The following is a 72,089-nucleotide window of genomic DNA, read 5'->3' on the forward strand; positions in this document are numbered from 1 at the left end:
TAGCTATATAATTTTGATATAACGTAGAAATCCAACCAACAAATTTCAACTAAACATATAATATGGTAGTTAATTATTTGCACAGCCAAATATAATTGTGTCATATATAAAATTATTTTCAACTAAACATATACTAATTATTTGCATAGGCCCACAATTAGTATTCCTCCGATCCCGTGTATTAATGCACGAGTAACTTATTTTAAATTTTCAAATAAAAAAAACTTATTTTAAATTTTATAATATTGAGTAATTTATATGCAAAAATATAAAATTTCAAAAGGTACAAATATAGAAATATTTCTTTGTGTGTGCATGACAATTGATACCACCAGTCAACCTTTATTATTATACAAATATTTCAGATCATCTATAAACATTATAGTTCAAAGTAAAATAAACAAAGCAATAAGACGAATGAGACGCATGCGCCCCACACAAAAAAATAAATAAATAAGACGCATGCGATAAGTTGTAGGAGTACAATATTTGACAAATTTCATGCACATATATATGGAGTCAATTCATCATAGAGCATATATTTCCAATCAAATCAAATTTATTATAATTACGTTCACTTACCACATTATATATATGTATACACGTAATATATAGATATAGTATATAGGGAAGGGCTACCGTGAAAATACTTCTTAAAATAAAAATAAAAATATTTTTTAATGTACGAATATTATGTAGAACACGTGTGAATTCATCCAACAGGGTTACGAATTGTGAAAAATAAATTTTTGTTACCTTTGGGATTCGAACTCAGGACCACGAATTCATCCAACAGGGTTACGAATCAACCGTAGATCTTGATGATCTAAGGATTGAAAATTATTTATATTTTATATTTTAAGAATTGTTTTTATTTTAGTCCTCCCCTATATATATATATATATATATATATATATATATATATATATATAGGGTGCGGTTATAGTGAGAACCACACTTATCGTGAGAACATAAGAACCATTAAAATCAATGCATCTACTATATAAATTAATGCATCCGAAAATAATAATTTTTTTCCTCCCTTCAGGATTCGAACCCAGGATCTGCATTCATCCACCAAGATGATGCATCCACCGTAGATCTTGATGATCGAATGGTTTAAAATGGTTATCTGTTCTAATTTTATTTAGTGGTTCTTATTTGAACATCTCCCTATATATATATATATATATATATATATATATAATGGAGTTCTATGGAGACCACTTCTTATATAGAGAATGAAGACCAAATCTTAATTAAAATCATTTATTGTATATAAATTATAATTTTTTTTTTCTTGTCAAACATGTAAATCTAATTTTTATCGAGATAAAATAAATAATAAAATTTATTAACTTAGATTATATGTAATGTTAATATTATATACATCTACAATTAATTATATTTATTAAGATTAATAAATCTTTATATGGAATGTAATAGTTAATTAATTAATAAATAATGAAGAATATATATGGTAAGTTTTTGAAATGGAGCAATTCAAAGCACGGCATGTAGGTTAAGGCCTAATGGTATTATAAAGAAGATTTATTTTTTAAAATTAAATTAATTAAATTATGTATTTAATTAAATAAATTTGGTCAAACTGAATTGACAAAGCAATTCGAATTCTATTAATCTCAATCATACCGCTAATTAAATGTAAATTTAAATTTGGAGAGCAAGAGCTTCTTCATGTATAGGATTTATTTTGGTGAAATCTTATTTAAAAAAAATCAATGTGAAATGAGGTGGTTTATATGAATTCTTCATCCGATTGAGATTATTATAAATTTGATAGAGGATTAAAGATTTCAAATACTATATTTTAACATCATATCATTTATTGTTCTTTATCTAAATTCTTTAATTATGCATTACTAATTTCATAATTTATTTATAGTTATTATTATTATTATTATTATTATTATTATTATTATTATTATTATTATTATTATTATTATTATTATTATTATGGACGATACAAAAACAAAATAAAGTTTTTAGATATGAAAAATATATTTTTATTCACGATACAGATAAAATGTATGGATATATTTTGTAAAAAAATAAAAATAAAATTTTAATTATTTTGATAGACGTAAAATATGATTTTATTAACTTAGATTATATGTAATGTTAATATTATATATATATATATATATATATATATACACACACATCTACAATTAATTATATTTATTAAGATTAATGAATCTTTATATGAAATGTGATAGTTAATTAATTACTCCCTCCGTCCACTAATTCATGACCTAAGGAGCAAAACACGAGTTTTAAGAAAAAGTGTATTTTTATTAAGTTGAGTGGAGAAAGGGACCCACAATTAATGTATTGTTTATTAGTTGAGTGGAGAAAAAGTGTATTGTTTTGGGACCCACCAATTAAATATAAATAAAAACTTACTAAAAATGGATAGGCCTTGAGTTGGTGGACGTCCCAAAAAGGAAAGAAGGCCTTGAATTAGTGGACGGAGGGAGTAATAAATAATGAAGATTATATATGGTAAGCTTTTGAAATGGAACAATTCTAAGCATGCCATGTAGGTCAAGGTCTAATGGTATTATAAAGAAGATACATGATTATGGCATGCAGCGTCTGTGCGAGAAAAAAAAAAGTCGACAAAAAAGAATTCAAAATTTTAATTCCTATTTCATCCCTGCGTGTATTTTGCCTTGTAAGGCCTTTGTCACGTGTCACATGCTTAGTACGACATATATACGAATTAAAATGTGCGATCGAGATTTGGACAATACAAACATATCAAAGCTAGGATAATGTCAAGCAAAAGAGGCCTAAATATAAAGAGTCAACTATCACCAAAAAAAAGAAGATCTAGGAAAAAAGTCCGTGATTGATGTAAAATTCTTATATAGTAACCCCACCAGAATGAACTCAAGTTTGAAAATTTAGTCAAATTTGAATATTAAGCAAATACTACAAATTAAGGGAAACAAATCTGGACAAATTACAATGATTTTCATCCCCCACTTTTTTTTTTATAGTTTTCCTATAAAAAGCGTCATTTTGTCTCATACACGTACGGATCCATATAAGATATTGCGTTGCTGCATTAATCCAATGGCTTCATCGTCTTCCTATTCAACAATTCACCATATCACATTTTTCTTTCTCTTTTTAATATTATCATCACAAACCAAACGCGCTTGCGCTTCTTCTTCATGCTTCAAATCCATAATTGGCTTCGGCGATTCACTAGCAGATACCGGCAACCTACCACACCTGTATCCATCGGAGCCTCCACTCTTTTTCGAGATGCCGCCCTACGGAGAAACCTTCTTCCATCATCCCACCGGAAGATGCTCCGACGGCCGCCTCATTATCGATTTCATTGGTATATATACCTTTCACACATTCATTAGTATTTAAAATTTAATAATAATTCAACTGGCCTGGCTTGCAGCTCAATACATGGGGCTTCCTTTGGTGCCGCCGTTTTACGATGGAAAGAATTCGAGCGGCGGAGGTAGCGTGAATTTTGCGGTGGCGGGAGCAACTGCGCTGCCGGACTCATTTTTTGTGAGCAGAGGGGTCGAAGTTCGTCATGCAAATATTTCCCTGGTGGATCAGTTGCGTTGGTTTAAGGATAAATTCTTGCCCAAATTTTATCATAAACCTTCAGGTCAGAAAAACATGTGGTTTTTTCTTTTCTTTTCTTTCTTTTTTTCAATTTGATTTCTTCTGCTGATAAGTTTTCTTAATGTAATTCTCAAGTAACAGAATGTGAAACTTTTAGGGAGGAGAGCTGAGCCTTAATTAGGCTTAAAATTAAAGTGGAGTAGCTTTTAGTAACGGAATGAGATTCTGTGTACTACATTTTATGTCCCACTTTGTGTCTCACTTTCAATTTTGTTTATTTACTTATATATTTTTTCTTCAATTTCAACTTTGTATACTTTAGTTTAATTTTGTGATTATTAACTAGGGTTTATCCCATCACTTTAAGGTATATAATTATTTTTTATCATTTAATTTCTCTTTTATTAGCTAATAATAGGTTGATAAATTCAAAGTCATGGTATATGCTTTTTTTTAAATTTAATTTTTTGAAATAAAAATTAAATATAATTCATAGTATTATAATAAATTTTATTTTTGTAAAAAATATTTTAAAAATAATAGATATAAGCATGGGACACAATAGCACACATAAAATTGTGGGACACTGGATCTCATCCCTTTAGTAACACATCTGTAAACCGATAATATCGGAATTAATCATGCAAAATATATTAATTTAAAAGTTTTTTTTATTAATTGCTAGGCTGATTTATAGGCGGATCTGGCAAATAATAATTAATGATTTAGGCAACCCAATAAATCTATATGATGACTTCCATGTAGAAATGTTAGCCATTTTATATTCAAATTTAGGAAATCCTATTACAAAATTAAGATAATACGATACTTAATATATACAGTCTCTTACTGTCTACCATATTTGCATGCTAAAAATTAATAAAAGAAGTTGACATGTCGAAGCTTTATAATTCTAGTTTTTGATTAAATTATGAAAAAGGTTATTACACTAATTAAGAAATATTAAACAGGAATTCAACTGATATTCATACCGTATGTCTACGATCAGCTGGACTTATCTGTTGAGATGGAACTCAAAATATAATCTAGCATTTTGCATCAACCCTTTGTAATTAATCTTTCGTTTTTCATGATTCAGATCGTCAAAACTTTCTTAAGGCCTCTTTGATCCTAGTGGGAGAGGTAGGAGGCAATGACTATAATCACGCATTACTTGGAGGGAAAAGCAAGGAATTGGTCGGAACATTTGTGCCTAAGGTTGTCGGAGCCATCAGCTCAACTATTAGGGTAAAAATTTAGCAAACTCCTTTACTACAAACATTCTATGTAAATTCACGGCACGATAATATATAATTAAAATGTCAAAATAAATCTATAAATGCATGCAGGATCTGATAAAACTAGGAGCAGCGACGCTAGTGGTTCCAGGCAACTTACCCATAGGGTGCTCAGCCACTTATCTCACACAGTTCAAAAGCTCAAATCAAAGTGATTACGACCCTAAAACAGGTTGCCTCAATTGGTTGAACAAATTTGCCCGCTACCACAATAACATGCTTCGTGCAGAAGTTGATCGCATTCAAAAGAAGCACCCTCACACCAAAATAATCTACGCGGATTACTACAGCGCTGCAATGCGTTTCTATCTCTCCCCACACAAATATGGTACGTACGCAACTGATGATATATCATATATGGATCAATTAATTGATAATATATTTGTTCTAGGGTTTGCGAAAGGAGCACTCGCAGCTTGTTGCCCAAAATGTGGGCCCTACAAAGTCGATACTCGTGTGTTGGAGGGTGGAGCCAAAGCGTGCAAGGATCCATCGCAGTATGTGAGTTGGGATGGTTTGCATTTGACAGAAGCAGCATACAGAGTTATAGCAAAGGGTTTAATCAAACAATCTTATACGATTCCTCCAATCAATTCCTCATGTGCTTAATTAATTAATTTGTCTTCCAACAATTTATGGTCATGAACGCCTATTCAACGTATCTGAACTTTTGGTTTTTAGCAATAAATAATCTAAGATCAATTGGGTTGTATTTTTTTCTAGAAAATGAAATGTTGGTGGGAATACTTTTGAAATCATTTTATTTTATGTCTACTATATATCTCTATATATCTTAGTGAAAATCATAAAAGTGTTGGAGTGAGCTAGCGTCGACCTAATTAATAATATGGCTTGGACAAGTCCCCACAAAAACAAATTTACACATATCCTGGCCCTTTCCGAATTGTATAGAATCACTTTATGTATAGAAGTCAATTACCTGAAAAATTGGTCATCTCTTGCTTTTGTTAATTAATCAAATTAATTAAAAGATTTGTTTTGCCATGTGTCTTCGTTTTATTAAAACTCGTGTTGTTTCGTTCTAGAATTACCTGGAATGGGGATCTCGTGTTTCTGCTGCTAATAGTCGACCTCCCAATCCGCAGTAGATCATGGGACTTCACTCTCTATAGCTCAAAACTATATAATTTCTATTGCTTCTGTAATTAATTTCTCATATGTGTCTCGTTTTTTTGCTTCTTAATTAAGTTTTCAACTAGTTTTGAAAATACTATAATTTGCATCTTGTACCAACTTTTTTCACCCTAATCTCGATGTGTTAAAGTGCCAAAGAAGCATCAGATGTTATTCAAAACACGTATGAAGGGAATGGACGTGTTAAAAGCTCAAGAATTCAACAACATACTACTCAACTTGAGCTGCTGAAGATTGAGGATAATGAGAGTATCACTGACTATCACGATGAGAAGATTCTCGAGAACAAACTCGTTTGAAAGATCATAGATCTTTGATCGAAAAATATGATGTCAAGACTGTTAAAACATGGTATTATCATAATGCATAGAGAAAGATAAAGAGAAGCAAATGATTGTTATTGTATTGCTTGATATTGTTTGATTTACAATCATTCATTTTATACTACAAAGGGAAGAAGATAGTCGTACAAAAATCCCTATGATTAAGGGATTTTTGTTCATTTCTGACTTTGCATGATCCATTTATGACTTTGTTCATTTCTGACTTTGTATACTGCTTTTCCTGACTTTGTATGTTCAACACTCCCCCTCAAGTTGAGTGACGGGATTTCCGATACTCAACTTGGAGAGAACTTCTGAAAAACTTTTGAAGTCCACAGCCTTGGTTAGAATATCAGCGAGCTGATCTTCAGACCTCACAAACGGGAGCTCCACAATCTTTTCCTCAATCTTTTCCTTGATAAAGTGCCTATCCACTTCGACATGTTTAGTTCTATCATGTTGAACTGGGTTCTCAGATATGCTGATGGCAGCCTTGTTGTCGCAGTACATTTGGCACGTCTTTGTTGGGTGAAGGCCTAATTCCATCAACAATCTTCTTAGCCAAAGGACTTCGGTTAACCCACTCTTGATTCCTCTGAATTCTGATTCTGCACTTGAGAGAGCAACCACCTTTTGTTTCTTGCTTCTCCATGAGACAAGATTTCCTCCCACAGATGCAAAGTATCCAGCTGTTGACTTTCTGTCATTCGGGTTTCCTGCCCAGTCAGCATCGGTGTAAGCTTGTATCTCAAGGTGTCCAGTCTTTTTGAACAGCACTCCATAGTCAAAAGTCTTTTTCAAATATCTCACAATTCTGAGCACAGCTTCCATGTGGTCAGCCTGTGGTTGGTGCATGAATTGACTAACAACACCAACAGCATACGCAATATCAGGCCGAGTATGGGAAAGATAGATGAGTTTCCCTACCAAACGTTGGTATTTCCCTCGATCCGTCAATTCAGCTCCATTCACAATATGTAGCCCATGATTGACAGTCATAGGCGTCTCAGCTGGCTTGCAATCTAGCATCCCAGTTTCTGCAAGAAGGTCAAGAGTATACTTTTTCTGATTGATAAAAATCCCTTTCCTCGATCTGAGTACTTCGATCCCGAGGAAGTACTTTAGTCTCCCAAGGTCCTTCATTTCGAACTCTTTGAACAAGCTTTCTTTCAACTTCTGAATCTCCTCTGTGTCATCCCCTGTTATGATCATGTCATCAACATAGATGACTAAACAAGAGATCAGATCACCTCGTTTCTTTAAGAATAAGGTGTGATCTGAGTTGCTTTGCTGGTACCCAAACTTCTTCATGGCTGCAGTGAATCTTCCAAACCAAGCTCTGGGAGACTGCTTGAGCCCATATAAGGTTTTCTTCAATTTGCAGACTTCACCCTCTCCAAAATCTCCTGAAAAACCTTGAGGCACCTCCATGTAGACTTCTCTCTCTTCTTCAAGCTCTCCATGAAGGAAAGCATTTGTAACATCGAACTGATGAAGATCCCAGTCCTTATTGGCAGCAATTGAGAGGAGCACTCTGACAGTGTTCATCTTTGCAACAGGTGAGAAGGTCTCCTCGTAGTCGATCCCATACATCTGTGTGTATCCTTTTGCGACCAATCGAGCCTTGTAACGCTCAATAGATCCATCCGGTCTCCTTTTGATTGTGAAGACCCATTTGCATCCTACAATTTTCTTCCCCTTTGGTAGTCTACACTTCTCCCATGTATGGTTTCGATTCAGTGCACTTATTTCTTTCTTCATGGCATCTCTCCAATGTGGAATCTTTATGGCCTGTTCTGCATTCTTTGGGATCTCTTCGTCATACAAAGCTACTTCATAGGCAGCGGTAGTTTTGGATAGGTTCCCTTTGGCGATACCCCCAATAGAATACCGAGAGTTCTTCCCAAACTTTTCTAGTGAATAACGTTTAGGAGGAATTCCTCGAGTACTTCTAGGGGGTAACACATATCTCTCATTGTCTGCACCCATGGTATGCTCCTACTGTACTTCCTGTTCTTCTTCTTCTTCAACCACTTGAGAAACAGGATCAGTAGAACCCGAAATCATAGTAATAGGTTCAGAATCTCTTACCTCAGATATCAGTGGCGAAGAAGATATTTGGGGCGGCGGTGGATTGGATTGCTCAGATGTGAATGAAGTAAGCTCGGTGGCTAGGTTAACTTTTTCTGTTGGATCTGCTTCCGGGACTGGCATTGGTAACCAACTTAACAAGTCGATCTCACTCTCACTCTCCCCCTGACTGGTAAGGTGGTTATCGTAAAAATACTCAGTTTCAAGGAAATCACAGTTCATGGTGGTGATGATTTGACGGGTTTTGGAATTGTAACACCTATATCCTTTTTGATTAACTCCATATCCTACAAACACACACTTGACTGCACAAGGAGAGAGTTTGGTGCGTTCATGTTTAGGAATGTGAACGAAAACAGAGCACCCAAAGACCCGTGGTTGAAGTGTAAGGGCAAGAGGTATGGAGGCCAGAGTAGACAATTTCTGTAATGGTGTTTGAAGTTTAAGAGTCCTAGTAGGGAGACGGTTAATAAGGTAAGCCGAGGTTGCCACGGCCTCGGGCCAAAACGAGGAGGGAACATGAGACTCAATCATCATAGAACGAGTCATTTCAAGTAAAATTCGGTTTTTTCTTTCGGCAACTCCGTTTTGTTCAGGAGTGTGGGGGCAAGTAGTTTGATGAATAATCCCTTTTGTTTGACAAAATATTTTCATGGAATTATTAACAAATTCCCCTCCATTATCAGTTCTAAGGGTTCGGATGTTTTTCTGAAACTGAGTTTGAACCATAGTATGGAAATGAGTAAATTTTTCAAAAACTTCAGATTTGTGTTTTAAAAAATATACCCATGTCATCCTAGTGCAATCATCAATAAATAACAGAAAATATTTAAAACCTTGTCCCCCTACCACGGGTGAAGGACCCCAAACATCAGAATGAACAAGAGAAAATATGGAGTTTACTTGTGTGTCATTAGGCTTAAAAGATTTTCGGTGGCTTTTAGCTAAAACACAAGTTTCACAAGATAAATTCTCATCATTTTTTATTAATTTAGGAAATAAAAGCTTAAGATACCCCATGGATGGATGCCCTAACCGACGGTGCCAAAGCCAGGCTTCTCGGTCAGCAGTTCCGTGAGCCAGCATCACCTTGCCTTGTTGAGCTATCTCATCCACATAGTACAATCCATCCCGCTCAGTGCCACGCCCAATAATCTCCCCCGTCCTGATATCCTGAAGCAAACAGAAGTGGGGATGCATTATCATGGTACAATTGAGTTCTTTTGTGACATGGCTAATAGATAATAATTTGTGTGAAAGAGACGGGACATATAGATAATTTGAAAGCCTTAAAGTGGGAGTAATTTGTATGCAGTTTGGACATGTCTATTGTTCCTGCTCCTTCAACCTGAGTCAAGTCACCACTGGCAGTTTGGACATGTGTTCGATATGATGGTGATGACTCAATGATATCAGTTTTATCGAATGTCATTGTATCAGTAGCCCCACAGTCAAAAATCCATCTTTTATCTCTATCTTGTTTATCACTAGAGATTTGATATGCAGCGGAAGTATTTAGTGACTTTCTACATAATTGAGAGGTGCTTTTAGTATTATGTAGAAAACTAGGGCACTTATGTAATTTTTGTAAATCAAGTGGGGCAGATTGTATAGCATGGGGTGACTTTTGTAATAGACGAGAATCTGAGGGACTTATGGGCAAGGCATGGGGTATTTTGTGTAAATATGCGAAATTGGGAGGGTTTGGTGTAAAAACACCAAACCCTATACCTGAATTCTTAGAATTTCCGCCTCCTTCATTCGGCCCTTCTCCATTCACGCCAATCTCCTCAATTCGGCCTCCTCCAATATGCCCAGTCTCCGGCGACCGGTCCATAGCAACCGCCGTTGCCCTACGCCGATTCAGCGGCTACCGAATCCGATCGAGCGGAAGGAGTCGTCGACCACCATTAATTTCGCGTCGCCGGCGATCTCGTTCATGTCCTCTCTGACCAGCGACACCGACAGCCTGCAGCCGTTGATGTCGATGTGTGTGGTTGGTGGCGTTGCCTGGACCGGCGGCGGTGTGTGGCGGTCGGACCTCAGGCCGCTGAGTAGGGCGGTGGGTGGCGGCGAGTCCGGCTCCGACCCCTCTCGATGATGAGACGTCGATGTCGGAGCGGTTGGTTGCCGGCTGCAAGTTTTGTAGTCGGACGGCCTCCCTTCTCACTTTTGAGAACGCCGACTTGACTGAGGGAACGGGGACTTTCTTGAGAATGTCCCGACAAAGTTTGTCGTATCTCCTATCTAATCCAGGGAGGAACTGAAATAATCGGTGATTTCCGATCAGTTTTCGGTGCTTATTAATCCCTTCTTCATTGTAGTTGATTGGATTTGGGTCTCTTCGACCCATTCTGTGGATTCTGTTTGGATTTGGGTTATTTGAATCTGTTTGGTTTATGGTTTCAATCTCTCCTGGCATTTTTTTTTTCCAGGAAATGAAGAACAGGGGCTGCCTTGATTTGGTGAATTGGCTAGGAACGGTTTTGGTTTTGGATTTGGATTATGAACGATGATGATTTGTTTCTGAGTTCCTAGGATTGAACCTGCTCTGATACCATGTTAAAACATGGTATTATCATAATGCATAGAGAAAGATAAAGAGAAGCAAATGATTGTTATTGTATTGCTTGATATTGTTTGATTTACAATCATTCATTTTATACTACAAAGGGAAGAAGATAGTCGTACAAAAATCCCTATGATTAAGGGATTTTTGTTCATTTCTGACTTTGCATGATCCATTTATGACTTTGTTCATTTCTGACTTTGTATACTGCTTTTCCTGACTTTGTATGTTCAACAAAGACCACTGTCTTTGAGGAAGCCAGAAGACTCTCTGACATGTCTCTCCATGAACTAATTGGGCCCCTTCGTACCTTTGAGATGGGAATGCGTCCCAACAAATTGGAGAAGAATAAGAGTATTGCCTTCATTGCTGAGTCCTCGTCAGGAAACACAGAGAAAGGTTATGGCCCAATGACTAATTTTGAGTTATTGTGTTAATTAATTTAGGCTGCAATATGCATATGTCGTTGGGTAATAATTTGATCTTTCGCTCTATCTTTACAAAATCCTAGTTGATCTAATTATATACATATGGTTTCTTATAAAAATCCTCAAAAACCTCAGTGAATTTGCATATAAAATTGTATTATTGCATGAGTCCAACCTAGAACAATGATAAAGAATTAGCTTCAGTTGTAGAGTTGCTATCACACTCGTTTTTGTTTGTAGAATTGCTCAATTGGTCCTCCTAATTTAACAACTCCATTGTATAATTCTGTTTTATACAAATAGCTTGCCTTGTTACTTTTGACTTTTATTATGACATGGGAACGGAAAATGCGTGACCAAAATAAAAGGCCTTAGTGTAGCAAAAAAAAAATTATAGTAACATTTTTATATTCTGATAGTTGAACTAATCTCGAAATATTTGACTTTCCAGAGTGTTGTATTTCGCCCATGTCCATTATTCGAGCATGCGTTTGTTATTTGTGATGACTGTTGTAAATAAAATTAAAAAAAAAAAAGACTCCCAGAGTGATGACTGTGGTTGTTTGAATGCTTGAATCATGATATATACTCGGTTAAAAAAGACTATTGTAGTACTTTCACCGTAAAATCAAAATAAATTAATACAGTAGTACAAATTAACCTAGGAAGTAGGAACTAAAATTCAACTCACGATGTCTTTATTTAATTTTCTTCGCTCTTAATTACTCACACAAGATATCTACTTCTGATTGTATATATATAAAAAAAAAGAGTGATGCTAAACAGCATATTGTGGCCACCCACAATTTATCTAAATAGAAAATAATTTTATTTATTTAACTTATTTTTTAAAATAAAAATAAAATTTAATTATTTTATTATATTCTCTACATTGTAGTTATTTTTGTGCAATTTTTTGATAACTTTTCTATTTTTATTAAAAATTAAATTAAAAATAAAAATGCCAAAAAAAAATTAAAAAAATAGTACAATATAGAGAATATATATAATAAAATAACTAAATTTTGTTTTTATTTAAAAAAAATAAATTAAATAAATCAAGATTTTTCTTAATATACTAGTTTGTGGATGCGTAGATTTATTGTAGAAAAAATTAGCCATTTTATCAGTGTCCAACTAAAATTCACGGCAGAGCAGTTGGAGTGATAGCTATATATTTAAGGCTAGCTGCTCGCAGTATTAATTGATGAGTGGCCCAAAGGCAGCACTTGTTTTGTTTCCTAGTTGAAAATTCTCTTGTATCGATTGGAAACTTGGTAGCATGAAAATCATTTTCTTCTTCGTATTAACCTTTTCAATCACAGTTTTAAGCAGCCCTCCTCCAAAGTATGACTCAATTTTCAGCTTCGGAGATTCGCTCGCCGACACCGGAAACTTCCTGCTCTCCGGAGCTATCAAGTTTCCGGTGATCGGAGAACTCCCCTACGGCCAAACATTCTTCCGCCATGCCACCGGCCGTTGCTCCGACGGCCGCCTCATTGTCGACTTTATAGGTACATTAATTCTGTTTTATTTCGCTAAGTGCAGTGATCGTGTTCACACGTGGCATGTTATGATGTAATGAGACATATATATATATATATATGGTTTGTGACATTGCAGCGGAGGCATATGGTTTACCGTATTTACCGCCGTATTTATCTCATGGTAAAGATGAAAAGTTTGAGCATGGGGTGAATTTCGCAGTAGCAGGAGCTACTGCTCTTGACCCAAAATTCTTCTACGATCGCAAGATCGGGCAGATTCTTTGGACAAATGATTCATTAAGTGTTCAACTTGGCTGGTTCAACAACCTCAAGTCCACTCTTTGTTCCCACAAACAAGGTAACTTTTACAACTACTATATATGTACATCTAAATCAAAACATATCATTATGTAAGACCAAAATTTTGTTGTTACGAATATTGAAGTCGAAGATAAAACACTGATGGAAATCATACTCTTTATAATAATTTCACCTCCAATTAACACTAGAACTGACATGTGATGGTTAAGGTGGTTCCACTGCATGATACCGTTTCAAATATTATGGGCTTATAGTTCAAACTTGAAGTACGATTTAGATAGAGTATTGTCCAATTTCAAAATATTTGAAATGATTTAAATATATAATCCCTAAAAAAAATGATTTTAATAAGCTAGCTAGTCTGTCTATGTCTTATTTTAACTGTTTATTATATAAGACTGCGTTTACTTTGATCGATGGATAAATTTATCCATAGAAAAAAGATGGATAACAAAAATTTATGTCTTTAAATGTTTCATTTTTTTTCCTCACATTTTACACAAAAGAAAAGTTCACAATTTTTCATTTTTTAATTATTTTCACTTCAAGGATGGATAATATTATCCCTCTATCCATCGTTGAAGTGAAAATAAAGAAGGAAAAATGCTTTTGTGTCAAATGTTGGAAAAGAAAGGAGACATTTAAAGGCATAAATTTTTGTTATCCATCTTTTCCTATGGATAAATGTATCCATCAAAGTAAACGCAACCTAAACACTAAAGTTCCCTAAATTATTTTCACTACAACGCATGCATATGTGTAGTTGCAATAAGTGGAAGTAACATCGTATCACATAGATAATTAAAGTTCAAGAGTTCTTTGATTAATTAAAATAAACCAATTAAACAAACTTAAAAGCAAATTAATAATTAAACTTAGTTAGTAAATTGACTTGAATGACAATTATCATAGGAACTAGATTACAGTGTATTTTTGTTTGATTTTCGGGACACATTGTCCAGCATCAGGAAATATAGCGCGGTTCAGTCGCAGAGAGTGACTTGCGGGGCCTATGTAGCTCCTTGCAGTATACATGTTACGGTCATAGCTCCTTTGTTTAAAGTGTGATTTTCGATTTGTTTTTGCCTATAAAGACCATTATTCCTAATTTTGACTCATGTTTTCTGAAATTGCACCAAAACGTACAATCCAACAAGTATACTCATTAACAACATAAGAAAATTAAGCTTCAAGCTTGTTTTGCACATGATTTTCTTTCACAATTAACATCAAATGCGCCCTAAAAAAAATGTAAAAACCATGTTTGTCAACTAATATGTTGAGAGGTTGTTACAGATTGTGCAAAGTATTTCAAAAGAAGTCTGTTTCTGGTGGGGGAGATTGGTGGCAATGACTACAACTACCCATTCTTTGTCGGTGGAACCATTACTCAACTTAAGGCAACGGTACCTGCGGTTGTTGGAGCCATTTCTGCAGCTACTGCTGTAAGGCTAAGCTACGTACTCCATTATTATTTACGTAGCTGCTCATGTGTTTTCAAATTTCAGTTATATCAATCAAGATCGATGGTCCAATAATGACAAAGCTATTAATTAATGTTAGATCTCCCTTTTCTTTAACAGATGCTTATAGAGGAAGGCGCAGTAGAACTGATAGTGCCTGGGAATCTGCCTATTGGCTGCAACTCGGTGTATCTAACCTTGTTCAGGACAAGTGATGCAACAGCCTACGACAAAAACGGGTGTCTGAAAGCTTATAACGCTTTCTCAAAGTACCACAATTCTCAACTCAAAATTGCTTTGGACAAGTTGAGGCATAAATATCCTCATGCAAAAATCAGCTATGCTGATTACTATGGTGCTGCTAAGAGATTCTTCCATGCTCCCAAGCATTACGGTGAGTGGAATATATATATTTTTTTATTATAAATTTAACTGTATCAGCTAATTTAATGGTGGGAACTGCAGCTTTTACGGAGACGTTAGTGACCTGCTGTGGAGGAGGTGGGCCATACAATTTCAATAATTCAGCGAGATGCGGTCATGTTGGATCGAAGGCCTGTTCGGATCCGAAAGGTTATGCGAATTGGGATGGGGCCCATTTAACGGAGGCCGCTTACCGTTACATCGCTTTGGGCTTGCTTAATGGATCCTTCACTACTCCTCCGCCCACATTCTCCCCTATTCATGCATTTTAAATCTCTTATCATTTTAAATTGTCAATGCGAGAATTGGCTTAGTTGTGGATTGATTTCCTCAAATTTTTAAGGTGACAAATCGTAAGGTTATGTATTTCAAAAGTTATGTAATAATTCATAATTGAGTTCAAAGTTTGTGTACATTATTTTTTAGAAGAGGATTCAAGGAAAATACACTCATTTAGTAAACCATAAATTGACTTAGCGAGGATTTTGCCCAAACTTTAATCGATATATTATTCAAGCCTTTTAAAAAAATCAAAAGAAAAAGAAAAAATGACGCCATTTTGATTATGTGAAATATCTAATTTTTCACATCATTAAGTTTATATTGTTAGAAAGGCCACACATAGACATAGTAATTGTTAATTGGACTTTTCAAAGATGAAAATCACTAAATGACAATAACTTGTTTATTTAAATTCATTTTTAAATATTATATATAAAATTAAATTCGTATTACGATCTTGAATTCATCAAGGTGACAAGGTGTATATTGCATAAACTTTCATGAATGAAATAATACAATTTTAAAAAATAATGAAATTACAGAAAATAAGTTAAAGAATTGAATTTTTTTTTGCTGCATAATCTTATTTACCGTTTGCACTTTTTTAAAATTCAGATACAGTTTTTAAACATGTTGCACGAAGAAAGCAGTTTTTATGGCATATTGCATTTCTTTTCAATGTGCAATTTGTAACTTTAATTTAATCAATTTTGTGTATATATATAATAAATTATTATTTTTGAAAAAAATCATAAAATTACTACTATTAAAATCAATTTGAAACTATTATTAAAACAAACTTTAACTTTCACCTAAAAAAAACTCTAACTTTTTAATGTATAATATAGATATACCATATTATATACACCTTCTGTCTCAATTCAATAGACCATATTTTCTTATTTGGACGTCACACTTCAATAGGTCACTTTTTAAAATAAAAAGTCAATACATAACAAATATCCATACATAACTCATTATTTACGATAAATATCATTGTACCTCACACATGATTATCTCTTCTTTATTTCTCTCTCATACAGTCACACTTTTTGAACAAACATATCCTCATAAAAGTTACTCCCTCCGTCCCACCATTTTAGTCCCCTCCCACTTTTCACACATATTAAGAAAATGTATTTAATTTTTATATTTTTATCTTTTATACCCTTATTTATTATTTTCACACATCCTTTTCACATTTAAGTGAAGCATTAAATAAGGTTAATTTAGTAAAAACAATATTTTTATATAGTATTAATTAGAAAAGTGGATTATCTTTTTGGGACATCTCAAAATGGAATAAGGGACTAAAATGATGGGACGGAGGGAGTACTTTCTTTCTGCTATTTTATTTTAAACTATTCATTTTTTAACATCCATTTTCTTTCTGCTGTTTTACTGAATTGGGACGGAGGGATAGGGTGAGATTTTCTGCAGTAACCTATCTTTTTTTATTGAAAATGATAGTCGTGCTAGATTTTGAGAGGATTTATGGTTTACTGAGGGCGTCTGTCTCAATGATAAATTCCATTGGTTATATTAGTTATCTTCTCAAAAATATTGGTTAGTTAGAGATGTCGGATATATTATTGGTCTTTCTCTGTCTTGGTCTTTTAGATGGAGGCATCTTTTTAATGCTAACGATATGTGTGAGTATTTGAAATTTTGGAATTGTGTTTATAGGTTCAAAATTTCAACTTTTGAAGTCGACTCTTGGCATTAAAAAGGATCTACAGACAACCTATTCTCAACTCGTACAACTCTCTATTTCAGATGCCTCGACTAAAGTTCCAACCTCATTACTTCCAAAGGTGTTGTGGAAACACATCCCAACAAAGGTGTTTGCTTTTTGTTGGAAACTTCTTCAAGATAGGATTCCTACAAAAGATAACTTCATCAAAATAAACAGTGTGGTTGGTGTCAATGATTCATCTTGCATCCTCTGCTATAGACTTGAAACAACCCTCCATTTGATGCTTGAGTGTCAATTTGCCACTCAAATCTGGAAATTAATGTGTACATGGTTGATCTGTGATCTAATCATATCTCCGAATTTGTGCAATCATTATGACTACTTTATTATGGAAGGACATGGAGATGGAGAAAAAGGTATACAACTGAATTTGGCAATGCAAAGTTTGGATGATATGGAAGACGAGAAATGAACTTATTTTCAAGGAAGTTAATTCGAATATCAACAAGATTGTGGAAGGTGTAAAGATTAATTTTTGAAGATGACTTCGTGACCCTTTTGTTATTCAGTTACATATTGATGTTTTTATCCGAAAGCTTGTATTTTTTTTAATCTGTAATGCTTTTGTTATTTTGCTTTATGTAAGGGATGAGTAGTGAGTACCCCTTGTACTATTGAAATCTTGATTTATAGTATAATTTCCTACGTTGATCTTTCAAAAAAAAGAAAAAGATATAGACTTGAGGGAACTTTATCGATGCAAAGTCTGTTAATGCCCAAAGGAGTTGCTATCAGTATACTACTATCACATTCAGAGCGCCTAAATTAGTGGTTCCCACCTCAATTTCGTTCTCTCCAAATCGCTGCTTAGAAATGGCGCCAAAGAAGGATCATCAAAAGCGTAAGGCATCGTCATCGAAGGGGAAGGCCTCCTCCTCCACCGGTCCCAAGCTCCAATTATCGGCCGAGAATGAGAACCGCCTCCGCCGCCTTCTTCTCAGCTCTGGAAGACCGGGTGCTTCTCTGGCGCCATCCGAAGACATTCTTTCTCTCTCTAAAGAGCAGAGAGCAAAAAGGCTCCGCTCGGTCTATGAGAAGCTGTCTTGCGAGGGGTTCAAAGATGACCAAATTGAACTCGTTCTCTCCATTCTGAAGGTTTGCCCAACGTTTTGCTGTATTACCTAGTTGAAATTTGGTGCCGATAATTAGGTTTATCTATTTCGTGTCATATAGAAGAGCTTATAAGCTCAACCAAACCCCCTTCAGGTCACCATGAGATTTTTTGATTCAGTTGCAATAATAGATAATGATAATGGTGAATATGGAAATTTGATTTTGAGCTGGATTGATTCTGACCTATTTTTTTGTTGTGTTGGTCGTGTTCAATAGGAGAGTGCAACATATGAGGCTGCTTTAGACTGGTTGTGCCTTAATATACCGGGGAATGAGCTTCCGCCGAAGTTTTCAAGTGGGGGTTCACTGAGTACAAGCATTGGTATGCTATATAAACTCTCTCTTTGATTGCAATATAGGAAGCTAATTTAGCTGCTACAATTTTCAGATAAGCATTTTATTAATTTTTTATGACAGAGCATAATCACAGTCTTGATGAATATTCTGGGCAGGTTCCGTAGGCGTCATATCAACTGCTCGTGAGGATTGGGTCCCATCGAAGGATTCACTTCCAGATCCAGTCGGGGAAAAGGAACAAGGTTCACTTAAGATTAAGGAGCTGAGAGATGATGCAATTCTAGATTCTGCCCAGCGTTCCCAAGCAGACTGGATTCGTCAATACATGGAACGGCAGGAAGAGGTGTGTCTCAAGTTTGCTTCAAGTTTGTTTGACCATGCGTACTGAAGTTTCTCTCTTCAACCTGGTTATGATTTTTTGTTCGAACTACAGGAAATAGGCAATAAGATGATTTGTATGCTGGTCCATTTAGGTTAACTTCTGTGCATGGAGTTAATTGGTGTTCTACCCGTGGGATTTTAGTCAACTTACTCTTTTATTTTTATATCACTCTGTGCTATGGAAGGAAGCAAGTTTCACTTTATGTTTTCATTGCTTGGTTATGAATTGCTTGTACAAAAGAGGGATGGTTCACAATGTAGGACATGCTAGGAGATAGGGTTTAGGTTAGTTTGGTGGTTTTTCTTGCAAATAATTTATTTTGTTCTTCTTTTGGATATGTTTACCTTTTCCACATTATCAGAACTATCCAGAAGTCACCTGTACCTAAGACAGTTCAGCTTTTCTTGTGGCAGTTTATATTGGGCAAGATCCCTACTTTTTACAAGTAATTGTACTCATAGTATGTTGGTCCCCATTGTTAGAATGGAATAAGAGGATTTTTGAAAATTCAGACGAGTCCATCAATGAGGTATGCGTTAGAGTAAAGATTAGGGCCACTTGTGTCAGACCATAAAGACTCTAAAATTCTCCTTAGTCCTTACCTGTTTGACACTGTCAGAATCTGGAGGATCCCTACTTTTTATAAGTAATTGTACTCATAGTATGTTGGTCCCCATTGTTAGAATGGAATAAGAGGATTTTTGAAAATTCAGACGAATCTATCAATGAGGTATGCATTAGAGTAAAGATTAGGGCCACTTGTGTCAGACCATAAAGACTCTAAAATTCTCCTTAGCCCTTACCTGTTTGACACTGTCAGAATCTGGAGTAGTGCCCTTTAGTTTTAGTCTGTCTTTTACTTTTATCGGTATTCGGTATTCCTCATCCATTTTGTAACATTTGCACTTTATAATTTATAAAATTTTCTCCTTTCCTATAAAAAGTAAATGATAATTTTAAGCTGATTGCATCAGTATTTATTCACTTGCTTTGGCACAAAAAAATGGCCTTTCCTATCACATGAAATGATAGCAGACCGAAAACAAAGTGCAGATCCTTTCATTTCTGATTTCTTTTTCTCCTCCCTTTGTACTGAATAAGATATTTTTTTTTTTGTTGTGGTTGCGACTTTCTATGACAAGTATTTAACAGCACATAAGCTGCCATGTTTTCTCTTGAATCATTAAAAATGTAGGACTAATTATGTTGAAATCTTTTTGCAGGATGAATCTGATTCTCTGGATATGTATTCAATGGAAAATGCTTCCTCAGAGAAGGTACTCCCAGTGATGGATATTGCAGATAATTGTAGCACCATGAATATTTATTGTATTCTTACCACTTATGATACTAACCATGCGTAACTTAATGCCGATAAAAACATGACCTTCTTTTTCATCCATTTTTTTTTCAATTTTGTTTTATTCAATAATCCGAGGAAGCCTTTAATTGCTTTTTGTTGTTGTTCTAGATATCTTTGCAACTATGCCAGGCTGTCAGCCTAAAAAAGTTATTGAACACGATGGTTACTGACAGTTACACACGAAGAGTCACTTTTTATCTTCTTTGTCAAAGTTACTTAAAAAATCCATTTTTCATGTTATTGCTAGAATACTTGTGCTTTATATGAAGCTCTACTTCTGACTTCAATTGGATAATGTATATTTGCACCATCTTCTTGGGCCTGTTTATAGCTGGATAACCAATGCTACATGTACTATTACAGGCCTTGGAACCAAGGAGCAATTATGAGTCTATTATTGATGATTACAATGCAGCTAGGCTGCAAGCTGCAAATGCCAAAGATAGAGGCGATAAGAAAAGCCAGGAAGAGGCAGGCTTTATCATTCGGAAACTAAAGAAGGAGATATCAGCCCTAGGTATTAGAAACTGTTATCTTCTATCTTCAGTTTCATGAGTTTGATCATATACGCGGTGCATCCTGTTTCTTGTATTCAAATTATTTTTCAGGACTATCAGTTGATATCTTGGAATCTGGATACGTAAGTTCTTCCCATGGTGTTGCTGAGGATAAAGGACAAGAATATGTCCTTTCAGGTAACTCTGGAGGCAATGCTGCTAATAAATGTGACAATGTAGATAAAACAGAGCTTAGGGTTCAACTTGATCAAATGGGACTTGATAGCTCTAACTTGCATGAACACTCATCTGGTACTGCTTCTGTAAGCATCAACATGCAAAGTGGAGATGCTTTGGACGAGAAATCAGACGACGTAGAACTTGGTGATTTCTTTTTGGAAGACGGTTCATTGGATCAAGTCTTACCTCATGAGATATTGGAAGAACAAAAGAGAGAGAAAATGAGAGAACTTTGTAGTGAGAAAAATTTAGAGAAAATGGAAGGGATCTGGAAGAAGGTAATATCCTGCATCCATAAACTTAATCATGGTAGCAAATGTAACCCTAAACAATTTCAGAGAGAATTTCTAGTGCTATCATTTGTTTAGTTTGTTACCTCTTACATTCCGATGTCCTTTACAACATAAAACAATTCTTTGACTTATAAGGTCTATTACTGAAAGATGGTCTGTTATTCTATTCTCATTAATTGTGCTCCCGATTAGTCCCACCATTTTGTTTCCACTCACTTGTAGCTATTTATCTCCCTTCAAATTGACTAGCTGTTGCTTCAATATGTCGGCCTAATTTATGTTGTATTCGAATAGGGAGATCCAAAAAGGATTCCAAAGGCTGTCCTTCACCAACTTTGCCAAAGATCAGGGTGGGATGCACCAAAATATGACAAAGTTTCTGGTAAAGGGAGCAGTTCTGGTTACTCTATCAGTGTGCTGCAGAAAGCTAGAGGGAGGGGTAAAAGTAGAATAGCTGGAGGGTTGACAACAATTCAGCTTCCGCGTCAGGATGAAATTTTGAATACACCAGAGGTACAGTGTTGCTATCTGCTATTGTGATTAGTTGAAGAGTTATAACAACTGAACAGAATGCTAAACAACTACACTTAAGAACTAATACCTTCCAGCAGTATAAGATAACATATTACATTTGACTCTTTGGTTATAACAAGTAGGACAAAGCTGATCCTTTTCCAAAATCGCTGCAACTTTCCTTGACGATACACATAAGATTCCTATGTTCGTCAACATGATAGCACCTATTAGGTCGATTTGCCAATTGTACATGCCTTATTGTTTATTATGATTTCTGAAAACCCAGCAATATGAATGAATATGTAATATTATCAAATTCATATTGAGTAGAGTATTTTCAAGATCATCTTCGTGGGGAAGCAAATGCATACTTACACGAACTGTAGATAGATAATTATAGATTTTCCATGATCTCTTAATATATAAGATCAAATTCATTTAGTTATTTATTCTCCAGTATGTGTTCTAAATAGAGGAGCAAAAACTTTGTAATTAATTGTAAGCTTTTCTAGTCATGTATGAAATGAGAAATCCCGCTAAATTTGACTACCGAGTTTGTTTGTGAAATGAGTAATCCATAACCCATTCATGCTATCTTTAATTTAGAAGGAATAGGATTTTGAAGTTAACCTTAAGACTGTATCTTGGTGTTATACTGTTATTTTTCAATGACATGTTACAAGAGCAATATAGTACAAAGTGTTGGATTAAAAGATTATTTTCATAGCAACCTAAGTTGAAGATAGATTCAGTAAGTGATAATCCTGTAAGTTGAATTTTTTGAAGTTGAAGCTGGTCAATATTAGAATCTATTGTGCAATTGAAAAGTTAGCTTGAATATATTATGGACTTTCACAACATGAAGAACTTGATTAGGTGCCTAGCTTCTCCATTACAAAGTTTGTTTCTGAGCATGAAGAGGATGAGTTTTGGGATTGAGAATGTTAGGTTTGGGAATCACTTTAAAATAGTAAGTATATATGTTTGTTTATGGCACTAGAAAAAAATGATTTTATTGTGGCCAAATATACATATTTAACCAAATAATATCATTTGTTGTGAAGAATGTCAAGAATAAATCGGTAATGACAATTTGATACCTTATAAATACAAAATGTTTTCAATTTTGTCCCATGGCCAATAAAATAATGTGAACATAGATTTTAAAGGTTGCCTCCCTCAACTACATCATACTCTTTGAAGTCAAGAACCCTGTAGCAAATAGAGTTGCTGCAGGATGGATAAATTCTATGTCCGCGTGTTTTCTCATGAGTGCCAACACCAATCCATAATTGTATATAAGGTTTCTCGTTTCCTTTCTTTCATCAATGCATTCTTGTGTTGTGGTAGCTCTCCAAGCTTCTCCAGCATCAATCAATACGATGAGCAGCACATAAGTGTCCAATAAAGATGTTTTCTCTACTCCATCAAAAGTTTTCTAGCAGCCTTGTACTTGCTAGCTTTATCAGCCACAAGTTGCTCCACTAGTTCCTCTTTAGTTTCCTCCACAATCAACCATATCATAGGATTGTTCCTGCCGTTTTTCCTTATCTGCCACCTCCTTCTTCAGGTAGTCCAATATTTCTTGTTTTACATCCGCCGGAACATTTGGACAAGCGTGCAAGCAAGATGATTGTTCATTTTTCCAACTCCACCCTTTATTTCTTGTTTGCAAACATTGCATTCAAGATATTTCTATCCTTTCCTCAATGGATTTTGAATTTTTGTCCCATCTAAGACTCATAATTGATGATACTAGTCAACAATCATAAGTTAACAGCTAATGTTTAAATTAATATGAAATACTCCCTCTGTCCGCCAAGATTATGTAAAAATTACTATATTTGGCGTCCGCCAAGATTATGTCACTTTCCTTTTATGGCAATGGTCCCATCATCCTCTTTAATATTTTATCCATACTAACACTCTTTATTTACAAAAAACCCACTCAAAATTCAATCTCAACCACACATCTCATAAAGTGGTGGGACCCTTTCTCCACTACATCAAAATCATCACCAATTTTATTAAATCCCGTGCCCAAGCAATTTTACATAATCTTGGCGGACGGAGGGAGTATAATATAATACTCCCTCCGTCTCATAAAAACATGCATAGTTTTCCTTTTTCGTCCGTCCCATAAAAACATGCATTAGCCCATTTATAGTAATAATTCTCCCACTAAACATCACAATCAATGTGGGACCCTTTCTCCACCACACTACACTTTACAGGATTTCTTAAAACCCGTGCCGTCCCATACTATGCATGTTTTTATGGGACGGAGGGAGTATCAAAGTTGACATGATTAGAGTAAAATTGAATACTAATTTGACACATTGAAAACAAAAAATAAAAAGAACCAAGTTTTAACATGAAGTTAGCTGTTAACTATGTTTAAAGTAATATGAAATATTGGTGCGGTTTAGCGTTGCACGCTTCAAAGCATCTGCCTCCAGCGATTTTCACAACATTGTATTTGTATACAAGGATTGGATCAAGTAGAAATCATCCCTCTCCAATCTCCATAATACCATAGAACCATGAATTACACGTATACAACAATGCATTTATATATATAATAATGCATCTTTTATTTATGCAATATACAATATACATAAATGCATTTTGTATATTACAATAATGCATTATGCATTTTATATATATACAAAAATGCATTTTATATATTATAATATTACACTTTTGATGACAACCATAGATTATATAAAGATTAATGGTCCAGATTGAGTTCTACGTACTAAGGGAGGGAAAGATTTTATATGATCCTTCCTCTGTGTGTGTGTGTGTGCGAGAACCCTGCACAAATCCATAAAATCCATGAATAAGAAATGACCAGTTTGAACAACTAGATGTAATACGCGAACTACCACATTAATTGATTTTCAATCGTGTATATTTGTTCTATTTAGTTATTCACGATTTGGCCATTTCTTGTTCATATATTGTATGTGTCTGTGCATGGTTCTCAGTTCTCACGAAAAGATCATGATTCTCACTAGATCTCATCCCTAGAGCCATGCCCAAACACATATAATACATGAACAAGAGATGGCCCAGATCATGAACAACTAAATATAACACATATACAAAATTGAAAATCAACTAATGTGTTTGTTTATGTATTATATCTACTAGTTCACTCTGGTCATTTCTTGTTCATGGATTTTATATGTTTGTGCATGGTTCCCAGTTCTCACAAAAAGATAGTGATTTTCATCCGCTCCGTTACCTATATATATATATATATATATATATAAATCCTCATGTGTGGGAACTTTAAAATGCTCTTTCAGGATGCACAAAACAGAGTTGCAGCTTATGCACTCCATTGTCTCTTTCCAGATCTGCCGGTTCATTTTGCACTTCTAGAGCCATACAGTTCACTTGTACTGAAATGGAAGGAAGGTAACTAACCATGTACCTACCTTCTCTTTTGATCTGACTTCTGTAGAATTTTACACTTCATAACTTTTTCATTGATATAGTTACTGCCCTTCTTTTTGTTAGCTGATCTCTTCTTCTTGATATTCTTATAATTTATAGGAGATCTGTTTGCAACTTTAAAAGATGAACGCGAAGATAGAAGGGCTGGGTTTTTGGATTCATTGTTGACTGCAGACAATGCTGAGATTCCTATTAAGACCGAACGCCGTGTTGAGGCTGAACATCAAGAAAAGACACAAATGCCCGTTAATAATGCTGGTGGTACTGATCATAACATTCAAATTGTGTCAAAAACTTCTTTCCTTCTTGATTGGATATGTTAATATTTATTTAGTTTGTTAGGCATTGCTTGTGGTATTTTTCAAGTGGGAAGGTGAAAGAACATTGGGATGCTCTATTATGAGGCAGATACTTATGCAAACTGTTTGCTTTCGGAAAATCACTGCAGATTGTTGCAGATCCTTTTTTTCATTTCATTCATATAAAAAAATATATTACTATTCCAAATTATATGAAGTCAATATCTCTTTCTTCCAGTTATTTTAATTATGTTTGTTGTAAACTATAGTGGTGGTTGAAGTCATTTTAAATATAACGGAAACAGTTAGTTGTATATTGCATCATGGGATTACACCTGTTAGTGGTAGTACTCTTTCCTTCTTTATGCGAGCTTATGATTCCTTCTTTACCCGAGCTTATGATCGGATCTATGAGCAGCCGTGTATGTATGACAATTGATATCTTAGAGCAAGTTTGGAAGTTATATTATTAGGTGGAAGCCTGAAAATTTCCTTTTTAACTCTAAAATATTTTTTCTGGATCAATTACTTTATGGTTGTACTTGTTTTATGCAGGCATGGGCAGCAATAAGCATGCTGAAAGTGCTTACCTGAAGAAGAAACAAGAATGCAAGAAGGAAATGAGAAAGTACAAGGTTAATGTTCTCAGGGAGGATGCAAGGGCTTTTAACCTATTTGCTTGCAGCTATGGCTTTTGGCTAGTAGCTAATTATCATTCCTGTTGTCAGGGAATATGCTGGTGGCTCTATATCAAAACTGAAAACAATTATTGGTCTAAGTCTCTTAAGAAATTTGTATGACACTTGGACAAGAGTTCGATGCATGATTTAGTTTATCTCAAGCTTCATACTACTGTTCTTGAGCAACTTAGGTGTTCTTTTTAGAGTATTTTCGTTCAGAGAATAATAAATTGGAGTTCTTTTTCTTTCTAAAGTGAAAAACTGGAGTTATAATATGGCATTATCTCATCTAAATATGTGAAATAGATAAACCAAATCATATTAAACGTGCTATATAAGTGCTCTGTATGCTAATATGCTCATAATGAGAATATTAAAAAAATCATTGGTGTAATGGTGGAGACTTTAACTTATCAACAAATGGAACATGCAGTCATTTCACTCTTAAGTTCATAGCTAACAAATTCTGCTTATTAAGTTTCTCTGTGCGCATTTGTTTGCTGACGCATCCAAGATCCTCAATTATTTATTTAGTTTTTCCTTGAGCAGGTGATGTTGCAAACAAGATCTAGCCTCCCTATTGCTGAGTTGAAAGACGAAATTCTGCACTTACTTGAGGAAAATAATGTTGTGGTTATTTCTGGAGAGACAGGCTGTGGAAAGACAACTCAGGTGTGACAACCATTTCATTTAAACTTTTAAAACTTTTTGTGGAGGTTTATTATTTTATTGCTTTGATATATTTTCGTTGATAAGCATAGGTTTTTATTCTCTGTGATGGTTATGCAGGTCCCGCAGTATATATTAGACCACATGATTGAAGCAGGACTTGGTGGTCATTGTAATATAATTTGCACTCAGCCAAGGAGAATCGCGGTTAGTAGTTGACTCAATTTTGATTCATATTCTGTTAAAAATAGCCTTTCTCAATTCTGTCAAGGTGTTTTTCCTTTCACTACTAATATGTTCTAAATACAGTATGTCGATCTGCTTACTTGTACTTTTGTGGTGTTTTTTCTGCAATTCTGAGCAAACTGCATGCTGTTCAGAAAAAAAATGAGGCATTCTAGGAGTTTCTGCCATAATACTAGCATTTTTTTATGGCGGTTCATTTCATCCTGTTGCAAGGGTGGCCAGTGATACACTAGTCACTTGTATTAGTCAAGTTTGTTACTACTAGAATTGCTCTTTTATCGTGCCAGATCCTCCAGCGTGATGAAGATGTGTAATTTTCACTTAAAAATCAAGTCCTAATGGTCAATTGAAGAGTAGAGTGGCTGCTGCATCTGTAACCTGTTCACTCTTATGATTATTCTTTACTTATTAGCTAAGTTATTTATGGTGGTGACTGGAGCTACAGTTGTAGTACGTTCTTTTCTCTAAGTGATAAATCACGTAGATGTCTTGTCACCTCGACTTCTATTAAATATAAAAAATTAATTTTCATATTGAAAAACATATTTATGGAAAATAAATGATACATGTGAGTAGTAGAAGTATGAACTTCACTTTAGGGTAAGCTTTTAGATCTTATTTATTGGACCACCATTCTGTAATGTTACTTGACTTTTCCCCTTCATTGCTGATGAAATTGATTTCATACTCCCTCCGTCCACGATATCGTTTCCACTTTGTAGACGGCACGGGTTTTAAGAAAGTGGTGGATAATAGTAGGTATTGTTGTGAGTGGAGTTTGGGTCCCACTATTGTTGTGACTTGTGAGTGGAGTTTGTGGACCCTACTGCTATAAATGGAAATGAAAATGATATTGTGGACAGACCAAAATGGCAAAAGTGGAAACGATATCGTGGATGGAGGGAGGGAGTATTAAAAAGAAGAAAAAATTCAAAAACTGAAGTCAATCACATGTCGAAAGCACAAGAGCCAAGCCTCATTAAAACCTACCCTTTTGATCTAGCAAAGTTAGCAACAATATGATCTCTAATACTCTGCAGAGATATTCTATCTCTTTTCTGATTGACACATTCACCATTTCTTTCCATCTGTCCACCTTAGTAGGACCACCCACTACATCGGAAGACACTGAATGAGGATGAGTTTCCCTATCTATACCATCTCAATGAAAATCTTGCATATTCTTATGTATCAAGCTTGCAACTCCTTTAGGCATCTGAAATGTGTATATATGGTAAAGTCTTTAGGTTTTAGTTAGGAGCCAGTCTTTTAGCAAATGAAAATACCCTATAATTTACAAATCTGTTAGCTTTCATGGTGTTTACAACCTGGTTCCAGGGCAAATGTGAGTTCAGTGACACTATGCTCTAGATGGCCACAACAGGATCAAGTGCAAAGTCTCAGATGTGCTCGATGACACATCTCAGTCGGTTCCTAAAATCGCTTCTGCTGCTAATTCTGCTTGCTGTTGAAGCAAAACATAAATACGTTTAAACTTTTCTGAATGTTGTAGTCCTAGTTTTGATTGAATCTGCGTTGATACATCAATGATATTTAAAGAACCGTATTAATGTAACAAAAAAAATTCTCTGTTTTTGCACCGAACAGAAAGAGCTACTGAGCATGTTTAGTGATAGTACCAGCAGCTTTTATAAATTATTAGCCAGTGTTTATTAGCTAAATACTCAAGTCAGCCAATATGGGAAGTTACTTTCTTCAATCAAGTTTCAGTGTTTGAAATTAGTTTAGAAGATTCCTACAAGTCAAGATAATACTATTCTATCATAGTTGGACGAGTTTTTGTTATATTATGGTTATACCAATAATGTGTATGTGATTTTAGGCCATATCTGTTGCTGAAAGAGTTGCTAATGAGCGTTGTGAATCCTATCCAGGATCAGATGATTCCTTGGTTGGTTATCAAGTTCGTCTTGATAGTGCCAGGTGATCCAGTTTAATCCTTTCTTAAAATATTAGTTTTTCTAATACCGTCATTTATAAAATGGAGGAGAAGAAAATTCTTCAGTTGGTTTGATCATCTTAAACTGCTACTGGTAAATATCTTTACATTTACATCATATCCTAGTTATTTGGGGATGCACTTAGTTCTGTATATGGTGATGGGTTTGATTGAATGGGGTAATGGTTATGGGATCAAATTGATTAATGGGGAAGTGCAGTAAATTAAAATGGGGTAATAATTAACTTGTTACCCTTCCAAATTCCACAAATCTAGAACCAGCAATGAGAGTTGCTCCCCACTGATTTTCATTCCTGTGTCTGTTATCTTCCACCTAGAACCCCCTGAGTATGTATCTTGACATTTCTAATTGGTAATATTCTTGTTAATGTTTTTACCTGCACTTCCTCAATTAAGGTTGAAATCAAAGTCCTGGCTCTTAGAAGGTTTTGCTGAAAGCTCTTAGTGACTTCTGTAAGATGGCATACTTAATGAAATTTTGTTGCTGTTAAATTATGATGGTATAGGGATTAGGGGAAGAATGTGTTTTCTTTGGCTTTCCATGGTTTAGTGCCCAATTAATTGATGCTGGGATGCACCTCTGTGCGAAGATCTAGTCTACCAGAAGCTATTGTATTTTTTTAGTGCCTATTTATTTATTCTCGAATGCATGCTCAAAGTTATTTCCGTTGTCATCATTATCATATTATCATCTTGTGGAGCATGTTTGATAAACTCTGCACTTTCTCTTATATGGTTGACTACTTTAGGAATGAAAGAACGAAGCTTCTTTTTTGTACGACTGGCATTCTCCTGCGGATGATATCGGTAGGTTTACAATTTTTATTATGTGGTACATTGCTTTCTTGCAAGTAGGATTTTGATACATTCAAAGATAAATATTTCTTTCCCAATTTCTTATTAATCGGTGCTGAGATGAACTAGTAATCATCTAGTTATACGGACACAATCAAAATAAAATTGGCATGAAGGTATCAGATCATCCTCCTCTTTTTGTCTTCCTTATACCGTTCTTATTGCAGGGTAACAATGACTTAGCTGATATTAGCCATGTCATAGTCGATGAAGTTCATGAGCGGTCTATCCTGGTTAGTTACATATGTATTTTAGTTATTGCCTATCCTTCAGGTATTGTGCCTCCATTAATCAATGAAACATGTCCATAAATCATTGTCACTCACTCTTCATGATTAATGGCAATTAGTACATGTGAGAAAAGGCTTCTTTGTTTTACGTAATTAGAGAGCTATTTGTTTTATATCCTTTGACAAGCTTCAGTAATTCATCCTGTCGACCAAATTTATGCAATATATCTATTTTAAGGGTGTTCACATATTTATATAGAGATCTGGAAGGTACCCTTCCCTAAACTTTTTAAAGTCTTTTTGTGGTTATTGGTTTTGGGGAAGCTAAGCTTTGCATGCAATATTATGTCCCCAAGGTGGTGTTTATGCTGGAACAAGTCTGAAGATCTTAACCATGCGTATCTTCATTGCCCCTTCTCTCTCAGACTTTTTCCTAAATGTGCTTCGAAGACAGTGGATTCTTCCATGTTCACCAGTTACTTATTTTTGAACAATTTTTTTTAGAAAAAACATATTCTGATAGATATCTTAGCGTGCGTTCTTTAGAACTCTAAATAAAAAAAAATATCGTTGATCCACTTAATTTTCTATGGTTTATGACATTATTGAATAGACCTATGTACTGTGGTCTCTAGTTGTGTTTGATAGAAGAGCAATGTAGACGAGGTTAGAGACCTTCTTGCTTTTGTTTTTGTTCACTTCTATTTAACTCAATAAGTTACTATATTTTTCTCTTATTGAAATGAAAATGAATGCCTTAGTTAAGAATTATACTTTTCAGATAGGAATATGACCACAGCACCTACAAAGGAAAATAAATTTGGAAGTGAAGCACATGCATAATTTTTTGCCAGAAATTGCTTAATCTGATCTTTCTTAGTGAGTGTGAGAAAGGTTTATTTCAAGTGGACTCACTCTCTTGGATTTAATGTGTAACAGGGGGATTTTCTGCTCATTATTTTGAAAAATCTGATTGAGAAGCAGCAAAACACTTGGGGAAAATCAAAGTTGAAGATTATTCTTATGTATGTATGTAACTTTTTTTCGTGACAGCTTGTTCTGATGGTTGTTATTATATCCAAACACTTTATGCTGCTTAATGGTGGTTTGCCGTTGTCATGTAGGTCAGCAACAGTTGATTCACACTTATTTTCTCAGTACTTTGGTAATTGTCCTGTGGTTACTGCTCGAGGGCGAACTCATCCTGTGTCTACCCAGTTTCTTGAGGATATATATGAGATTTTGAACTACCGCCTTGCTTCAGACTCACTTGCGTCCATAGATAATGCTATATCTGGGTTTCGGAAGGTATGATTTCAATAGGTATATGGCCATACAGCCCGACATCATAGCCAGTCACATTAGGCGAGTCATATAATCTTTGACCTTAGTATCAAATAATTGCTGTAGCTAAGTCTCCTTAGTTAAGATGATTTAAATGGCTTAATTCAGGTTATTCTTTATTTTCTATGACTACTTAAGGAAACTGTCATCAACAAGAAACTGAAGACCAGATTTTCTTGACTATCTAATCAGGGATATAAAATGATGCAGAAACCTTAGGACATTGAACTTTTAAGTTTTCTATGTCTTGTCTAACAGTATTGTTAAATTCATATTTGGACTTGAAAGGAATAATAAAATTGAAAGATCACTCCACTTAAATTTGCGAACTTGCATTTGCAGAAGTTGATAGATTTTCCTCTCTTTGCTGCAAGGCACTAGGTTTCTTTTGAGTCTCCAAGTGAGCGAGAAACTCCAAAGAGGAATGCTATCTAGCTAATTCTTGTGTTTATCTGGACTTATTGTTGGCCACTTGGTATCATAAATAGAATTTGTTAAAGCAAAGGTAGAATCATGATGTTGGGGAAATTTTCTCTACATTCACCTACTGATCAAAGCACCTATATATACATAAGAGTCCTAACTTAACTAGGAAAGCACTAACTTGATCAACTAGATATACCATATATACAAATCTAACTTTAGCACTCCCCCTAGAGCTGGAGCATAGATATTAATCATGCCTAGCTTGTTACAAAGATAACCCTAGCTCCATTGAGAGCTTTAGTGAAGATGTCTCCCAATTGGTCTTCAATTCTCATATAGTCAGTAGAAATCATTCCCCTTTGAATTTTCTGACAAACAAAGTGACAATCAATCTCAATGTGCTTTGTTCGCTCGTGAAAGATTAAATTAGATGCAATACAAAGTGCAAATTATCACCACAACTTAGTTGGTATTGAAACTGTCAAACCCACTTCATTTAGAAACTGATGTAAATACGTGATCTCATACACAAATTTAGCCATAGCTCTATACTCCGACTCCGCACTTGAGCGTGATACAACTTTTAGTTTCTTGCTTTTCCATGAAATTAGATTGCCTCCAAGGAACACACAAAATCTTGAAGTAGATCTTCTATCTTCTTTTAACCTTACCCAGCATCCTTAAAACATTCAATTGTATCGTGGCCATGGTCATCATATAAAATTTCACGTGCGCTCTCTTCAAATAGCACAAAATCTGCTCCATCACCTTCCAGTGATTAACAGTTGGCGACGACATATACTTGCTCACCACACTGACTGGATAAGCTAAATCAAGTTGTGTCACCCTCAAATATTTTAACTTTCGAACCAATCTTCTATATATCTCAGGATCAACAAATAACATACCATCTTTAGGAAGGTGTAAATTGGAAACCGTTGGAGTGCCACACAGTTTAGCTCCCAACTATCCTGTCTTTGAAAGTAAATCAAGCACATATTTTCTTTGAGACAAGAATATTCCTTTCTTACTTCTCATCACCTCAACACCTAAAAAGTATTTAACCTCCCCCAAATCATTGGTATTGAATTAAGGAGGGAGAAAAGCCTTCAAAGAATCAATTTCTTCAGAATCGCACCAATATCATCGAAGTGCAAAACCAAACAAAATAATACCACATTCAGACCGTTCGTAGAAAACAAAAACATCAGACTTAGACTTACTCTTTTTCATAACAAACTTCTTCACAACACGAGCAAGCGTGCCAAACCATGCATGGGGACTCTTTTTTAACCCATACAAAGATTTATGAGATAACAGACCTTCTTAGACTCACCCTGAGCAACAAAGCAGGGTGGTCGATCCATATAGACATCCTTAATCAGATCATCACGAAGAAAGACATTCTTGATATGAAGTGGTGAAGGGGCCAGTGATCACGGGCTGCCAGCGAAATAAGAAGCCGTGAAAATGTCTCACAATAACACCATAAGTCTGAGCATAGCCTTTAGCAACAAGGCAAACTTTCAAACGATCAATGGACTCACCAGGATTGACTTTGATCGTAAACACCCATTGACAACCAAGGGTAGTTTTCGTTCAAGAAGGTCCACCAAAACCCAAGTGTCATCAGCATACAAATAATTCATCTCCTCACAATCATGGCTTTGCATCATGCAGGATGGGCCCAAGCTTCATGAACGGTTTTAGGAATAGAATCAATTGTAGAAGCAACAAGAGAATAAGATGAAGGGAAAGATCATCACTCGTGGTTGGTTGGATTTGATGACGAAGGTATTGGCTCATCAGGACCTGAGGTTGGTGCATCTGGAGCAGAAGCAACAGTAGGAACCGAAGGCTGCAACGACGAGAATATGTTTGTGTGATGGAAGGCTTAATGGAGGCTTTAGGAGGAACAACAAGAGGAGGGAGCATGGTGTATATAAGAAAATCATCCTCCTTTCCCTCACTAATAGAAGGAGAAGAGGCATGAAAAAAGGTGCATGTTCCGAAAAGGTGAGACACAAGATAATTATTAAGACTAGGATTGTAACATCGATACCCCTTTTGTTCCCGAAAATTGCCTAAAAATATGCATTTCAAAGATTTTGGATCCAGTTTTGTAACCTGAGGTCAAACATCCCGAACAAAATAAGTACAACCAAATATCCTAAGCTTATTGGGAACAAAGAACAAGATGGAAAGGGAGCATGAAAGAGAGACTGGCCACTTAGAACAGGTCTTGGATTCAAAGTGGGTGACTGCTCTCTTTTTCACCCCAAAACCCTAACTTTCAAATTCTAAGACCCTAATTTCAATTTCTTTCAATTTCAAATTTCAAACCGTAAATTTCGATGTTATATAAATTTTCTCTATATTCATCTACTTATCAAAGCACCTATATATACATAAGAGTCCTAACTGAACTAGGAACGCACTAACTTACTCAACAAGATATACCATACATACAAGTCTAACTCTAACAGAGTTCATTATTCGTATACACAGAGATATTCTAGTATGGATTTCTTTGTGGTTTTAGTATTTGTAATTTTATTGTTTGTTTGTGTGGCCATTTGCATGTGAGTATCTATAGGTGTCAGCTAGAGATACTATGCTAGCCATTGTCTTATTTTTGCAGAGTGCTCCTGTTGGTGAGAGAAGAGGAAAGAAAAATCTTGTTTTATCTGGCTGGGGCGATGAGTCCTTACTTTCTGAGGAAATTATTAATCCATATTACATTGAAGGCGATTATCTAAATTACAGCGAGCAGACCCGCCAAAATTTGGTACATATCATTCATTTCACGAGGGCTGTATTTCATGAGTCATTACTAAAATTAGCGTTGAATGTCTTAATGCAGAAAAGATTAAATGAAGATACTATTGATTATGATCTACTGGAGGACCTGGTATGCCATATTGATGAAACCTATGGTGAGGGGGCCATACTAGTCTTTTTACCGGTAGGGGATTAATATGCTTCTACAAATTCTATTTTGACCTACTCACCTGCCTGTGTAGCAAGTTTGTTAGTTAATTTTGATTTATCAGATTTCTCTTTTGCCATATAACAGGGAGTTGCTGAAATAAATATGCTACAAGATAGACTTGCTGCTTCTCGCCGATTTGGAGGACATTCATCTGAATGGCTTCTTCCACTGCATTCATCTATAGCATCCGAGGATCAAAGGAAGGTGTTTTCAAATCCTCCTGATAACATACGGAAGGTAGTTTTGCACTGTGGCTTTTATTTCCTTGAGTTGCCATTGTTGGCTCAATTCTATAGAACAAGTATCTTATTTCTCTGAGTTGGCATTGGTAGCTCAATTCAAAATACTCCCTTTGTCCCATTAGTAATGTCCTAGTTACTGTATTAGGACGTCCCACTAGTAATGTTCCATACCCTTTTTAGTAAAAAATTAACTATTTAAATTATTATTAATGGTGGGCCCAACTCACTTTATACACCAACTCACTTAAAATAATCCTTCAATATCTTCCACCAACTCACTTTATACACTACACTTTTCTTAATCTTCGTGCCCGAAAGTAATGGGACAGAGGGAGTATTTTGGGTATTGCTCGACTTATTTTCTTGTCTTTCATGTCCTTGCCATACGTTATTCATTGAAGTTTATAAAGATGAACAACTTTCTATACACATTGTATGGATTCATTTTCTCAGTTACATCCCAAAATTAATATGCTATGTATTTGGAACTGGCTGTCTACAACTTAGCAAACCTTGACTTTCACATTTAAAAAGGGGTGAATTTTCTCAATGAACTACAGAGGACCTTAACCTATGATAGTACTCCTAGGAATTAGGCATCGAATTTTCATGATTTGAATAATAGATTTGCTTGGATTCATCGAATATTTAAATATGTATTTGCTTAGGGTCTTTGATATATGTTCGTATGTCTGGCCTGTGGCACCATTAAAACTCAATAAGAAAATAAGTGTTTAGGTGAGTAGCTATTGGTGCTTTAGCTTTGAAGATGACCTAATTGTTGTCGCGTCCTGACTCAGCTAAAAGATTTACTAAATAACTGCATAATAGAAAGGGAAAGATTGAAAACCTCAACATGCGACAACATTCCATGTGGCCTGTCTGTTTTTATCTTCTTTATGAGAACAGGAAATCTGGTAGTGTCAAAGTTTTCAGATTTAACTCTGCTCTATTCAACACAACTGAAGGGAAAATAGCCTCAGTGATGATGGCCTGGCCCAGCACAAACTTCCAGAGAAAGGAATATGTCCTAACTAATAACAATCAATCAACAAACCCTCTTTTATCTACCCATGAGAGTATGACTTAGCTAGCCCATAAATTGAGCAACTAATATAAGTTAAACAACCAATTGCTGCCTTCATCTTTCTACTAGAAACCATAACCTGCCGAGTTGTAAATCATCCACTTCCTCAAATAAAAACAAATCCTCAATCAAGGTGTTTCTTATGTCATTTGTCCCTTCTAGGTGGTTTACAGGCCATTTACAGAAGTGAGGTATACTCAAAAGAACACTCTTGGGTAGCAGGTGAGGGTTCTTCTTGTGAAAATATAAATACAAAAACTAAAATAAAATTAGACTCCTCTTGCAAACCTTTCATAAGATTATTGATTTAGCCTGTTTAGCTACTTTGCGGTTCGCCTGATTGTGTAAACTTCTATGACAACAAGTCCAAGATAAACCTCAACCATCTCTAGTTTGTCCAAGAATATTGGTGGAAGTATATTCTTAGTACACATCTAATCAACGAAAGATGAAGAATTTTGACCAGAGGGTGACACTTCATATCAAATGCCTAATCTGTTATGCAATGTCAATCTGATTCCCTCTAGAGCAAAATATATGTGCTTCATCCTTACCTCAAAATAGATTGCTGGATTTGATCGTATTTTTATCCATTGTTGAAATATTGTTTTTGGGAATGTATATTAATAGTGGGGTCGGGAAATGTGTAAAGAATGAAAATGTCCAGTATATTTCAATAAAATTAGATGATATATTTTTGGGAGACATTTATAAGTGTAGATGTGACTTGTTAATAATATTTTGTTGTTAGTAAAAACTATAGATGGCTTCTCAATGTTTTGTTCTAGTTTGAGGGATTCTAGGATGTCGAATTATTTAATTATTTGTTAGTTGATACTTTCATAGGCGAAAATAAAATCTTGAAAGTAATTTGTGTTTCTGTATAAGGAAAGTGGAGATAGGAAATAAAACCACACAGAGGGATATCCTTTTCCCTTTACATATTAAATCAGAAAAGGTTGATGCGACACCACTCACCATAATACTTCATTCTACATCATTTCAATTTATGAACAAACATTATTTCATTCCCACAGGGTTCCAATAAAGTACCTCCCTAACACACGAAACAATATTCAAATTTAACCTTAATCTCATGCTATATATAGTCACATAGTCACCCCTAATTTATTTGGTCTTTATTTTTCTGATTTATAATCGACATCAATCGATATCATCACCCATGATAAAAGTGTTGCCCCGTGATGAAGCAATGATCTTCAAAGCAGTGTTCTGTTGGTTGACTTTTATGAAGTAATGGACACTTTCTTGGCTGATGCATCTAGTTTTTCTCTTTGGATGCATTTTCATTCCTATTTAAATCCCTTTGTTGTTGTTGATAGATAGCAGATTGCTAAAATTAGAAACTGGGGATAAAGAGATGGGTTGGATTATCATCCGGTTTGACAATTAGATCTCGAAGGTTTGTAATTTGTTATAATGAATGGGATTTTATTGTTTCAGGTTATTATTGCCACAAATATTGCAGAAACAAGCTTAACTATAGATGACATTGTATATGTGGTAGACTGTGGAAAGCATAAGGAGAATCATTATAATCCGAATAAGGTTGGTGCTCATTTGCTTGAACTTTTATCATGACTAGAGTAATGTGGATGATGATGGATTATGAGGTTGTTTGTTTATTGCTAGTGTTGTTGCTTAGACAAATAATGCTGGATAAATCAATGGAAATCTATAGCTGCTATTGCAGTGTGATCATTTCATGTAAATAGGTGAAAATTGATGAGCCTTTATCAAGCAACTTGAAAAAAATGATTTTGCAACTTTTAAATGCTCATTCAATCACTTAAGACTAGAACACTTTGTTGTGCCTGCATTGGTCATTTTGATCCCGTTGGATCTTAGTGCGAGAAAGTAAGTTAATCAAGTATATTTAAACCCTGCTGTGCAATTTTAACATTAAACCAATATGTTATAACTGATACATATAGAAACTATCGAGCATGGTGGAAGATTGGATATCTCAAGCAAATGCTAGGCAACGGCGAGGAAGAGCTGGTCGTGTGAAACCTGGAGTTTGCTTTTGTTTGTATACGAGGCACAGATATGAAAAACTAATGCGCTCATATCAGGTGCTTTATGCTTCCTCAACCTGTAATGATAGTTAAAAAATGAAGTTATGGGACTCGCATGCCTCATGTTGGTTTGATTGTACTTATTTCTGACCCTGGAAATGTCTTTATCTGTCTAGATCCCTGAGATGTTGAGAATGCCACTGACAGAGTTATGTCTGCAAGTAAAATTGCTTTCTCTCGGTTCCATAAAGCAATTTTTGTCTAAGGCAAGTCCTTTTATTGGATTATTGTCTTTTTCTGATTTTCTAATCCTTGGCTACACTTCCTCATGTATCTTCTATTGAATTTTTTAAGGCTCTGGAACCTCCAAGGGAAGAATCTATTGCATCAGCAGTTTCCTTGCTCTATGAGGTATGATTTTAGTTTTTTGCTGAAATGAGCCAACTAGGATTGCTTATTATACTTGGGCAGTGCATTAGAAGTTCAAGGCATGCACTTTGTTTAAATCTCGTAAGTATTAAACAATTAGTTTTAGTTTATTTTACAATATACATACACTTCTTACTTTTAGATTTTATTTGTATACTGCATTTTGTTTAGGTTTCTTACTCTTTCTTATAGAATGTTGCAAACATCGTTGTTGTTTTAATACCTTTGTTGGATTCAAACTACTTGAAAAAAAAGAAGTGCTTTGTTGGATTATTTTTGTTTAATGGTGTAGTCTGAAGTAATTCATGTAATCAGCATAATCTTGTTTGTCGATATATTTTTTCAATGAATCATTATCTATAGGTTGGTGCCATTGAAGGAAATGAAGAGTTGACTCCTCTTGGTTATCATCTGGCTAGACTCCCAGTTGATGTATTGATTGGAAAGGTAAGATTCACATATCAGTGACACTTTTGTAGTGCTAGCGAAATTGTTAAGATTTTTTTAATGTTTCAGATTTTTCTTATAGGCAATGGTGATAAATAGCCATTTTTCTTAGACAAAACTAAATTGTAGCTACAAGGTTAAAAACATATAAATACTATCAACTTTTCTGATGATATTCCCATTTTGTAATCCTTTTACCATTGGTTTTGGTCTCCAAAACAGGTCTCACAAACTGACGTTGCACTGCAGCTTCACTTATAACATGTGTTGAAGTCATCAAAAGTAAATATGGTCTATGAGTTGTGGGTTATTACCTCCTCAGTCTACTTATTGTGTTTGTCTACTCAGTTTGAGTTACAGTCATCATTGTGGTTTCACTTCAGTTTTTAAATATTCGAGTTCCTGCAACCATCATATCACCAAACACATGGATTGGGATCAGTTTTGTTGTTTATTCTAGTCCATGTTTTGCTAATTTAATATTGGAATAAGAGTAGGCATATACGACTTGTAAGGGTCTCTTATGATGACAGTGACTTTAGAAGTACTATATAATTCAAGGTTTTTGACCTGACTAGCTTCCTAGAATATTTTTTTATTACATATGGATATGGAGTCATCTTCACTTTTGTTTTGAGCTACAAATTGTACTTAAGGTGCTATTGATCACTATTGGCATCAATTGTGCTGAAGACTATTTTTTATCACATCTTTTGTCAATGCTAATCTTTTATTTAACTTGCAGATGATCTTATATGGTGGAATATTTGGATGTTTGTCACCTATCCTGACTATTTCAGCATTCTTGAGCTATAAGTCACCATTTGTGTATCCGAAAGATGAGGTTTAGAACAAAGCAATGTCTTTTCTCTTAAATTTTTTTTGAAGTGCCAATATCATATATATCGCACACTTTGCAGAGGGAAAATGTTGAAAGAGCAAAGTTGGCTTTGTTGGCTGATCAGAGTGGTGGTGGAGTTGATGCATTCATCCGGCAATCTGATCATCTTTTAATGATGGTTGCATATAAGAAATGGGACAAAATTTTGAGTGTGGTGAGTCTATCTAGTACTCAATGTTGTGTTGTTTTTATGCATCCCGTGTTTCTCCTCTTGCTGTTTTGCCATTCTTCAAGCCAAATTTTATAGCAAATACTGGAGATGTGAAGCAATAGTTACATTTTCTGACCTATTCAAGGTTTATAAAGTACTTGACCTTTCATTTGCTCTGCTCATACTTATCGTCTAGCAATTGCAGCAAAAGTGCAAAGCAAAAAGTGTATGAGACACTATATGATGGTTTTGGTTTATGGACATGTTGGGGGTCCGCCTAACCCCTCACCCATATGGCGTGATTTTGATCAAAATTAAAAAAAAAACTACATTATCCACCCACACAGGTTTAAGCGCTAATATATTGTCTGCTTTTGGCGTTTGTTTTTTGCTATGAAAAAATGAACTTCTATTACCCTAACATTAGGATTTCATGGTTGTCAAACATTAAGATGAAGCAGTATCTCAACTAAACTCTCAGACAATTAGAGGAGGTGGATGTTATTTATTTAAAAGGATGATAAGACATTGTAGTTAGATATTTGGCCTATTCAATGAGCAACATGGAAAGGTGAAACATGCTATAGAGCTTTGGTGCATGTGCATATTTCATATGTATATATATGCATATGCTCATATCATATATTTTTTAAAAGAGTGTTTTGGGATATGGAGAAGGCTTCTTCATTTGCCTCTTGTTTAAATGTAGGTAACATAACATGTGATAAACAATAGAAGTGGGACTTTTATCCTATGAGGAAACTCTATGACCATTGTGCACAGTGGATATCAGTGATTGCAACCTTATCTGTGGTTAATAAACTGTTAGAGAATGGTAGCAATGCAGTGCATTCATCAGCATCAGCAAGTAATTTGCATGACCTCATCTCTCGATGAGAAATCGAACTTTACATATTCTCATAGAACCAAATAAATGGATGATCTTCAAAGAAACACGACTTGACCTGTATTACCACCTCAATTAATCTTAGCATTATTTGTTGTGTGTAAAACTTGACCGAATGGTTTGAAAACAAAAAGAAACAAAAGAATTTGATACAACCAATCTAGCAGTGATAAACTTCTATTGTTAGTTCAAAGTGTGTTGATTTATAAGTGGTCCCATATTTTTAATTATGAAGGACTTTGGAAGTAATCTGGTTTATATAACTTCAAACCCAGATACGGCATTGTGTTGTATACTTTTATTTCATAGTTGATTTTTAATTTAGTCGAGCATTATTTAGAATGTAAGTAGTCTAGCAAAACACAATCTAAGCGTTACTTAACTGTTCAATTCTATCCTTTTGTTTAAATAAAATTTGAACCCTTTAGCATAAATTAATCATATGAAAGAATTCCCTATTACAAGGATGCCTTGATGTGGTCATACTCAATCTGATTATAAATCTACAATAGAGAATTTATGGATGTTTCTTTGATTGAAAGGTCTAGGAGATGGATTTGATATCTATCACTTTCATCCTGAACTATCTTTTTAATCAATTTGGGTTAATTTAGAATCTTTTGTAATATGGAATTATTTGAAATCCAACCACTTCTTATCCCCCAATCTAAAATATAACTAAGTTCATTCTAATGTAAGATGCTTGTTGGTGGATTAGTAATGAGAAAATAAGGTATTGCAGAATGGTTTCTTCTGTACAATTATTTTACAGGCATGATTTGAAAAATACTCAAGTGAACTTAACGGAAGATATAAATGGTTATAAAACTATAATATGTGTATCGATATCAATTTTTTGACTGCTACATAGCAATTATATGCTCTTTTACAGTAATAAGTTCTTGTGTTGATGCAGCATGGAGTTAAAGCAGCCCAAAAGTTTTGTGCTTCCCATTTCATAAGTAGCTCTGTCATGTACATGATAAGGTATAGTGTCTATGTCTTTTGTGCTTGCTGATTTCATTTGGTAAGGATGTAGTTTATCTGAAATTTCATGAAAATATTAATAGTGATCATCACATTCAAGTCTTGCTGATTTTAAGTGCCACTGAAGACTAACCTTTTTCTCTTTATAAAAGAAAGTAAATTAAAATTATACATTGTAAATGATTGTACTTGCTATCTATGCTAGGGACATGAGAATACAATTTGGTACTTTGCTTGATGACATTGGGCTTATAAATATTCCACAGGTATGCCTACTTTTTGAACACAATCTTTATGTGTTAGAGCTACCAGTTTCTGAATTTGTGGATGCATGTCCTTTCTGTATTAAATATGGGCTTTCTTCCTGATTGTTGTATTCAAGCGATCTAAATAAACCCAAGTAGCTTCCAAAAGCAAAGTATTTGAAATAAAAGTACAACCCATTTAAAAGATAATTTTCTCTGCGGTATCATTTTCATTCTGTAACCTTAATATTAAAAAGAGTCCGACACCCAGGTAAAATTTGCTGTTGAGATATGCTGGACAAGGTACTATAAGAAGTACAAAACAAGAGTTATACTTATATTGTTTCTTTGTATTCCCTCTCATCACTTCATACATAATGAGAATAAAGTGAGAATGCAGACCACATTGATTGTGGTCGAGTTTTGGTAATTTTCTCCTACAAGCTAATCTTGTTTGTTGGTGAGCATCCTTATTTTTCTAGCTACGTTACGTATAAAAAGTTTTGTTAGGAGCTGCCCTTGATTCTTTCCAAGGAAAAATTCATTTGTTTATTAATACAGTTATTTTTCACAAGAGTTGTAAAGGTCTTCATAAGAAAAACCCTAATTCCTTGTTTAAATGGGCTGACCGATGTACGGGCAAAATTATTAGGTAGTCAAATTCCATATCTTTATTTCAACATAATATACATCTGAGTTTTGGAAAGATTTTCATTGTTTTATCATACCTAATACTATATTACATATCTGTGTTGTGTGTATAACCTGATGCATTTCATATTAACTTCACAATTCTTTATTCTGTCAAATTTAAATTTTTCTAAGGCAGAAGTTTTTGAAGCAGGTTGGCCGGAAAAAGAAAGAAAAGCTTGAGAATTGGCTTTCAGATTTGTCCCAACCCTTCAATCAGTACTCAAATCAACTCACACTAGTGAGGGTAAGACCATGTCCAGTTTTAGCTTCCCATGTGCATATATATTGTAAAGGTGCAGCTGACTCTCGTATCTTCATAGAATAATGACTGTTGTGTGCTATGCTTGTCTTATTCTTGTATTGCTTTTTCTATTTATGAAGTCTTGAAAAACCCATTTATTCTTTACTGACCAAATATGCTATCATATCCCAATAACATCATTTGCTGTAAAAAATTCTCCCAATAAATTGATATTGACAGTTTCATATATGATAAGTATATCACGGTAACAATTCTCAATACTGAGAAATTTAGTTTGCAACTGGATTCACAGGAGGCATCCTTGCTGGCCTAAACGACACAAAAACGATGTCGTTTTATGTGGCTTATCGGGAAAAGGAAAATAAAAATTAATTAAAAAACTAATTTCATAAAACAGTTTCAAAATCAATTCAAGAAAAATCTAAGAAAAGAAAACCCTAATACCTGCAGCCCTTCCTCAACCCCTTGTCTCCAGTGACCCTCAATAGATTGCGTGTGACTGTGCTTTGGAATACCTTTGAAGACAGGCACTCCCAAGTAAACAAAAGAGAGAACCAACCATAAACCCAAAAGGTTTTTCCCTGAGTACGGAGTTATATGGAATACCTAACGAAGATGTGGTTCTCCCAAGAACGGCTGCATACCAAAATACCATGGGAAAGAAAATCGCAAGTGCGGAAATAATATGTCTTCATCAGACTCTAAAACATGGCCGACGCATTTGTAGGACCAAACGGCATCATTAAAATTCATGGCGGCTGTCATGTGTACGGAAAGCGGTTTTTGGAATATCCTCTTCTGTGATCATGATTTGATGATACCCGACCCTTGGATCCAATTTTACTAAACCACTGTCCCCGTGTAATTCATCCAGAAGCTCCTGTATCACTGTAATTGGGTATTCATTAATTTGAGTTGTTGGGAAGCATGTATCACTATCTGCGCATTCTTATGTTTGACTTAAGACTGTTTAGTAATACTTTTTCCTCTAGTCACGTATCCCCTATATACACATGCAGGCAGTACTATGTGCAGGCCTCTATCCTAATGTTGCCACCATTGAAGTGGGTAACACTGGTAATCGATCTGTATGGCATGATGGAAAAAGAGAAGTTCGTATACATCCTTCTTCTATTAACAGTAGCCAAAAAAAATTTCAGTATCCCTTTCTGGTCTTTCTTGAAAAGGTAAGAGCACTGCTTGTAAATTGTCGTACATTATTGAACCTACTATAAGGAAAAAATTCAGTATCCCTTTAATCTTTAACTCTGTATTCTCTTACTTGTGACGTCATTAGCTTGTGTTCTTGTTTGTACAATTGCAGGTTGAGACAACTAAAGTGTTCCTTCGAGACACAACTATTGTTTCGCCCTACTCTATTTTGTTGTTTGGTGGATCAATAAATGTTCAGCATCAAGTATTTGTCTCACACCTTAACAAATTTATAATTTGTGTCATCTATTTGTTGTAATGGTTCTTTCTCTTGAATTTCAGACTGGATTAATCATTGTTGATAACTGGCTGCAAATGGCAGCACCGGCACAAACTGCTGTCCTCTTTAAGGAGCTTCGATGTACACTTCATTCTATTCTAAAGGAGCTGATTAGTAAGCCACAGGTATGATATCAACCTAGCAGTTTTAAAAGGGTTAATAGTGTTTTATGTCCCAAACTTTCTCCAATTTTCTCTCTCTAAATAGGATTTTCTCTCTAATTCACAATTATGTGTCTAGCTTATAAGCCCAATTATCAAAACATTTTGACAATTCATATGCTCTTAAGACATTACATCTTTAAAGCTCTCTCAAATAAGCTCAGCCTTCAATATGTGAATGGATGAATTGACATTTACAAACCATGCTTTCAGCAATCAAATGTCATTTTACTGACTAAGATTTGCCATTATCCTTTATGTCTTTGCAGAGCTCTGGTATAACCAATACAGAACTCATGATATCGATAATTCACTTGTTCCTCGAAGAAGATAAAGTGACCGAGTAATCGCCTGCTGAAAATTCAGGATTGTTACAAGATAACATTGCAATAGGTCTTCTTCAAAGTAAAAACATTGCAAAGGTCCATTCTCTATTCTTTTAATGTTTTGCCCATATGTAGTTAAGAGCATAGTCTGATTCATATTTGCTTGCTTTTGAAGGTAATCTCTATCTACTTAATATTGGTGCGGATCTTTCTTAGCTGCCAGTTGTTAGGCTGTTTGAAAATTTGCACCAAATGTTGATGATGGAAGCTTTTCAGCATTCAGGATGTGGGGCCCGGGTATATGAACTACTCTTGTAATTATTTCGTTTTTTTGGATAACGTTGATTTTTGTTTTTAATCATGTCTAGTGCTCTCCGGATTGCCTATGGTTCAACTGTTTTTATATCATGGGGAATTCAGCCCAACTCAGATCTGGTTTTTGATGTTGAGCGTTGAATAAATTGGTAGTTTAATGCTTTGCATTATTGAACTATCGTTCCATTACTTGTATGAACTGATGAAATACTTTGTTATCAATTCAAGGAATAATGATGGATGACATCCGTTTCTAAATACTTTGGTGTAGCGAGTATATTTTTGTAATACCCCATTTTTCTCGAAAATTTTAGACCTTAAAAATTTTATTTCTCTCTTTCGAAAGTTTGAAAAAATATATTTTTTTAAATTCCAATAAAGGAATTTTCGAAGGTAATTAGTATTCCTTACAAGAATTTGAAAATGTATTTGTTTTATAATTCCAACAAAAGAATTTATTTACGATGGTTCAATGTAAAATCAAGATACTCGATTATTATACTTTGCATATTAGGTTAAATGCAATTACATGATTATGTGAATTAAAATTGCTCTCAGATTGTTAATTTGGCATGAGATTGAAATTGATGGATTATAGTTAGGCAGAATTTAAAAGATAAATGATGGAGCTGGGCTCTCATTTGTATTGGGCCGAAATTTTATTTATTAAAAAAAACATATTATCATCGATTTTAGAGTAAAAATTATATAAAAAATATTTCCTTCGTCCCAATCCAATAGGCTCATTTTTCTTTTTAGGATGTCCTACTCTAATATGTTCATTTTTCTTTCTGGATAAAAAAGTTGTACTTAATTGGTGTGGACCACACAATTTTACTACCATTTTCCTATTAAAAAGTAAATTATCTTAATCCCCGTGCCCAAAAGAAGTGAGTTTATTGGAGTGGGATGAAGAGAGTACAAACTAAAATTAATTTTAAATTAAATTATTATTCAATGAAGGATTAATGATGAAATAAGAAAAGAATATTAAATTAAATATAAAATATTTTTTTTTAATTATAAAAATATTAATTAACGACGGATTAATGATGAAAATAATAATAAAAATAAAATTAAAATTCAATTTATTCTTATTAACGACGGGTTAAGGACGTAAATAATTTTCTACCGTTGTGTATATTTATAAGTTTTAGTAAGAGGTAAGAATTATAGAGCACTTTATTGTTTCCATATATTTTGTTATGTGTTGGAATTGCTCTAATAGTTTTATTCCATATAGTATATCATTTCTAATTTTACCTCTCCTCCTTTTTGCAAAAGTTTATTGCCGCCGTCAATGGCGGCTTAGCCAAATAATTAAGAAACCCTCTCTGGGCGATGCCACCTCCAGTTGTGAATTTTCGCTCCTCCGATCGTGAAAAGCGTCACCGCCTCTGTTCCTTTCCTTTGTCGATGTCGGCACCTCTCCTCGCCCGCTGCCTCCTCTCAAATCATCATAGTAAATGGAGTTTCTTTAAACTTGAAAAATCTACAACATAAAATAAGGGTATATAATTATGTAATTTTCCACTTTTTTATCTTTGCTATCTCAAAATGTATACTTTCATAAATTAACTCTTTTTTTGCAATAATAATAATTATTATTATTTTCGGTAACGATAGATATTAATAACCTTCGGTTGGTTGTTGGGACTTATAAATACAAATAACACTTGATGCATGTGGACAAATATGAAACAATGATCATTAGATTCATTATCAAAATATCTTCTGCTTTGAATTTTCACATCAATTAAACTCTCTTCCCTTGCAATCATTCACTACCCAAAACAAAAATCTCCTTTGGCATTCTCTTTGTGATCACTAAACTGCCAAATGAAAAACACTGAAAAATATGGAAGGTTTTCAAGCTGCAGAGGCGTAGCTTTTGAAATAAAACCCCATGCCGACCTCTTCGCTATTCCTGCTCCGGTGACTAACCCGCCTCGCAACAGCGGCAGCCGCCGATCTTGGGTTCAGTGGACCACCAGCTTCAGTCGAATTGTTCCATCCTCCGACCTCTTGGAGAGGTCCCTCAGCAGGAGCAGCAGCCATTTCTGCGATCTCGACGACGACGACGATGACGAAGTCGAAACTCTTGCCGACATTGAAGAAGGCCATGATGAAGGTAAACCGGACCAATCTCCTCCACCAAATCTTCTTCTTCCACGACCCTTCTCTAGATCGGATCAGCCGCCACCTCCATCCGCCGCCAAGAAGAAATCTGCTTCTTCGCGGCTTTCCGTGATCCTTCTCGATCAAGGCTTGTTCACCGTTTACAAGCGCCTCTTTGTAGTTGTCTTGGCGTTGAATATCACAGGCTTGGTTCTCGCCGCCACCGGTGATTTCCCCTACGCCAGAAACCGCGCCGCCTTATTCTCCATCGCCAACATTTTCGCGCTGGTTTTGTGCCGGAGCGAGGCGGTTTTGAGGGTTGTTTTCTGGGTGGCGGTGAATGTTTTGGGTTACTCATGGGTTCCTCTGCTCCTCAAAACTATGACTACTGCTTTGCTTCAGTCTTTGGGTGGAATACACAGCGGGTGTGGGATTTCCTCCGCTGCATGGCTGATTTACGCTTTAGTCCTCACTCTCAAAGACAGGGACAACACTTCGCCCGAAATCATCGGCGTCGCCTCCGCCATTCTCGGCCTTCTCTGCCTCTCTTCCTTGGCGGCCTTCCCTCTGGTCCGCCACCTCCACCACAACGTCTTCGAGCGGACCCACCGCTTCGCCGGTTGGAGCGCTCTAGGCCTTCTGTGGGCTTTCATTACTCTCACCATTTCATATGATCCCTTAACCAAAACCTACAGCAGCGATTTACGTTCAAGACTGGTAAAAAGGCAAGAATTCTGGTTCACTATCGGAATCACTGTTTTAATCATCATTCCCTGGTTAACCGTGAGGCGGGTCCCGGTCCGCGTCTCGTCTCCGTCGGGCCACGCCGCCATCATCAAGTTCCACGGCGGCGTCAAAGCCGGAATCCTAGGCAGAATCAGCCCGTCTCCGTTATCCGAATGGCACGCTTTCGGAATCATTTCAGATAACAAGAAAGAACACATGATGCTCGCCGGAGCAGTCGGCGACTTCACGAGATCCCTGGTGGCGAGTCCGCCGCGGCACCTGTGGGTCCGGCAAGTGCACTTTGCGGGTCTCCCGTATTTGACCAACATGTACAGTCGGGTCCTTTTGGTGGCGACCGGATCCGGAATCTGCGTATTCCTCTCGTTTCTGCTGCAGCCGTGCAAGGCCGACGTGTGCTTGCTGTGGGTGACCAAAGGCGTGGAGCAGAACTTTGGGAAAGAGATTAAGGAGTGGATTAGCGGCCACCCCAAGGAGAAGGTGATTGTTCACGACACCGCCGTGCTGGGCCGCCCCAACGTGTCGCAGATGAGCGTCGACGCCGCCAAGAAGTTTGGGGCGGAGGTGGTGATTGTCACCAGTAATCCTGAGGGGAGTAGAGACGTGGTTGATGCATGCAAGTCTGCTGGGATTGCTGCTTTTGGCCCTATTTGGGATTCTTGATTCATTCTCTCTAGGTTTATACCATAATTTAGGATAAATATATATCTTGCTTTCTTATATGTGTATGAGGGGAATGAGGATGGCGAAAGTTTTAGATTTTTATCGGTTGATGATCCTAATTAATGTACTTCCTTATTCATATTTTTACACAGAAAATATTGGGACAACATATATAGATGAATCGAAATAAACAAATATACCTCATTCTTTCTTTCTTTTTCTTTTCTTATTTTTATTTACGAAAGAAAGTTCGGCGACATTTTTCCGGCAAAATAAATGTTCTTCTTGTGCAGGTAGAGATACATTTAATATTACTCAAATTAAATGCGACATAATGTGTGGTGCTCAAATAATCTATTATTAAATCAAATAAATATAAAAAAAAATAATTATAAAACCTAAATGGTTGAGTGAACCCTTGTTAATTATCTTTATATTATATAAAAGCATAATAAATTAAAATTGAATAAAAAATAATTTAAAAATATAAAGAAATGAAGAGTGGTACACATGGTACACATTATATTTTGAGATTGAGGATCCCATTTGATATTTGAGCATGATCCCAACCGACACTGCCACCAGCGCCTCCACCTCCGCCTCCTCCCTTGACCGCCACCACCACACTCGCTGTCACCTAGTTATATGGTGATGAAGTTTTATTTGTTAAAATTTGAAATAATTAAGACCTTAATTAATATTGGGATGGAGGGAGTAAAACTCATGTCGGGTTTGGATAGGACGCTGGGTTATAGATCCAGCTTGTTCCAATAAATTTCACAATTACCTTTTTGAAAATTATATTTAATATTTTAAATTGTTGAAATTTATTTATGTGACGTTAAAGAACTTACATGCTACTATTATTTACTCCATCCGTCTCACAAAAACATGAACAAAGAGAAATGCACAAGTTTTAAGAAATGTTAGTTAAGAGTTAAAGTAAGTGGAAAATGGGTCCCACTTTAAAAGTTGTTGTGAGAGTAATGAATTAATTAAGGAAAAGTAGTGGTGGGCCATGATGTACTAAAATGGAAAGGTTCATGTTTTTGTGAGACACCCCAAAATGGAAAAACGTTCATGTTTTTGTGAGACGGATGAAATATTTTAAATTTTTATGGTTTTATGTTAGATTAATATGTCATATTATATAAGAAAATTTTGTATATATTTTTTTAAAGGAAAATTAAAATGATGGATATATAGCTCATAAATATTCTTTCCCCGCCTAATAATATCTCCCCGGTTGCCATCCCTAGCTAGTTGTTGAGTCCAAAAAAGTCCTTCATAGTTTCGTATAACTAATAACTTCATTTGGTCGTAAGAATTATCTATTTAATGTGTGTGTATTGATTAGTGATAGAGTAATCATAGGCAAATGCAAAATTTAATAATAGGGTAGACTGAAAATAAATATATAAATCCACGGCGGTATATCGGTGCTACAATGATGATTTAAAAGAGTTGGAAAAATAAAATGGAGTAGAGGTATGCAGTTGATTTCTTTGCTCGCGTTGCACACGTGCAAACACAATAACTTTCCTCAAAAAATTAAAATTAAAAATAAAAAGAAAACTAAAACACACATAAGATTGTAGGATAATTGAATCTCATCTCCTAAAACAGCAAATGGAATCCTCTGTCTCAAAATATAGTATGTACCATGTGTACCACTCTTCATTTCTTTATATTTTTAAATTATTTTTTATTCAATTTTAATTTATTATGCTTTTATATAATATAAAGATAATTAACAAGGGTTCACTCATCCATTTAGGGTTTATAATTTTTTTTTTATATTTATTTGATTTAATAATAGATTATTTGGGTTCATTAATTCAAAGTTAGGGTATATAATTTTTTAAATTTTAATTTTTCAATGATAAATACTAATTAGAGTTTATAATATAATAATATTTTTTATTTTTATAAAACACAATTTATAAAATAAAGAAATGAAGAGTGGTACACGTGGTACACACAATATTCTGGGACAGAGGATCCCATCTACTCAAATATATGCTTGTTTTTTATTAGATGGGATCCTCTGTCCCAGAATATTGTGTGTACCACGTGTACCACTCTTAATTTCTTTATTTTATAAATTATTTTTTATAAAAATAAAAATTATTATAAACTCTAATTAGTATTTATCATTGAAAAATTAAAATTTAAAAAATTATACACCCTAACTTTGAATTCTGAACCCAAATAATTTATTATTAATTCAAATAAATATAAAAAAAATTATAGTAAATCTTAAATGGATGAGTGAATTATTATTTTGGCACGTAACGATGACATGCAAGGCTTAACTTGAGTTGGACAATTAATTTACTTCTTTTTTGTTTTTGTAAACTTTTGTTGTCATTTAATTTTTAATATATATACGTATGTGAGAGTAACCACAGAATTTCAAATGTAAATTATGTATTCGATCAACTCTCAAAACAAGCAACCATCCATTTTTTGATTGCGATATGTTCTGGAAGTACGAAGATGGTGTGCCGTGATTCTCAAAATACCAAAAAAAATTGTGACAATTTTTCATCATTATCCATCACTATATATGTCTATCTTAGAGAACCCACCTAATTAAGAGAAATATAAATGCTTTTAATAGGGGAAAATGTGGGCGCAGGGAGGAGTTGTGAATGACCGATTAAGCAAGCTCAACAATATGTAAACGGCCTCGCTTAAGTGGAGCCCTTCTCTTTGATGGATAATGATGAAAAATAGTCTCTTTTTTTTTGTCTCATTTTAACTTTTTAACCTAAATTTGTAAAATTTATAACATAACCTGAATTTTGACATGGTATTTAGTTTATAGTCTAAATCAAAATTTTCATTAATTAAGTATTGAAATCTTTATAAAATGGTAGCATCTTCGGCTGACGTGAATAAAAAAATTAATATAAACTTTTTCTTTTTTTTAGTTTGTCAAATTAACTCTTGATGAGACACGCCACTCTCAGTTAGTCAATATTTTAATTTAATGGGTCAAAGTTCAAATTATTTTTATAGTTTTTATAAATTCAAACTAAAAAGTGAACACGGACTCAAAATTAGATTATTTTTTAATAATGATCCATAAAAAAAATAATAAAAATTAATAATTTTACTATTTTATCTCTATAACCTCATAAGTCGTAACACAAAACTGACGCGGAGAGCTTCTCTGAAAACCCGAAATTAATTTCATAATGTTCAAAATTAAATAGAAGAACGTTGAGATAGAAAATAGGCGGCGGCCCGCTTGCCATGTGCAGCCATGCATGGATAAATTCTGTTGACCGAAATTCTGGAGAAAGATAAGTCTGAGAGAGATAGAGTGGATAAAGAGAATTTTGGGGGAAGGATTTTTATGTCAAAATCGAAGCCTGAATTGAATGATGCCAACTTTATCAATGTTTGGTATCTTTGCCTAGCCGGAGGTTCACCGCTTGGTTCCTGACCGTCCTGTCGCCTTCACACGTTGCTCAAGCAACAACAAATCTCTTGAATGTGTGCTTCTTCCTCTTCCTTCTTCTTACACCTGAACCTGCAAAGATCAAAGAAAGGGCAAGTAAAAGGGAAAAGAAAAGGAAACACAAGAAGAAGAACAGAAAAAATCGAGGTGGGAAAAACGTGTCCTCGGGACACTTTGGCTCAGATTTTTCCCACACAAGGCAGTAGCTCTTCCGGCAGCTCAATGATCACGGCTCAGGGAATAGGTAGAACTGATCGGCACTCAAATCACACTTTGCACAGCCACCAAACCCATAGTGTATCACCAAATAGAAATCCGATAGTCATGAATCCGGCGATACAAGCAATCTATCGGAGCGAAGTTCACACCCACAGTCACCAATCAGGAAACCACGAACAGGAATCCGGCGACACTACAAAAAAACGCGAAAATAGCGGCCAAAATTAGCGGCGGCTCCGCCGGCAATTACCGACGGCACGACGGCGGCAAAAACGGCGACCCGCCTTTTGCCTATTACCGGCGCATTACCGACGGCAAAACAACCGCCGCTAATTAGCGGCGGTTGTGCCGTCGCTAATTTAAATATATGTTAATTTAAATACAAATTATTTATTACCGACGGCGTTGCCGTCGCTATTTACCGGCGGCAAGAGGCCGCCGCTAATCACCACCGCCGGTGACATCCGGCGATAGCACAACCGCCGTCCGGTCAAAATTACCGACGGCATTTTTCCGCCTCTAATTACCGACGGCAAATTCCAATTACCGACGGCAAACGCCGTCGGTAATTTCTTTTTATTTTTTTATTTTTTATTATTATTATTTTTTTTCATTTATCATCTAATAAATTGATCAAAGATAATAATACAAAAACATTAAAATTAAATATATATTGAAATACAAGTGAAAATTTAAACATTGATTATTACTAATCAAAGATTATTACTAAGAATTCAAGATTCCTAGTAAGAAACTTATAATTATAACGTAAGAATGTTAATTTGATTAGTGATCCACTCATCAATAATCACTAATCTAATATTATTACTAAGAATTCAAGATTGTTAGGAAGAATCTTATAATTATAACTTAATAATGTTAATTTCATTAGTGATTTACTCATCATTCATCACTAATATAATATTATTACTAAGAATTCAAGATTGTTAGGAAGAATCTTATAATTATAACTTAAGAATGTTAATTTGATTAGTGATTCACTCATCAATCATCACTAATCTAAGAAACTTATAATTATAACTTAAGAATGTTAATTTGATTAGTGATTCACTCATCAATAATCACTAATCTAATATTATTACTAAGAATTCAAGATTGTTAGGAAGAATCTTGTAATTATAACTTAATAATGTTAATTTCATTAGTGATTTACTCATCACTCATCACTAATCTCATATTATTACTAAGAATTGAAGATTCTTAGTAAAAATCTTGTAATTATAACTTAAGAATGTTAATTTGATTAATGATTCACTCATCAATCATCACTAATCTAATATTATTACTAAGAATTCAAGATTCTTAGTAAGAAACTTATAATTATAACTTAAGAATGTTAATTTGATTAGTGATTCACTCATCAATCATCACTAATCTAATATTATTACTAAGAATTTAAGATTCTTGGTAAAAATCATATAATTATAACTTAAGAATGTTAATTTGATTAGTGATTCACTCATCAATCATCACTAATCTCATATTATTACTAAGAATTGAAGATTCTTAGTAAAAATCTTGTAATTATAACTTAAGAATGTTAATTTGATTAGTGATTCACTCATCAATAATCACTAATCTAATATTATTACTAAGAATTCAAGATTCTTAGTAAGAAACTTATAATTATAACTTAAGAATGTTAATTTGATTATAGTGATTCACTCATCAATTATCACTAATCTAATATTATTACTAAGAATTCAAGATTGTTAGGAAGAATCTTATAATTATAACTTAATAATGTTAATTTCATTAGTGATTTACTCATCACTCATCACTAATCTCATATTATTACTAAGAATTGAAGATTCTTAGTAAAAATCTTGTAATTAAAACTTAAGAATGTTAATTTGATTAGTGATTCACTCATCAATCATCACTAATCTAATATTATTACTAAGAATTCAAGATTCTTAGTAAGAAACTTATAATTATAACTTAAGAATGTTAATTTGATTAGTGATTCACTCATCAATCATCACTAATCTAATATTATTACTAAGAATTCAAGATTCTTGGTAAAAATCTTATAATTATAACTTAAGAATGTTAATTTGATTAGTGATTCACTCATCAATCATCACTAATCTCATATTATTACTAAGAATTGAAGATTCTTAGTAAAAATCTTGTAATTATAACTTAAGAATGTTAATTTGATTAGTGATTCACTCATCAATCATCACTAATCTAATATTATTACTAAGAATTCAAGATTGTTAGGAAGAATCTTATAATTATAAGTTAATAATGTTAATTTCATTAGTGATTTACTCATCACTCATCACTAATCTAATATTATTACTAAGAATTCAAGATTGTTAGGAAGAATCTTATAATTATAACTTAAGAATGTTAATTTCATTAGTGATTTACTCATCAATCAACACTAATCTAATATTATTACTAAGAATTCAAGATTGTTAGGAAGAATCTTATAATTATAACTTAAGAATGTTAATTTGATTAGTGATTCACTCATCAATCATCACTAATCTAATATTATTACTAAGAATTCAAGATTCTTAGTAAGAAACTTATAATTATAACTTAAGAATGTTAATTTGATTAGTGATTCACTCATCAATCATCACTAATCTAATATTATTACTAAGAATTCAAGATTCTTGGTAAAAATCTTATAATTATAACTTAAGAATGTTAATTTGATTAGTGATTCACTCATCAATCATCACTAATCTCATATTATTACTAAGAATTGAAGATTCTTAGTAAAAATCTTGTAATTATAACTTAAGAATGTTAATTTGATTAGTGATTCACTCATCAATCATCACTAATCTAATAGTATTACTAAGAATTCAAGATTCTTAGTAAGAAACTTATAATTATAACTTAAGAATGTTAACTTGATTAGTGATTCACTCATCAATCATCACTAATCTAATATTATTACTAAGAATTCAAGATTGTTTGGAAGAATCTTATAATTATAACTTAATAATGTTAATTTCATTAGTGATTTACTCATCATTCATCACTAATATAATATTATTACTAAGAATTCAAGATTGTTAGGAAGAATCTTATAATTATAACTTAAGAATGTTAATTTCATTAGTGATTTACTCATCAATCAATACTAATCTAATATTATTACTAAGAATTCAAGATTCTTAGTAAGAAACTTATAATTATAACTTAAGAATGTTAATTTGATTAGTGATTCACTCATCAATCAACACTAATATAATATTATTACTAAGAATTCAAGATTCTTAGTAAGTAACTTATAATTATAACTTAAGAATGTTAATTTGATTAGTGATTCACTCATCAATCAACACTAAGGTTATGAATGGTGTATAAACTAGATTGATAAAAAAAAAATCGAAAATTAATAATAAATTAATTAATAAATATTTTTCCGACATAAAAATAAGAACGGAAACGAGCCCAATCCGTAATTAACAACATTTTTTGTATATCATCTCGACATATTCTAAGGTTATGAATATATATGATATTGTATATTGAAGTAGACTTTAAATGAATTAATAGATACTATATATATCAATAATACGAGTGTTCTGTACTGGTGACCATTCGAAAAGAACTTCAAGGTTAAGCGTGCTTGACTTAGAGCACAACTAAGATGGGTGACCGACTGGGAAGTTCGTCTAAATTATGCAATAATGTATAAATACCGAAATAAATTGTGGATATACAATAAAATAAATAAATAAATAAAATAAATAAATAAAATAAAATAAAATAAATAAATAAAAAAATATTACCGAGGGCAAATGCCGTCGGTAATTACCGACGACATTTTGCCCTCGGTAATACCTTGAACAACTCCGGCGTGTGCGCCACCACCGTCCGGTGGAAATTACCGACGGTGATCTCGCCGCCGCTAATTACCGACGGCAAATGCCGTCGGTAATTTTCCGGCAACTATCCGCCGTTCAACGGCGGAAATGCCGGCGGCTTCGCCGCCGTTAATTGCCGGCGGCGGCCGATCGCCGTCGGTAATGGCGTTACCGACGAGCCGGTTAGTGACGGCGAGTTGCCGCCGGTAACCTTTATCACCGGCGGCCGTGCCTTATTACCGACGGCATTTTGTCGCCGGTAATCTCCGGTTTTTTTGTAGTGCGACACTTCAAGAAGGAATAGCAGAGCCTTTTGAGTCAAATAGTGTGTGAAACTTGCTCCAATTGAAAGATATGCAGCGGGGATAAATAGGGGTGGAGTAAATGGTTTGTGGGAAGACAAAAGAGGGCAGCCATTAATGGTGGGGGTGGAGAACGAGGAGATGGGCGGTGGAAGGGTGCTAGAGCGGGAAAGACGAAGGTGGAAGGGTGAGGGTGAGAGAGATGAGAGCAGCGGAGGATGAGAGAGAGGGAATTAGGGTAAGACAGAGTGGAGGTATATGAGGATTAGGGATTTTGGGCTTAAGGAAATTAATGAGAATTGGGCCAACACTCCACCATCAAAAATAAATAAAGTTGAATGATGCCAACTTCATTGAGAAGAATTGAATAAAACACAAATTAGTAATAATGAAACAATAAAGACCACCAACTTTTTCGCGGGAACGACAACACAATGAAGAAATAAGGTTAATATAGGGATAAAAAAAAAAGTACTCCTATAATTATTAAAAAAATATTGCTTTAAAATAAAAAGATATATTGAATAAAATTATGTCTATAAATAAAATCAGTATTTTCTGATTTGGAAGAAAAAAATCCAAACAAGTTTCTTGTACTCCTTCACGTACGTACGGCGGCTTGGTTGTGGATTGACTGCTCAAAAGTCGTAAAGTCAGAAATAATTCTATTGATATTGTCAAAATAACTTAAAAGTTAAAATAATATTATCAAAATCAAAGTCAGAATTCTATTGATATTTTCAAAATTAATATTCTAGACGTACTTTTTTTTTTCAGGTAGTCTACATCACGTACTTATTATAGTGATAATATATATGCATAAACAAAAATGATGTAATATGCATATATGATTAATTTTGATCAGGTTAATTAAAATTATATAATATGCATATAATAACTAATGATATAATATGCATATAATAACTACACGTGTAGACTACCTCAGAAAGAAAAGATAATATGGATATAATGAAACAAGTCTTTAATTTATACACGTAGGTTAATATAAAAAGGTGAAAAAACATATATATTCACCATATTTTCATTCTTTTACATGTTTTATAATGTGGATAATTTTTTTTTCGCACAATATGAAGCCATAAATTGGCAATCATTTTGTCCTCATTTTCACTTTAATTCATGATAAAATCTTTTTCATGTGTTCCACATTAAAAAACATATTAGATTAAAGATGGTGGGTGTGTGATAAAATTTAATTACCAACATCTCTTATCTTTTATTTTCTCATGGTAAATTTGCAATAAAATAACGCACCTATAATGTATACAATTGGCTTTCATAGATATTTATGAATCTTTATTTTTCATACTGATTTTACTAAAAAAATGTATAAAAGTATCCTTTATTTGGAAGAAAAATTTAGAGCTTCAAACAAGCTTCTTGTACTTGTCTACGTGAGGCGGCTTTGCGGAATGACTGCTCAAAAGTCAAAAATAGTTTTAATTTTTGAGGCAATATAGCCAAAACTTTTTAATTATAGGAAATTTTAGTTATACAAATAAAAATATGGAAACAATAGCATTTTTAATTAAAACAATCTTTTAGTGTGTAACATTGTAAAATACATTATTACACACTTTTTAGAAGCGAAAAAGTGTGTAACAGTGTAAGATACACTGTTACGCACTTTTTCGCAATCACACACTTTTACGTTATTACACACTTTTGTGAAAAAGTTTGTAACATTGTAACATACACTATTACACGATTTTTACAATCGTTATACGAATTTTGAAAAAATGTGTAACAGTGTATTTTATACTATTACACACTTTTTGGCAATTACCACTTTTATGTATTTTTGCAAAAAAGTGTGTAACAATATTAAAAGTATAATTGTACATTTACAATAAAAAATGCTAGTTTTTCCATATATAAGTGCACCTCAAAAAAGTCATAATACTAATAATAATTTTGAAATTAATAATCTATAGATTCTATACTATTATAGGTGACAGTATATATATATCGAGTAAAAAGTAAATCTCATACAGTATAAAATCGAGTTTCAATATTTTGATTGTTATTACTTAAGATCTCATATATTTCGCGAATCTTTATTTTTCATATTGATGAACAATCAGGGACGGAGCCAGGGGGGGCTAGAGCCCCCTCCCAAATTTTGAGTTTTTTTTTTTTAATTTAAAATATATATAGATATATGTTTATACCTATTATAAAATAATTTTGTTTTATAAAAGAGTATTTGGTTATTATATTCTCTCATATTATTACTATTATACTTGTCTTTTAATAAAAAATGCCTAATATGTATGAAATGCTAAAAAAAATTATAATGTATTGAAACTAATTTATAATATATAGAAAATATATAATCTATGAACATGTTGTTTGTTATTATTATTATTATGCTTGCCTTTTAATAAAAAATGTCTTAAATATACGGAATGTCCAAAAAATGTTTTGTGATATATTGAAATTATATAATCTATGAAAATATTGTTCGTTATTATTAGTATTATGCTCGTATTTTAATAAAAAAAAATACCTTAAATATACAGAATGCCCAAAAAAATTTTCTCGGGGGCTACCGCCCCCGAACCCCCGTACTGTTTCAGCCCCCCGAAATTAATTCCTGGCTCCGTCCCTGTGAACAATCACACCAAAAATATCTGTATATATATCAACCTCAACTCAGTGTTGTAGATATTTATATACATATATCATGTATAATGATGATCATGTAAACCCTAAATCCTATTTTATAATAAGAGATCTTTTGTCTTGTAATAAGATGCTCCTGCATATAATAATTGTTTCTATGGTTTTCTTCTCTTTCCACTAGTTTATAACACTCAGTTTTTGTCGAATGTTGACATAAATGTTAAAATAACAGCCGGAAAACGTGCCGAGAGTCTATTAAATAGGGAAAGTTTTTGGAAATATAAATAGACACAAGTCATAATTCTAAGTAAACTCAATCTTCCAATTTCAGAGACTTTGCATTATATTTCTAAATTATGAAACATCAAAGGGATACTTGCACGGAACCTCGACTATATTTGCATTCTTGCAATACTTTACTTACCTTAAGTCTTAAGAGACTCGGACTCGAATTTATTCTTTTTTTTCTCCAAATAAATTCTCCACGGACTAGTTAGTCTCTATTTCATCTCTATCTATGTGGGTACCAGGAACCGTATGTCCTAGAGCTAATTGTTAAAATAGGGCCGTGACTTTTAATATTTTTTAAAAAGATGACCATATGTTATGAAATTTGAAAATTGGGACAATATGTTACAAAATTTGAAAATGAAGACTATTTTTATATTTACACTCCTATTAACACATCAAAATAAGGATTATAGGTAGGAAGTTTTTTTTGTGGACGTCCCAAAAAAGAAAAGTAGGAAATTCTTTCATGGACGAAAGTATTATAAAAAAATTATTAATAGGATATTAGGGTAATTATTGTATATTCTAATCTATACTCAATTAAGACAACTTTCAATTGGAAATCAATTTCAAAATTGATCGGAAAATTTGTGATTATGATAAAACTGAAGGTTTATATTCAAAAGCTATATAAGTATATTTTTTCTTTTACTTTAACTTCTTGTTTTTCTATTTATTTATTTTCTAAAATTGGAAAATTCTACTAATTATGAAATATTTGATATGCATATCAAATTAAAGATCACGAGAAGTATTTTAATTTGATATTATATGTTATGTAAGTATTGAATTTAAAATGTAAAAAAATATATTTATTTAAAGATTAAAAGTTAAAAAAAATCTCTAGTCCTCTCTCCTCTTTTTTTGTATAAATCTAATTTTTAATTCTTTTTAATATGTTTTTTTTTTATTTTTTTATTTTAACTTATATTATTTTCTTTTTTTTTCCTTTTTCACAATATCAATTTTTATTATGATGAATTCTTCTTTACTTAAAAATGTAACGGGATATAAAAATATGTCAACTTTATATATATATATATATATATATATATATATATATATATATATATATAGCAAAATAAAATAATAATTTTCATGCGTTGCACGAGTGCAAATGCTAGTTTATTTTAAGAAACACTAAATCAATACATAATTAATCACATTTAACAAATTTGGATTTTTTTTTTAGTTGTACATATTTTTGTTTTTATTTTATTTTAACTATAATTATTGGGCTATTCAATTAAATTAAAGTACAATAAATTAAAATTGAAGAGAAAGGCTAAAATAATTCATTTGTGTAGAAAGTACAAGAAATACGGATAGAATATATGAATCCGATCCTTGGAGGCTTGGACTCGACCTAGGCTATTGGATCGATCGATGTCTTGGAATTCCTTCTCTTACCGACCCTTTTTTTTTTTTTTAATTGCTGTCCATACCTAAATTGAATAATCAAGATAATGCTTGTTTGAGTATCGAATTTAATATCAACTCACATCTTGAGGCGTTGTTAATGTAAGAAATATAGTTATGAAAATAAGATTTAGTAATCTTTATTAATATTAATAATAGGGAAATAGCTTTTATTTATAATCTCAAACCATAAATTTACAAATAAGAAATAAAAATCAGCTTTCAGTTCTGAAAATAAATCCTAAAACTTAAAGTTCGTATATATCGAACTTTTTTTTCTTTTCTTCCCAATAGAAACATACCGCTTGTCGTTGCCCTTGAGCGGCCACAAATTTTTGGAAGACTGACAAATAGAACTGACTCAGTCGCTAGCATTTCAAGTCTCAACTATCAAAATTCAAAAGTTATCTTCTTCTTTTGTGGACTATAAACTTTCAAAATTAAGTTATCTTCTTCTTTTGTGGACCTTGACGCTTCTAGCCAATATTGTTATACGTACGCATAGAATATATATATATATATATATATATATATATATATATATATGTGGGTGGGCTGACGATGAAGCACAGTCTGTTGGTAAAACGTTTCTCCTCCAATCAATAAGTCGGGGGTTCGGGTCACCTAGAAGGCTAGAGTGTGTGAGTGTGTTTTTCTTTTCTTTGGGTATAACAAATTTATATATATATATATATATATATATATATATATATATATATATATAGGGAGAGTTCAAGAAAGAACCATAAATAAAAGAAGACCGGAGAACCATTTTCAGCCATTCGATCATCAAGATCTACGGTGGATGCATCATTTTGTTGGATGAATGCAGATCCTGAGTTCGAATCCTGAAGAGAGCATTTTTTTTAATTTTTTTAGTGCATTAATTTTAACAGCGAATGCATTAATTTTTACAGTGGATGCATTAGATTTGATGGTTCTCCCGTTCTCACAAATAATGTAGTTCTCTCTAGAACCACACCATATATATATATATATATATATATATATATATATATATATATATATAGGGGTGTGCTAAAATAAAAATACCTTTAAAATATAAAATAGGATTAATTGCAAAAAAAATTCATATACTTTCACATATTTTAATTTTTTCTTATGACCTTTAAATTATGCATGACAATACATGAATTGAAAAATCATTCAAAAAAATTCCCGACGATATATTTTCCGATCAATTAAGTCCTAGTTGGCAATCTGAAAGTCAGCGTGGCTATGTCGTCTAGCAACTTGAATGAGATCATTTTTATTTAATTAAAACGACGTTTCGTTTCTGTATTAAAATTGAACATGCCTCTGCAATTAGGTTTTATTTGGAGATTCACCGCTATTTGTTCATCCTCAAACGTTCTTTCCGCGATCTGTTAATCCCAGAGCTGAAGATTAGCAAAGTTAGCAAGGGTTTTGGCCTAGTCAACTATGGATAGTTCTTGGAGCTCAAGCTCGAATTGAAGAATAAAAGACACGAACAACATTTGATCCTAGGTTTGAATCTTGAAGGAGGTGAAAATTTTATAATATTAATTTGAGTTAGCGGGTTTTTTAGGACAGTAACTTAGGTTGATTTGGAAATTAGGATAATAACTTTTGGACTTGTAAAAATAGGACACTAACTAATAAGCGTTACATCCGCAGGACATTTATGGGCCAATTATCGAATTTTGGGACTTTTTCGCATGGACCAAGCACATGACAATCCGCACGAAAGGGTTGATTATGTGGTAAGCACGTCATTTTTACAGCTCCATATAGGATGTCATGTGCTTGGTCTATGCGGGAAAGTCCGAAAATTTGATAATTGGCCGAGAAATGTCCTGCGGGTGCAATACTTATTAATTAGTGTCTTATTTTTACAAGTCCGAAAATTAGTGTCCTAATTTTCAAATCAACCTAAGTTACTGTCCTAAAAAACCCTCTGACTCTATTAATTTAATACGGCTATTCGTACGTTATAATTGATTTGTCGTAGATTTGTACTGACTTGTTCGTTGATTTTATTAACTCTATTCATTATATATATATATTTTTGTAGATCTTTTTTTTTTGGGGGGGGGGGGGGGGGAGTTGGGGAGGGGGAGCAGTGGGGTTTGAACCCGGGACCTTATTGTTCACACACAGGAGGTCGCACCTCTTGATGTCCCCTTGGGGACATATATTTTTGTAGATCTTAGATCTGAAACGTAAATATAATAACCCTACTATGTATAAGACTATAAATCATCTTTCATAATTAACTTGCTGGTCAATTTACGAGAAGATGATTGTACCTCCTATATGTGACACAATTATTTTATCCAACGTCTACAAAAAGTATATCAACTTTATATATAGAACATAACTTCACACTCTATCTCTATGATTCAATTTAATTACAAACAACTTTATTTAATTTACCAAAAAAAGAACACTAGCAAACCCTATAATTAATTAATTCAATTCCAATTACTCATTATCTAATACAGTGAGACTTTTTTCCACTAAATAAATATCCATCAAAATTAATTTAACTAAAACATGTGTCGAACTCTTGTAATTTATTAATTAAGTGGCATAAACATTATAATGTCTATATGATCACTGTAAAGCAAACCATGGGAAATTAAAGTACAAAACTTATCTTGTAATTTATCTTTTATAGACGATTTTTGGACAGCATAGAACGTAAATTTATAATCTCATGTAACGTTCGGATGGTTTGTCAGTTCTACTGCAATCACTAGCTAGGTAGAATTAATTCTATAAGCAAATCAAGTGGTGGATGCAAGTATATACATATAAATACTTCTACTTTTTAATTATCATGTAGAAGAAATAATTTTAGTAAAATAAAATTTCTTTTCATGCATGGTCGTCGAACATAAACTATTTTGTTCTTTCTCATGGCGCGCCGACCGCCATCTCACCCATCCCACCTCCATTTTTGTCTCGAGCTCTTTCACGTAACTCCAAGGTATACTAGTATTACATTTTTTAATATTATAATGTTTTTATTTTTTGCACTTCAAATGCAAAATGTCGGCTCTACCACCCAACTATAACACATCCAATAAATGCGAACCTATCCTTAATTTTAAAATTACCAAGATTAATATGTGCATGTGGAGATATGAATAGGGAATGAGAGTAGTACCTTAATCATGATTAACAAAGTCAACTATTAGTACAAATCCCAATTAAATTAGGATCTAACCGACGCATCCGTACTTTGGAAACAAACATAATGCACATGAAACATAATTATGTCATCCTGATATACATTCATACAAATAATTAAGGAAGATATATACTTAATTAAAACACAAAAATTCTCGTGCAAAGGTCCACACGGTATGGACACATACACACAAACTCTAATAGGACACTCGCTCCTATTAAAGTCTGTATATATTTATTAGAATTTATGTGTGTCTACACCATACGAACGTCCTCAAGATTATGGTAGAATGAATCAAGAATCCCAAATAGGGCCAAAAGCAGCAATCCCATTAGCCTTGCATGCATCAACCACGTCTCTGCTCCCCTCAGGATTACTGGTGACAATCACCACCTCCGCCCCAAACTTCTTGGCGGCGTCGACGCTCATCTGCGACACGTTGGGACGGCCCAGCACGGCGGTGTCGTGAACAATCACCTTCTCCTTGGGGTGTCCGCTCACCCACTCCTTAATCTCTTTCCCGAAGTTCTGCTCCACGCCTTTGGTCACCCACAGCAAGCAAACGTCGGCCTTGCACGGCTGCAGCAGAAACGAGAGGAATACGCAGATTCCGGATCCGGTCGCCACCAAAAGGACCCGACTGTACATGTTGGTCAAATACGGGAGACCCGCAAAGTGCACTTGCCGGACCCACAGGTGCCGCGGCGGACTCGCCACCAGGGATCTCGTGAAGTCCCCGACTGCTCCGGCGAGCATCATGTGTTCTTTCTTGTTGTCTGAAATGATTCCGAAAGCGTGCCATTCGGAGAAGGGTGACGGGCTGATTCTGCCGAGGATTCCGGCTTTGACGCCGCCTTCGAACTTGATGATGGCGGCGTGGCCCGACGGAGACGAGACGCGGACCGGGACCCGCCTCACGGTTAACCAGGGAATGATGATTAGAACAGTGATTCCGATAGTGAACCAGAATTCTTGCCTTTTTACCAGTCTCGAACCTAAATCGTTGCTGTAGGTTTTGGTTAAGGGATCATATGAAATGGTGAGAGTAATGAAAGCCCATAGAAGGCCTAGAGCGCTCCAACCGGCGAAGCGGTGGGTCCGCTCGAAGACGTTGTGGTGGAGGTGTCGGACCAGAGGGAAGGCCGCCAAGGAAGAGAGGCAGAGAAGGCCGAGAATGGCGGCGGCGACGCCGATGATTTCGGGCGAAGTGTTGTCCCTGTCTTTGAGGGTGAGGACTAAAGCGTAAATCAGCCATGCAACGGAGGAAATCCCACACCCACTGTGTATTCCACCCAAAGACTGAAGCAAAGCAGTAGTCATAGTTTTGAGGCGCAGAGGAACCCATGAGTAACCCAAAACATTCACCGCCACCCAGAAAACAACCCTCAAAACCGCCTCGCTCCGGCACAAAACCAGCGCGAAAATGTTGGCGATGGAGAATAAGGCGGCGCGGTTTCTGGCGTAGGGGAAATCACCGGTGGCGGCGAGAACCAAGCCCGTGATATTCAACGCCAAGCAAACTGCAAAAAGGCGCTTGTAGACGGTGAACAAGCCTTGATCGAGAAGGATCACGGAAAGCCGCGAAGACGCAGATTTCTTCTTGGCGGCGGAGGGAGGCGGCGGAAGAGGAAGCGGGGGAGGAGATTGGTCCAGTTTACCCTCTTCATGGCCTTCTTCGATGTCGGCAAGGGTTTCGACGTCGGCATCATCGTCGTCGAGATCGCAGAAATGGCTGCTGGTGCGGCTCATAGACCTCTCCAAGAGGTCGGAGGATGGAACAACTCGCGTGAAGCTGCCCCATTGAACCCAGGATCTGCGGCTGCTGCCGTTGCGAGGAGGGTTAATCACCGGAGCAGGAATGGCGAAGAGGTCGGAATGGGGTTTGATTTCGAAAGCTACGCCTCTGCAGCTCGAAAACCTCTCCAGTTTTTCGTTGTTTTCCATTTTTTTGGTGGGAATGAATGAATGCGGGATAAGAGAGTTGAAGTTTGAATCTCAAAGTAATGGTTGTGTGCTTCGTGTTTGTGAAGTGTTATATCTATTTATAGGTCCCAACCGCATCCATGTCCACTTGTTACCGCAGCTTATCGATGCCAACTTGTTATAAAATGTTTATTATTATTATTATTATTATTATTATTATTATTATTATTATTATTATTATTATTATTATTATTATTATTATTATTATTTTTATTGAACCGGTCAGGTACTAATAAAAACTGACGCAACATATTTTCTCAAAACTTGAAAAATAAAAGACGCAACATTTCTGCCAAAATATATATTAATTAAACTTTTTTATACTTGCGGAAAAAAGTTGATTTCGGCGCTATGAAATCAGCATACGTTAAATGGTCTTCTCGCCAGGTAATTATATACTCCCTCCATCCCATATATATATATATGCTTGTTTTCCTTTTTTGGATATCCCATTTATATAGGTCTATTTCTATAAAATGTAATATTTTTTATTCATTTACGATTGTATCCCTATTTAATACTTTAATTTACTCTAACTTTAATATGTCATTGAATAATAAATATGAGCATATTAGGAAGTTTACTTATATATTTTCATTTCCAATGATTTTTCTTAATCTTTATGAAAATCTTAATCAGCCTATGTATATGGGACGGAGGGAGTACATGATACATTAAATATTTATTCAAATTAACAGGGGACATCAACTGTTTTAGGTTATCTTATTTTTATTTTGTGACAAAAAAACGGTCGAGAGTTATCGCATGCATGCTGTAATAGGTGCATGCAACCCAGTCAAATTAAAGACCATATAGTTTAAATTTTCGGGTGTCAGAGCACTCTCATCAGATCACCTAAATGCATCACTAACTCTAAATTTAGGCTAAAACAATTGAAAATGGGATTAAAAAAAAAAGCATCCAGCAGATCCCCTAAATTGGATGGGGCCCACAAAAAATTTTACACCCACCTAAATTCAATCTTAAATTTACACCCACCCTAAATTTATTTTAAGCTTATAATTAGTAGGGCCCACACATAATTATTATTTTTATATAGAAAATAGGAGATCTGGTGTATGCATTTATAAAATCGAGATCCTAAAATTAAATAGGGAAGCTTTAGGGAGAAATATAGGAGCATAATTTTGGGATTTCTGCTGGGAGTGCTCTTATATTTTATTGTTCATGCTCTATTAATGTAAATTTATCATGTTAAAATTAAAGAAAGAATAAATAAATTTTCTTCTTTTAAAATTTCTCCTTTATTTCTCTCATTTTTTAGGAAAGAGAGTTATCCTTTCTCATTTATTTTTTTATCTTCAATGATGGATAGTATGATTACTCCAAATTTAGAGTGATAATATTATCTCTTATTGGAGAGAAAATGATGATTGAGAAGCGGTGAAATTATATGTTATAAAAAATAAGAGAAAACAAATAAAGAATTTAAAGAAAGAAATTTTGTTTATCATTTTCTTTTCACATGATAAATTTACAATAACAACAAGCACACTAGATATAAAAATTAACCTAGCTACCTAAATATAAAAGTCAATTAACCTTGGTACCATGTACTCAAACAGATCGACGAATCAATAAATTAACCGAGAAAGAATTAATAGAGAACCCACTCAACTCTTTTAATTAAACTAAATTAATTTTGTTTATGGATTAAGCCAAATTAATTAGCTATCGTGTTTAGGCATGTCCGCATGTCGCTCATGATAATTGAGTACCTTGCATGTTTAGATAGCTTATTTATGTTTCTGTTTAATTGAGATCAGCTAATTAATTTTCGTTTGTAAATACTTTGTCAGTATACATAATTTCACTTCTTTTTAAATGCATTAAGATCGATCTTTTAACTTTCGTTTGAATCATGTCCTATTTTTAGTATAAAAATTATACTCCCTCGGTTCATGAAAACTATACATGACAATTTGGTTCGACACAAGCTAGTTTTAATACAATATTTCGTGAAATCAATGTAGCATGTAGAGAAAGTCTCCAACCATTATATAAAAGGTAAAAAATTGTTTGGCCATATTATGGCTAGCCATAACATGGCAAAAAATTAATAAAACTCATGTATTTAACTTTTTGTGTTTAAAATAAAAATAATATTTAATTATTTTTTTTTACACATTTTTTTTTATAATTTTTTTAAAAATATATAAAAATTAAAAAAAATTGCAAAAATAAATAAATAAATAAAAATTACAATGTGTACTAAATAATAAAACTAGCAACATTGTATTTTTTATTTTAAATAGAATATTTAAATATATTGAGTTTAAAGCTATTATGGCCAAACAACATCACACTATATAAGAGTGGTTGAGGTTGAACTAAGCTCACGTTTGGTTTGGTGTTTTTAGAGGTGGGAAAGAGATTCAATTAATTGAATCTATTACTTGTTAATATTTGGTTTGGGTAATGAGTTAACCATTACCCTTACTTGAGGGTAACCCAATCGCCCAATTTGTTGCCCCTTAAAATAGAGGGGGAAAAAAAAGAATCTCTTACCAATAATTCATTTTTCTATAAAAGTAATGGTTATTGTTATCATTTCACTCCTTTATTTGATTTCATTCTCTTTGCATACCTCTACTTAAACCAAATGAGCACTAAGTGTGAACCATGAGTGTTTTTTTTTTTGTAAATATTGAGTATTTAATACTCCTTCCGTCCATGAAAGAACTTCCTAGGAGAGAGTGGCACAGGTTTTAAGAAAAAATATTGTTGAGTATATTGAGAGTGGATAAAAGGTAGTTGAGTGTATTGGGAGTGGTGAAAATGTGTTATAATTAATATTGAGAGTTCTGAAAAGTGAAAAGTAAGAGGATTATAAGTGGTGGGGTATAGTCCAAAAATAGGTAGGAAGTTTTTTTGTGGACGTTCCAAAAAAGAAAGATAAGAAGTTCTTTTATGGACGGAGGGAGTATTTATAAAGGTAAAAATTAAGGATAAAATGTGGGGTCATGTCCCAAAAAGGAAAGTGTCATTGATCATTATTTTACTAGCAATAAAAACTGCAACCAATACAGTATCATTGCGGCAAGTAGAATATCATATTTACAGGAACTAAAAAATGAAAATACAATGAATAATCCTAATAAGTACTAAATCAATATTCAGGCAACAAAAAATAAATATGGTGAAGAACTAATACTAGACTCAAGTCAAGAAAATAAATAAAGTCAAATAACAAAATTCAAGAATAAAAAAAGACTAGTCCTAGAGAATGCAATTTCATTAATTAAATCTACACAATTAACTTATTACTCCAAATTAATTAGCAATTTAATCCAGTACTGGCACCTTCATGCTCCGGCCTGTCCTCACCGAGCTTCAGGTTGTCCCCAGCCCTAGACGATGCGTAGCTGCCGCCATTCACTTTTGGCAAGGTTAGTATTTGACTCTTTAAAAAAAATTATTTAACTTTTTAGTATAGCTTTTTAGGGTGATTATGTGTGTTAGTGTGCTAATTGTGTGAAAGTGTACGTTAAATATTTGCTCCAGTTTCCTAAAATTATATTTTTTGGGTTAATTGCCGCTAAATCTATATACTTTCCTAATTTTTGAATTTTTCCATGACAAAAAAAAATCTACTTTAAAATTTATGAATTGGAAAATCGATTGAAAATTTCCCCACGTCCGATTTCCGGCCATCGGCAAAATGAGTCAGATCCTATGTGGCTCAATTTAATCCAGGTGTTAAGTTTAAAGAGTGACATGGGCACCACATAAGATAAGTATTCCAACTAAGCATTTCTCCTAAAATACTAAAACCCTAGAGAATTGAAGTAAACTCAAATTATGCCCTAATTTACATCACACACACGCGATTTTACTAAGCATTTCTTCTTCTCAACATATCGATAAGAATCCGATGCCGCTGCTCATTCCTACAAATCCCACACAAATTGATCACGAATTCTCGAAAAACTGGGGAAAATGAACAAATTAAACACGAATATGATTACGTTTTTACCTCTTGCTCTCTTTTGAGCTGCTGCAGTGGCCGAACCCAGAGGAAATAAGATAGGGTTCCGGCGACCGCCCACGATGCTAAACTGCTGCCGCCTTTGAGGCCGCCCATCTAATTTCCAATAAAGGACCTCGCGTTCCCGAATGCTCTCCTCCAACCGCTCGACATTTGCGAGGACTTTTTCCGTCAAATTTTGTTTGTCTATAAAATCTCTCACTCGAAGCTTTTTTCGATTGAGATTTCTTGCTAGAGGAGGGCGGGAATCTAGTGTGACAGATTTGAGTAGGGACCGTGTTGAATACTTATCTTATGTGGCGCCCATGTCACTCTTTAAACCTAACACCTGAATTAAATTGTGCCACATAGGATCTGACTCATTTCGTCGATGGTCGAAAATCAGACGCGGAGGAAATTTTCAGTCGATTTTCCAATTCATGGATTTTAAAGTAGATTTTTTTTTGTCATTGGAAAAAACCGAAAATTAGAAAAGTATATGAATTTAGCGGCAATTAACCCTTATTTTTTTTATTGGTACGTCTCCTAAATATATGCACTTTATAATTTTGGATACTACTCAGATACGTAAGTTCAACAATTTTACCTTAATGAGTATTTACCCATAATTAATTTAATAATACGTTCAGTGTGGGACCTTTTTTCCATTATCAATATATTCAACAATCTTTTATTAAAACTTGTACCAAAAAATTCCATGCATATAATTAGGGGACGGAGGGATGTCAGTTTGTATGCTAACTATTTAATCATATCTTTTTGTCTGGTGTGCTAATTAATTAGAATGTTAAACCATCTTAATTAATTTAGGGTTTTACACATGAACATATATGATACTTGCATCTTGATTAACACTACTTACATGATATAATTACATTGTTATTCATCAGTATATATTGTCTTATTCAACACTATATACTGCCTTATTCCATTGTACTCATATCTCACGAAAAATAGCAATCTCACTTAAGTGCATCTCTCTCTCTCTCTCTCTCTCTCTCTCTCTATATATATATATATATATATATATATATATATATATATATAGGGGAAGACTAAAATAAAACGCTTCTTAAAATATAAATTAGGAACCATTTTCAGCCCTTAGATCATCAAGATCTACGGTTGATTCATCACCTTGTTGGATAAATTCATGGTCCTGAGTTCGAATCCCAAAGGTAGCAAAAAATTATTTTTCGCAATTCATGCCTTTATACAGTTTATTCATGCGTGTTATACATAAAATTCATGCATTTTTGCTGGTTCGTAATTCTTAAAATAAGGGTGATTTATTGAATAACCGCCCCCTATATATATATATATATATATATATATATATATATATATATATATATATATATATATATATATCGTATGAGTAGTTCGAATGAGTTCAAATGTA

At 34.1% G+C, this 72,089-nt stretch overlaps 5 protein-coding genes across 8 annotated transcripts; 4 read left to right on the top strand and 1 right to left on the bottom strand.

Moving 5' to 3' along the window:
- Window positions 1-3,144: 3,144 nt before the first annotated feature.
- LOC130985419 (GDSL esterase/lipase At1g28570-like) lies at window positions 3,145-5,619 on the top strand. Its single transcript, XM_057908387.1, has 5 exons — window positions 3,145-3,376; window positions 3,446-3,664; window positions 4,721-4,869; window positions 4,971-5,247; window positions 5,311-5,619. The coding sequence occupies exons 1-5, from the start codon at window positions 3,298-3,300 to the stop codon at window positions 5,526-5,528; spliced, it is 942 nt and encodes a 313-aa protein (XP_057764370.1). The 5' UTR covers window positions 3,145-3,297; the 3' UTR covers window positions 5,529-5,619.
- Window positions 5,620-12,641: 7,022 nt separating this feature from the next.
- Window positions 12,642-15,583, top strand: LOC130985423 (GDSL esterase/lipase At5g45910-like). Its single transcript, XM_057908388.1, has 5 exons — window positions 12,642-12,999; window positions 13,109-13,330; window positions 14,590-14,738; window positions 14,877-15,150; window positions 15,222-15,583. The coding sequence occupies exons 1-5, from the start codon at window positions 12,768-12,770 to the stop codon at window positions 15,449-15,451; spliced, it is 1,107 nt and encodes a 368-aa protein (XP_057764371.1). The 5' UTR covers window positions 12,642-12,767; the 3' UTR covers window positions 15,452-15,583.
- A 1,972-nt stretch (window positions 15,584-17,555) lies between these two features.
- On the top strand, window positions 17,556-45,964 carry LOC130985424 (DExH-box ATP-dependent RNA helicase DExH7, chloroplastic-like). Of its 4 annotated transcripts, none has more exons than XM_057908390.1 (35): window positions 17,826-18,312; window positions 18,547-18,652; window positions 18,783-18,970; window positions 20,233-20,286; window positions 20,736-20,889; window positions 20,981-21,387; window positions 21,697-21,915; window positions 25,233-25,344; window positions 25,483-25,644; window positions 26,238-26,317; window positions 26,912-27,034; window positions 27,152-27,238; window positions 29,121-29,221; window positions 30,008-30,065; window positions 30,281-30,346; window positions 31,283-31,368; window positions 31,468-31,651; window positions 34,755-34,901; window positions 34,977-35,078; window positions 35,190-35,342; window positions 37,899-38,003; window positions 38,390-38,530; window positions 38,650-38,739; window positions 38,828-38,884; window positions 39,266-39,349; window positions 40,095-40,193; window positions 40,270-40,404; window positions 42,225-42,295; window positions 42,501-42,561; window positions 43,382-43,477; window positions 44,515-44,682; window positions 44,820-44,912; window positions 44,990-45,112; window positions 45,418-45,570; window positions 45,650-45,964. In XM_057908390.1, the coding sequence occupies exons 1-34, from the start codon at window positions 18,031-18,033 to the stop codon at window positions 45,493-45,495; spliced, it is 4,272 nt and encodes a 1,423-aa protein (XP_057764373.1). In that variant the 5' UTR covers window positions 17,826-18,030; the 3' UTR covers window positions 45,496-45,570; window positions 45,650-45,964. The 4 variants fall into 4 exon arrangements, with proteins under 4 accessions (XP_057764376.1, XP_057764373.1, XP_057764372.1 ...); XM_057908389.1 differs by having other exon boundaries at window positions 18,029-18,312; window positions 43,385-43,477; XM_057908391.1 differs by lacking the exons at window positions 42,501-42,561; window positions 44,820-44,912; window positions 44,990-45,112; window positions 45,418-45,570; window positions 45,650-45,964 and having other exon boundaries at window positions 18,029-18,312; window positions 43,385-43,477; window positions 44,515-44,638.
- A 1,516-nt stretch (window positions 45,965-47,480) lies between these two features.
- LOC130985425 (adenylate-forming reductase 03009-like) lies at window positions 47,481-49,525 on the top strand. Its single transcript, XM_057908394.1, has one exon. It carries the CDS (start codon window positions 47,629-47,631, stop codon window positions 49,312-49,314), a length of 1,686 nt encoding a protein of 561 aa, XP_057764377.1. The 5' UTR covers window positions 47,481-47,628; the 3' UTR covers window positions 49,315-49,525.
- Window positions 49,526-64,745: 15,220 nt separating this feature from the next.
- On the bottom strand, window positions 64,746-66,725 carry LOC130985426 (adenylate-forming reductase 03009-like). Its single transcript, XM_057908395.1, has one exon. It carries the CDS (start codon window positions 66,637-66,639, stop codon window positions 64,990-64,992), a length of 1,650 nt encoding a protein of 549 aa, XP_057764378.1. The 5' UTR covers window positions 66,640-66,725; the 3' UTR covers window positions 64,746-64,989.
- Window positions 66,726-72,089: the final 5,364 nt, after the last annotated feature.

Source organism: Salvia miltiorrhiza, chromosome 5 (assembly GCF_028751815.1).
Source record: "Salvia miltiorrhiza cultivar Shanhuang (shh) chromosome 5, IMPLAD_Smil_shh, whole genome shotgun sequence".
Lineage (NCBI taxonomy): Eukaryota > Viridiplantae > Streptophyta > Magnoliopsida > Lamiales > Lamiaceae > Salvia > Salvia miltiorrhiza.

Coding starts and splice junctions, on each gene's coding strand:
- LOC130985419 (XM_057908387.1), top strand. CDS start 3,298: ATGCCGCCCTACGGAGAAACCTTCTTCCATCATCCCACCGGAAGATGC. Junction 3,377..3,445: donor CCTCATTATCGATTTCATTG/GTATATATACCT, acceptor CCTGGCTTGCAG/CTCAATACATGGGGCTTCCT. Junction 5,248..5,310: donor TCTCTCCCCACACAAATATG/GTACGTACGCAA, acceptor TATTTGTTCTAG/GGTTTGCGAAAGGAGCACTC.
- LOC130985423 (XM_057908388.1), top strand. CDS start 12,768: ATGAAAATCATTTTCTTCTTCGTATTAACCTTTTCAATCACAGTTTTA. Junction 14,739..14,876: donor CCATTTCTGCAGCTACTGCT/GTAAGGCTAAGC, acceptor TTTCTTTAACAG/ATGCTTATAGAGGAAGGCGC. Junction 15,151..15,221: donor CCATGCTCCCAAGCATTACG/GTGAGTGGAATA, acceptor TGGGAACTGCAG/CTTTTACGGAGACGTTAGTG.
- LOC130985424 (XM_057908390.1), top strand. CDS start 18,031: ATGGCGCCAAAGAAGGATCATCAAAAGCGTAAGGCATCGTCATCGAAG. Junction 18,313..18,546: donor TCGTTCTCTCCATTCTGAAG/GTTTGCCCAACG, acceptor CGTGTTCAATAG/GAGAGTGCAACATATGAGGC. Junction 20,890..20,980: donor GAAGGAGATATCAGCCCTAG/GTATTAGAAACT, acceptor ATTATTTTTCAG/GACTATCAGTTGATATCTTG.
- LOC130985425 (XM_057908394.1), top strand. CDS start 47,629: ATGAAAAACACTGAAAAATATGGAAGGTTTTCAAGCTGCAGAGGCGTA.
- LOC130985426 (XM_057908395.1), bottom strand. CDS start 66,639: ATGGAAAACAACGAAAAACTGGAGAGGTTTTCGAGCTGCAGAGGCGTA.